The following is a 71,433-nucleotide window of genomic DNA, read 5'->3' as shown; positions in this document are numbered from 1 at the left end:
CGCTTCCAAGTTTTGGCAACTGTGAAAAAAGCTGCTATAAACATTTGCGTGCAGGTTTTTGCGTGGACACATTTTCTCCTCCTTTGGGTAAACATGAAGGAGTGCAGTTGCTGGGTCGTGAGGTAAGGGTATATTTAGTTTGGGGAAAAGCTGCCAGGAACACCTTCCCAGGTGGCTGCGCCATTTTGCATTCGCACCAGCAATGAATGAGAGTTCCTGTCCCTCTGCATGCTCCCAGTATTTGGCGTTCTTGGGGTTCCGGATCTTCCCCATTGTCACAAGTATGTGCAATCTGGACTTTCAACAAGCCCCCCGCCCCCCCCTCCCCCCCGCACACTGACACTCCCTAAGGCTGAGAGCCACGCCCCAGACGTGTGTTCACCGCCTAGGAAAGTGTGAGTGTCTCTGCTGCCGGAGCAAGTGGAAAAGCAGCCCCAGGATGTCTGGAACATCACCCGAGGCCCCAAGTACCCCCAAAGGACTCACAGGTCCGTCTGCATTCGGTGTTGCTGCACAGGATGAACCACCACTGAGCAATGCCTCAGCCTGGGAGTATAGAAGTTTCTAGAACCTACCAGCTACTTGGTGGACAATCCTCAGGGTGACAGCAGGGGTTTGCTTTATTTGGTCGGGTTTTGCTTTTGAAGGGGCCCAACTGAAGCCTCCAGCTGTGCGTTTCAACCAGCCCTGACCTTGGCTTTGGTCCCTGTTAGTTACTGCTGCACAGAGCAGCTCTCATGCGTGGCCACTGCGCTCTCGGCACTGGGAGCTTGCCGGGGCCAGGATCCCTGGCCTCCCGCCAAGGGCCGCGTGACGCACAGATCCGTATCAACAGTTTCCAGCACCGGAGCAGCATGGCCTGCAGCCAGCACAGGGCGCACCAGGGCCAGGCTGCCCCCAGCGCACACCCAGCCCCTCGGCCCCAGGGCCTCCCACTTACCCTCACCTCTTAGCTACCATCATGATGGGTTTTACTGAACTTGCCCAGCGTGGTGAGCACTTAGCTTCCTCCCTGAGGGCTGGGAAGAGGCTGGCACACTTCCGAGTTCAAGCAACCTTAAAGCAGCCGCCCCAGGATCTCTTAATACCCTCCACACCCACTGCTATCTGTGGCAAGGGCCCAGAGTGGGTGCAGGTGGGGGGAGGGGCCCTGCTGGGGGTGCAGAGCTGGTCTGTGGAGCTCAGTTTTTAGACGGGACCTGGTCTGCTCAGTGGATTTAGGAAACGAGGCCAATGCTCCTAGGGGCAGGCAGCTTCATTTCAAAGTGAAGGATTCCCGGAGCCTCAGCCTGCGTCCTCCCCCTGCTGGGGAGGCAGACTCCTCCACGCCACACTGGCCACTCTGGAGAGAAAGGCCTAACGATCCCTCTCCTTTGGGGTCGGTTTGCACATTGTGAGGGACTCAGCCCACCTCTCTGATTGGTAGAGTCACTTCTGCCACAGAGCGGGAGCAGCAGAGTGAATCCAAGGTACCAAAGCAGGCACCTCATTAGAGAAAACCTAAGACACTCTTGAATCTGGGGGAGCACTTTGAAGGAGAGGCGACTAAGGCGGGCCTGCAGCACAAGGAAGAGAGACGTCACTGCACGGGATTCGAGGACAGTCTGTGACCGTGGAATAGACACAAGCAGCGCACATGCCCTTGGGTGGCGAGCCGCACACCCGAAGCCCGGGCCTTGCTGAGGGTGAGGCGTGCGTTAGTGCCTCCGTGGTCTTGCAACAGTACTTCTCTCTTCTCCGGAGAACAGTCGGTGCAGCCACGATCTACCCCAGGTGCCACGAACTCCTCCATGAACGTGGGAAGGCCTCACAGGGTGATGCCGGTGGGACTGGCGCGGTCACGGGCGAGGCCAGCAGGATCCAAAAGAGAAGGGCCCTCAGGCTGCGATCCAGAGGTGCCTTCAGTGTCTGTCTTGACGCCTCCCACAAACCCATGGAGAACCGCGGTGGAGAAAGGCTGGCTGTTTTATTTCCCATGAATGGGGCCAACAGGAGAACAGGAAGCTAATGTTCAAGGGCCCGGACTCCCCGATGACAGAGTCCGTAGGGCAAAATCAGAAGACACGGTGGGTTAGAATTCCAGGTCGTGCTGGGAGCTGATTGGTCAGAGGGGAGGTCAGCTGATGAGTCATCCCTTCGGGTCTGGAGGACAGCTCTGAGGTCTGTTCCCATGTCTCTCTGTGCGGTCTCACGGGAAAGCAGCCAGGAGGTTGGTCTACCTTAGGGCTCAGGAGCTGAAAGTGAACTTCAGGCAAGATGTTACCTTTAGCCCACAGAGGTCCGACCCTGTGACTCGTAGTCAGGTCTGGGCTACTGTCTCCTGCTGACTCAGTGGCTGCTGATCATCCGGGGGGAAGGCTAGATCTCTGAGGACGAGAGAGACAGAGAGACAGAGACAGAGAGATGATTTCTAGGGCCAGGATTTAAAGCTAAATTTAATCAAAGTCATTAGGACCCTCAGTCTAACAGTCCCGTGTCCTAGCGTCTTCTTATATGGACATCAGTCACACTGGGGAGGGACCCACCCTTGTCACCTGATTTTAACTTTAATCACCTCTCTAAAGCCCCTCCCTCCCCATATTCTGAGGTATTGGGGGTAGGACTTCAGCACATGAATTTGGGGGGAGCACAATTCAACCGGCAATGCCTAGCAAGCCTCTTCTCTCTCTGCCAGCAGCCCCACCCCTCTCTCCCTAGCTGTGGCCCCTCCAGGACCAGAGCTGGGCGGGCAGAGCCATAGTGGGACGGCGGGATTCTGTCTGGCCGGCGTTGGGGCCTCCGGACTCAGCAGTTATAAACTATTTTTTCTCTTCAGAATGTCTTCCCCAGGTCCTGTGGGGGCCCCTTCGGCGATTCCGAGGGGCTGCTCTCCTTTAGTTCCCCCGATGAAAGAGGGGGACGCTGCACCGCCAGCCATAACACCCTCTCAGCCCCCGGTTTTCGGAGGTGGGGGCACTGTCTTTTGGGGTGTCAGGGGCAAAGATGTGCAAGGGGCCCTGGGTCTGCTTCTCTGGTGAGACCGCATCTCTTCTGGTTTGTCCTCTGCCAGGACCGGCTGACAACCCGCCCTGCAGCCCTGTGGCGCCTCCTCCAGCCAGCTCAGCCAGTATCCCGCCCCTCAGACCCTCAGGCCAGGGTCAGGCACACGTTTCTCAGTGGCATCCCAGTGTGTCTGCTTAAAGCCCCGCCCCCTCAGCTGAAGGTAAGGGGGCGTGTCCCCACATCTTGCCCTCTGCATAGCCACAATGAAAGAGTTCTCCCTCAAACTCCTCTCTTCTCCCATCCCCCTTTATAGGTGTCAGGACAGTGTCCAGAATCCTCCCCTGGAAGCTCCACTGGGTGGGCTGGCTCTCACCTTTGGAACATGGGGGTGCTGGACATTTACTGGCCGGTGCCTCAGGGGAAACTGAGACAGAGTCCTGCCTTCGCACCTCATTACAAAGTGTGATGTTAATTGGGGTGGAAGTTGGGTGGCTGTGGAGGGGAAGCTTGGAGCAACATTTACCACCAGCTAAAAGTGGGGTGCACAGCCCTGACCGGTGTGGCTCAGTTGGCTGGGCGTCATCCTGCAAAATGAAAAGTTGCCAGTTGGATTCCCAGCCAGGGCATATGCCTGAGTTGTGGGTTCGGTCCCTGGTTGGGGCACATATGGGAGGCAACCAATCAATGTTTCTCCCTCACATAGATGTTTCTCTCCCTCTCTCTCTCCCTTCCTCTCTCTCTAAAATAAATAAATAAAATATTTTTTAAAATAAAAATAAAAGTAGGGTGCACAGCTTTAGGCCAGAGGCGGCTTTTTCCTTCTAATTTCAGGTTTCTAGCTCCAGGCAAGCCAGAACTACCTGTTTAGGGCTCTGTGGTCTGAATAACTTACTTCTGACAGGCACAGCTAACTGAATTGTGTTTTTCTATGGAAAGTGCTCATCCTATTCAAACACAGACCTGTGAAGACAGCAAAACAGGGCCCTGGCTGGTGTGGCTCAGTGGATTGAGCACCGGCCTCGGAACCAAAGAGTCACTGGTTCGATTCCCAGTCAGGGCACATGCCTGGGTTGCGGGCCAGGTCCCCAGTAAGGGGAGCACAAGAGGCAACCACACATGGATGTTTCTCTCCCTCTCTTTCTCCCTCCCTTCCTCCCTCTAAAATAAATACAATCTTTAAATAAATAAATAAATAAATAAAATCTCTAAAAAAAAGAAAAGACAAAAAAACAAAACCATAACCTTAGCATAAAAGTTATTTTTTAAGATACAGTGCAGTTGACATAAAGTCCAAGGAAACACGAAAAGGCCTGGGAGTGAGAGAGCGCGGCGTGGAGGAGGTAGTGGGGAGAGCTGATGACTGGGTGCCTGTATCAGCAGCCTCTGAGGGTCGTGAATCGTTTTGACATTGCCTTAAAAGTACCCAATCTGTGCCTCACTTGCGAGGTCATGACGTTCAATGTGCCTCCGTTTGTGTAAACACGTCTGAGGTTTGGAGCTAAAGATCCCTTGCGGGCTTGTTTGTTCATCACGGGGACATGTCTGTATATCTTTTCTAATCCCAGAAAGAACTTCAGACTCTTTTTCCTGCCCCACTGCTCAGAGTGTCTTGTCTTCTTCTCTCTTCTCCCCCGTGGACGGAGGTGCCAAACAACAGTAGTCCCAGAGCGCGCATACCCACCCCTCACCTCCCCCGGGCACCTGACTGGGGGGTTTTCTCTCCTTCACCGTGACTCTGTGCTTTGCCCAGCGGAGAGCTGCCTCTACATATAACATACCTTGACTTGTGTGGTTTTCCTCTGGGGGCTGAACTTGAGCAGATTCCAGTTACTGTTTTCTCCATGGATGACACAACGCCACCATCTGCCCAGACGAGGTTGTCTGACACACACAGACATTCACGTCTTCTTTGTTCCTGGCCTCACTCCCCCATCACCACGGTCTTACATTGTCACTGCATCCTCTTGGCCCTCCCCTCACACTTGTGTGTGTGTGCACACCCACAAAATGTATAATATTGTTCTGTGTATCATATGGTTTATATAAATGATATATTGTATACTCGATTTTCTAACTTTATATCTTCATTCCACATTATGTCTTTGAGTTTGATTCATGTCGACAGAACTCTAGTTCTTTCTTTTACCACTCCCCGCCCTCCGACCTCCCCAGGGAGAGTTAGACCTGAGAACTCCTAGGATCACAGTATGTAGACAGAGCACAGTATGTAGACTGATGGGAAGGCTCACCAGGCAGAGAAGAATGGCATGAACCAGTGATTGGGTGGGTCGTGAGCAGGGCGCAGATAAGAAGAAAGGAGCTCAGACTGCAGCAGGAGGGATTGAGCTTACCTGTGAGAAAAAGCTTCCTCGCATCAAGGCTTGTTGAATTCTACACTGTGGCCAAAATGCCTTTAAACAAAGAGTGTTCTTTCCCAAAAGCGGGAGGCTAACTGCATGACTTGTCCTTGCATCCCGTGATTTTCTCTCTGACTGTCTACCCTGGACAGCAAGGGACAACTTCTGTGGGTGAAAGCACAGGACTGAGCCCCGCCCTCCCCCATCTGTCTCTGGGAGCTGAGCAAACACCGGCCATGGCACCCTTCTGCGCTCTGGTGAGAGACCCACCAAACCTTTGTCACGACAGTCACTCTCCACGCCCATCTCCGCCACGCCATCTGTGATGCCGGCCCCTGGCACAGAGCATGTCCTCAACGCATGTTTACTGCATGAACCTTGGATGAACTCTACCTCTCATCCCATTTTTAGAGCCTGGAAGCATTGGCCAACATCCATATTGTCCTTGGGGACATGTCATTCATTTATTCATTCATTCAACAAAGATCGAGTGACTCTACCCCAAGCCAGGAGACAGGGTCGGGTAAATAAGGGGACAGATGAAATGCATTGGTGTGTAGATCACTAATCTGATGGGACGTGAGGGGGGAAGCATCCCAGCTGGTCACACAAGAGGCAATTGCAGAGCAAGTATTCCAGGCAGAGGGGACTACAGGGGAAGGCTGGGGGAAGGATGTAAACAAGGGTGAGAAGGACTCCCAGGCACAGGGCAGCGGCGGGGAGTGCTGAGAGACAGCAGAGCCAGATCATCCGCCGGGCCCAGCGTTGGATTTTCTCTGAGGGCGATGAGAAGCGGTTGGAAACTTTCCAGCAGGGAAGTGACATCTTGGTTGGATCCGTGCATTTGCCGCAGCGGGGGGAAAGGGACTGAAGAACAGCAAAAGCAAGACACCCGTTAGGGAGCCGTTTCTGTAATCCATTCATTCTGCAAATGTTTATGGAGGGTCTAGTCTGGGCCAGGCTCTGAAGAGATACTGGACATAAAACAGGGAGCGAAAAGGGAAAGGGCCCTGCTTTCGTGGAGCTCATGATCCAAGGGGGCATCAGGAAATCAATGAACCACAAGAATGGTGGTGTAATTACAAAGAGAGGTAAGTTTCTCATGAAGAAGAGCAGGGCTCTTTGAAAACACCGCACAAAGGAACCTGCCCTCCAAATAAGAGCTAGGGTAGTCCGTGGCTGGCGTAGCTCAGTGGATTGAGTGCGGGCTGCGAACCAAAGTGTCGCAGGTTCGCTTCCTAGTCAGGGTGCATGCCTGGGTTGCAGGCCATGACCCCTAGCAACCGCACATTCATGTTTCTCTCTCTCTCTCTCTTTCTCCCTCCCTTCCCTCTCTAACAAATAAATAAATAAAATCTTGAAAAAAAAAAGAACTAGGGTAGTTATAGAAGGGGAAAGAGAAGAGAAAGGTGTACCAGACATGGGGGTGTAACTGGGGAAGGAGGGAGGAGTGAAGGGAGAGGCCATGTTACTGCTTAGCATCAAGGCGGACAGGGGACCACCTTCTCAGCCAGAGGGGATCCCAAATCTCAGGAGGAAGAACAGGCTGGCTGTAAGCACCTATGGACTTCCACTGGAGCTGCCCTATTGGCAGGTGGATATGGTTCCAACATCCAGGGGAAAGTGATCAGGCATTATCAGCTCACAGCATCTATTGTGCATACCCGAGCCTCCAAGTTCAAGGCTGCTGCGGACCGGGAACCAGGTAGGGGCTAGGAGAGGTGGGGTCCCAGAAGCTGACTCTTGGAGGAACTCGGCAGACACCCAGTGAAAAGCCCTCACCTACAACCCATGTGTGCATTTTTCCTTAAGTCTAAGCTGGGGGGATCTGGACTTTCTGGCCAGGGGAGGGCTTGCAGCACGGCCACGATTTTGTCCCGTGAGAGACACCTGCGTGTCTCAATGGCTGGAGAAGCCAAGACAGCATTAGACTCCAAGTCAAAATGAGGACAAACCAGACTGTGGCCATTTGAAAGCTGCCGCCTCTCAAAATTTTCCAAAGGAACCAGGGCTCCAGCTACACAGAGCCAAGGACTCCCACCGGTCTGTGCAGCCCCAGCTGCCCCAGGAGCCCAGTGCACATGCGCTGGCCTCCCAGGCCCACGGCGCCTGGCGCCAGGAACCAGGCGGGTCTAGAGACTCCATGTCTTTGGAGCTGGCTCTGAAGGAGACAAGGCGTATGCCGAATAAAAAGCCTTTATTTTTAGTTCGTTAGGAGGTATTATTAAAAGGGCCTTGAGCCCTATGGATACAAGGTTTTAGCAGCGAACACAGAAGCTAATCATGGGGGCCCCGTCTACGGACTGGTTTCCAACCAGCGGTGCAGAAGCTGGTCAATGATACTCCTCCTTGGTATTGCACGGTGAGGCGAGAGGTGCAGTTTCGGGGTCCCTGGAATCCATCTCAGTTTGTTGCTAATAAAACTGCACATTGATGCCCAGCGGCTGGTCCCGAGCCTGATTGGTGGAGCTCGTATTTGTTCTTCTAATATCCTCTGCGACACCCAGAAACCCGAACCTACTCCACCACCACCGAAAGGAAAGCTTCGTTCATTTGGGCCCCACCAACTCGAATGCCCAGAGGTTTGGTTGAGTGTGCTTTTGAACTATCTACAAAGGGAAAGTTTAGTTAAACAAACAAAACAATGTTATAGGGTGAAGGTTTGCTTAATGAAAAGACACGGGTTCTTTATAGGTTCTTTGGCTTTCTCGTGCGTGCAGTTAAAGGGTTTGTGGTCCAGTGGTTTGCACTGGAAGGTTCTTCTCCGATCAGGCAGGGCACAGAGAGAAAAAAACCTCCATGAACTGCTTATTTTCTCAAAATGAGTTACTGGGTTTTTTTATTATAGGGTCGTAATGGCCTCGTAGAACTAGTTAGGAAGGATTTCCTCTGCTTCCATGTTCTGTAAAAGATTGTAAACAGTTGGTATCATTTCTTCCTTTAATGTTTGGTAAAATCCACAGTGAACCCAACTGGGCCCGGTGCTTTCTGCTTTAGAAGATTATTACTCATTGATTCAATTCTTCGATAGATATGGACCTGTTTAGATTATGTATTTCTCCTTGTATTAGTTTTGTGTGTATGTTAGTAGGCTATGACTTTCAAAGAATTAGACCATTTCATTTAGGTTACTAAGTTTGTGGGCATAAACTTGTTCATAATATTCCTTTATTATCCTTTTAAAATGCCTGAGATTAGTAACGGCCCCTCTTTTATTTCTGGTTTTAGTAATTTGTGTCTCCGCCCTTTTTTCTCACCCAACCTGCTATAGGTTAATTTTACTGATCTTCTCTTTGGTTTCTTTGATTTTATTGATTGATCTCCTATTTTAAATTTCATTGATTTCTGCTCTGGGTTTTTTTCCCCCTGATTATTTTGGATTTAATTTGCTCTTTTTTCTCGTGTCCTAAGGTGGAACCTTAGATAATTTCGATCTTTTTTATTTTATAATATGTGCATTTAATTCTATAAGTTTCCTTCTAAGCACTGCTTTCATTGCATTTCGCAAATTTTGATAGGTTGTGTTTATATTTTCATTGAGTTCAAAATATCTTTAAATTTCTCCTGACTCCTGTGTTATTTAGGAGTATGCTGATTAATCTCCAACTACATGGGGGCTCCACCCTATAATTTTGTTATTAATTTCTAGTTTAATTCTATCACTACCTGAGAGCAAACTTCATATGATTTCTATTCTTTTAAATTTGCTAAGGTGTGTTTTATTATCTAGGAGGTCTTGGTAAATGCTCTGTGTGAGCTTGCAAAAAATGTATATTCTTCCATTGTTGGCTGAAGTATCCTCTACATGCCAATTAGATCAAGTTGATTTGGAGTTAAGGTCAATTGTATCCTACTGATTTTCTGCCTGCTGATAGACAGGTGTTGAAGTCTCCAACAGTCATTCCAAATTTGTCTATTTCTTCTTGCATTTCTATTAGTTTTTGTCTCGTGTATTTTGAAGTTCTGTTCAGTAGGCACATACCCATTAATGGTTGTTACGTCTTCTTGGAGGATCGACCCCTTCATCACTATCTGTCTGACCCCTCTCTTATCTCTGAAGTCTGCTTTGCCTAAAATTAATTGGCAAAAAGAATAATAGATAAATAAATAAAATTAATATAGCTCCTCCAGCTTTCTTTTAATTGCTGTTATCATAGGATATCTTTCTGCATCCATTTAGTTTCTATCTATCTGTGTCTTTATATTTAAAATGAGGTTCTTGTAGAGAACATATGATTGTTTTTTTAACATGCCCTGATAGTCTCTGCCTTCAAATTTGTATATTTAAATAATTGACATTTAAAGTGATTACTGATATAGTGGTATTAATATCTATGTTTGTTACTGTTTTGTAGTTATTGCATTTGTTCTTTATTTTTGGTTTTGGTTTTGGTTATTTTTTTTGTCTCCCACTCTTTCTCTGGCCTCTCTTCTTTTAATTGAGCATTTTATGATTCTATTTTTCTCATCTCCTAGGATACTAATTGTGCTGGTAAGTTTTATGTGTCCACTGGTCTGGCCACGGGGTGCCCAGGCATTTGGCTGCAGATTATTCTGAGTGCCTGTGCGGGTGTTTCTGGGTGAGGTCACCAGTGAAATCTGCAGATTAAGCGAAGCTGATCGCCCTCCAAGGCAGGCAGGCTTCAGCCCAACGGTCAATGGCCTGAATGCCACCAAAGACTGAGCGAAGGGAAGTCTGCCTCTCTACCCATCCAGGCCTTCAGCTGGCACGTGGGTCTTCTCCTGCCTCCACACCTGAACTTGAACTTAGAGCATTAGCTCCTCCCGAGTCTCCAGATTGTCGCTCTTGGGACTTCCTGGTCTGACATGAGCCAGTTCCTTGTTTACACACACACATCCTATTGGTCCTATCTCTCAGAGTATCCTCACTAATACGTAAGTTCTAATCCTTTCTAAAACTTGTTTTAGTGGCTGTCCTAGAGTTTGCTGTATACAGTTCCACTCATCCAAGTCCACTTTTGAGTAACGCTATACTGCTTCATGGGTAGTACAAGTACCCTGTAACAGAGTATTTACAATTTCTGTCTTCCATCCATTATGACATTGTTGCCATTCACTTCAATTATTTATAAAGTATAATCAGCAAATATGTTTTTACTATTATTGTTTTTCAAGCAAACTATTAGATTAAGAAAAAATTTTAAAGCTGTTTAACTTCCATGTATTCCTCTTTAACACTCTCTTTTCTTTATGTACATCCAAATTTCTGACCCATACCATTTTCCTTCTCTATGAAGACATTGTACTATTTCTTACAAGGCAAATCTGGCCGTGACAACCCCCCTCAATTTCTGTTTGTCTGAGAAAATCTCTATGTCTCCTTCACTCTTGAAGGATAATTGTACTGGACACAGAACTTTAGGATGGTGGTTTCCACATTTTCATTCATTCATTTAATTCATTTCAATACTCTAACTAATTCATTCTACTCTCTTCCTGTTTGCATGGTTTTTGAAGACAAGCACCTGTGACTCTCATTCCTGTTCCACAAGGAAGGGGTTTCGTTCCCTGTCTCCTTTCAAACTTTTTCTCTGTCTTTGATGTTCATGATGGCCAGGATGTGGAGGCCACCGAACTGTTCAGGGATGGATCCGTGGATGAACAACATGTGTTCCGTCCACACAGTGGAATATTATTCAGCCTTAGAAAGGAGGGGAAACTCTGACAGGTGCTACAACGTAGATGAGCCTCGTGGATATTATGCTAAGTGAAAGAAGCCAGTCGCAAAGAGACAAATTCTCTATGATTCCATTCCTATGAGGCATCCGAAGTAGTCAAGTTCGTAGACTATAGAACGGTGGTTGCCAAGGGGATAGGAGAGGGGAAGATAAGGAGTTACCGTTTGGTTCAGAGTTTCGGCCACGCAGACGAGGGGGTTCCGGGGACCTGTTAGAAAACTGTGTGTGCGGTTGACAATACTGTACTGTACACTTGGAAATTGTTGGTAGTGTGAATTTAAGTTGTGTTATTGGGTTGGTTTTTTTTTTTGCCACAACTTTCTTTTAAAAAGTTGCAATATAGCCCTGACTGGCATAGCTCAGTGGATTAAGCACGGGCTGTGAACCAAAGTGTCACAGGTTCGATTCCCAGCCAGGGTACATGCCTGGGTTACAGGCCATAACCCCAGCAACTGCACATTGATGTTTTTCTCTCTCTCTCTCTATCTCCGTCCCTTCCCTCTCTAAAATTAAATAATTAAAATCTTTTTTAAAAAGTTGCAATATAACATGTACGGTAAAAAAACGATTTAAAGAAAGTTTAAAAACACAAAAGAATATCACATAGAGTTGTTTTTACAGATGCCTACACAGATCAAAAAATATTAAAGCAAGCATGAGAAACACAAACATAAATTGGTGGTAGCAATACCCTCTAGGGAGAGAATTACAGAGTATGGTCAACTTTCTAGATTTGGTTTTTAAATTGCTTTTTGTATTTGTTTGAAAAGCTTGATAATCTTAAACGCAAATCTCGCCTGTTCCTGCTGTCCCTTCCTGCAGAACTCGAGCCTGGCGTCCCAACTTGCCTGCGGGCCCCTCCACCAACCCTTTCTGGGCAGTTTTCTGGTTCCCTCCTGCGTTTGTCAGCGAGCACTCGAGAGCTGGCATGCACTGTGATTATTGGAACTGGTTCTCGGATTTATTTATGCCACTGGCAAAAATAATTCTTCTTTCCTAAGAGACGTGTCATGGCTCTGGAATGTCCTGGGAAGAATGAGCCAGAGGGTGAGCCTTTTGGGAGCCAAGGCCCTGAAGAGAGGTCCCTGCTTCCTTTGGCAGGACCTGGGCACCCAGGCCCCTGCTCCGAGAACAGGAAGGAGCACCAAGGAATGCTCCATCCCGGAGGGTCGCTCTTCCTGATGGCCAGTAGGGTCACAAGGAAGGGGTTGACAAAGGACAGACAACACTGCTTTTCCCTGAGATCCAGGTCTGAGCTGGCATAAATCCTGTCAGGGTCCAAATAAATCCCAAATACACATCAACCCTATGCATCTGCTTCCCCACAAGGACCCCAGGTTAGCTGAGGTAACTCCAGGGCAAGCCCAGGATTTGGGATGTAACATCAGGGAGAGCAGCTCTGGGGCTCGGACCGGCCCCTGATGTTCCCTTTCTCCTCAGTGTCCCCACAGCAGAGCCTGACTTGGGGAACGTCCGGCCTGCGGAGCCACTGATGGAGTCACTCATGCCTACGTGATGAGGCTCATTAAAAGCCCACAGGGAGAGGGTTCGAGCGGGTTCCAGGTTGGTGAGCGCTGGGCTTCCGGGCGGAGAGGTGCACTCAGAAGCTCCAAGCCCTTTCCCCATACCTGGCCCCGTGCATCTCCTCCCTCTGACCGTTCTTGAGTCATATGCATTTATAATAAGCCAGTGACCCAATCAGTAGAATGTTCCTCTGAGTTCCGCGAGCTGCTCTAGAAGATGAATCAAACCCAAGGAGTGGATTGTGGGAATCTCCGATTTAAAGCCAGTTGGTCAGAAGCCCAGGGGACAACCTGGACTTGCTACTGCCATCTGAAGTGGGGGGCAGTCTTGTAGGACTGAGCCCTTACGCTGTGGGATCTGATGGCATCTCCGGGTACCCTGCATCAGAGCTGGGTTAAACTGTAGGGCAGCAGCTGGCGTCGGAGAATTGCCAGGTGGCGGGGTGGGAAAACCCCACACACCCACGCCAACATCAGATGAGGAAACTTACCCCTGTTTGTGCCAGCTTCCAAAGCAAACATGACCATGCATTGCTTGTAGATTGTAATCCTCAAATAATACATACAAATATTTTCAACCTGGGATAAAGCAACATACACCAAATTCAGGGCAGCGGCCGCCTTGTAGGAGAGGGTCAGAAGGAAGGAATAGAATTAAGTTGTGATTGGCAGGGGACTTGAACTTGATATGTCATGGTTTTATTCCGGAGAAATATGAAGCCAGTTGAACCAACATTAGCATTCGTTGTTCCAAGGGGGGAGCAGTGCAGTGTTTGTTATGATGTTCTTGCCACTCTCCTTTGTCTGTATTTTCCCAAGTGGAAGAGCGAGGAGAATGATGCCCCACCCTCACAGAGGTCTGGTTCCCCGAGCCCTGACGGGCGCTCCTCAAGTTCCTCCGAACGCCCTGCCGCCCTGCCGAGCAGCCGGACCCAGCAGGGCAGCCTCACACGTGAGACAAAGGGCTCCCCGACAGTGCCTGACTTTGGCCAAGTCCAAGGCCAGTAAACCTCGGCTGACAAGAACCGGCCTCCAAGTTCAGAGCCCTCTGCTCCGTGTCACTTTGTCTCTAAGGTCCGGGAGACACACTGACCTCCTGGAGGAGAATGCTGCTACTTACACCAGACTTCAGGGGAGGCGGGGAGGGGGGATACCCACATCCCCTGCGGGCTTGTCACGCCCAGCAGTGGGGAGTCTCAGCGAGCACCCGAAGTCAGTCCCTTGCTCAACAATTATCTAGCGACTTTCCTCTGCGATCCAGGCCCCCTTCTAGGCACTTGAGATACAGCCAGCAAACCAGCCAGAGTGCAAAATGCCCTTCCATTCTGGAGATAAGTGTGGGACATGCCCTTGTACCCCTTAGGAGCTGGGGAGGCAGAGACCCTGGCTTTACCCCCTACCCAAGAAGGGGAGGGGAGGGGAGGGGAGGGGAGGGGAGGGGGGTCCACAACCACCAGGCTGTCTGACCAGATCCTTCCACAAGCGGAGCCATCAAGGCCATCTCTGGGCAACTCGAGCCTGGGCCCCAGCCTGCGGGAAAGTGGGGGACACTCCGGAGGGTCCCACTATACCCGTACCTCCTGCCCTCACCACCCTTCTCTCCCCCTGGCATCCAGGCAGAGCGCCTTCCATCTCCCATCTCACTTTTGTCCTCTTTATTTACTCTCCTCCCCACATAATATTTTTTTTAAAGTCCTCATAAGTAACATCCAAAATCAACTATCTCACCCCCACCCCCATAGCCCTTGCCCTAGGTTACTGCCTTCCATCTCCCTCTCAGAAAAGACAGCTGGTCCGACCACCACGGTGCAGCCACCCTGGGCCCCCGCCTTCCCTCCCCGCCCACAGCAGTGCTTCCAGAGGGGCCACTGGCCTTCCCGTCCGTGGGCTCATCCCCACCACCCCTTAAAACCCCAGCCCCTCCCCACTCACACCAGATCCTCCTTATCCTGCCGATTTCCTCCAGACACACCGCCTTCTGACACAATATTTACCTACTGAGCGTGCTTACTGTTTGTCTGCCCTCCCCGCCCCCAAATGTAAGCTCCATAGAAGCAGCAGTTTTATCTGTCTTGTCCCCAGAACCTAGGGCCGTGCCCGCCACACAGCAGTTATTCAGTAACTGTATGTTCAGTGCCTGAAACAGACCTTTGAATAAACTCGTCGGAAACTACCAGAACCCGAGCATGTGGACACGGAGGCCTGGGCATCAGGGACGTGAGCACAGGTGTGCAAAGACGAACAAAGCCTCGAGTGCCCTTTATGTGAGTGGGACAAAGTTACAGAGCAGTCCCCTCACTTATGCGGACACTTTGAGGGGCAAGGAGTCCCTGCTGGGGGTAACAGCACCCAGGGGAGCCAGGGGAAGGGTGGACCACGCTTTTCAGCAGGTCAGCGCAGCTGAAACCGAGAGCAACCCGGACCCTGCCACACTCCTAAGTCTCAGGCTGGATTCAGGCCTGTGTAATTTAACGGGGGAGGGGGCCGGTGATAGAACCAAAGCTGATGGGGCTCAGGCTCTTGGGATGAGCCCTGCCTCCCTTAAAGCCTCACTCCACAGATGTCACAGAATTCAGCACATATAAGGAGACAGACATCTGAGCCCAGACTTTGGAGCCACCCAAGAAACCGTTTCTTAAATGCAATTCGGCACAAATATTATTGAGCGCCTAGGGTATGCAGGGCTGTCTCTGGGGCCACCGGCTCTGCCCCAGACGGAGTGAGGTGTGCGCAGGACACCCTCGGCTCTGACAGCCCTCCCTCGGGGCTGCCTGGGAGAGGCCTCCCGCTGCTTAACATGCAAATGGGAACCGTCTCCTTCTCCAGGCGAAGCTTCATTGCTCACGTTCTGCTATAGCGTCTTCTTTCTGGGGGGAATGGAGCCTCCCGAGAGAATTTCCACATTTCCAATCCGCGCTGCTGCTCAGTCGCGTCTCCCCTCCCCCGCCGTGACCCGTCTTCACTAGACGCCATAGTAACAGCCGGCAATTCCGCACCCCTGCACCGCCCCCCCCCCAACCCCGCGCACCCTCCCCCACCCCGCCCGCCATCCTCGGGATTTCCTATGGTTCACCTCCAAGGCTCATTGCGTTTTATGGTCGCTATTTTCTCCGTCTTCCCTACCGGCAGATGTGGCTGAGGCAGCGATTTCTCAGGCTGAGTGACCCAGGGAGGATCTCTGACACGGAGAGGGCTATTTATTCTTTTCAACCCGGCACATCCCGCGTTCACTCGGAGCCCTCGTCTTTCATCCACGGTCAGTCTTGTAAAAACCCTGGTGATGGCTCAGGCAGGGAGGTCGGAGAAGGGACGGCCCTCCCATTCCCAGCCCCGTTGGCAGGGGAGGGTCTGGGTCTTCTCTGGGAACCGCCTCTCCGCAGGCTGCACCCTGCGCATTTGGGGTCATGGGAAGTGGTGGTAGATGAGCACCCACAGGTGGTCCTTCTGGGGCAAGGCCTGCTCCGGCGTCCCGTCCCAAGTTGTGGACGAGACATCGTACTGTCCTGTGCTCAGTGGCACATGGGTCACGGTGGCTGAGTTGTGTCCTTGTCCCTGGCTGAGTGGTCCCAACTCCTTTATTTCTTCTGTCTGGGCAGCGTCTGCTCCCCCGCCTTCCGAGAGATTCTCCAATGTCTTAGGACAAGGCAAGGGCCCTTCCCAAGTGAAACTAGACCAACGGGACTGTTGGGACACAGGGGAAAACTATGCCTTCCGGTGAGTCTAATATAAATTGTCCCTCAAAGCAATGGCCAATATTTCCTTTAAAGAACCCTCGAAAAAAGGACAATACCTGTAGCCAGTTTGAGATTTCTTATTTTAGCTTGGATATTATTTGGAAAAAATTTACAGTTTTATCTAGAATGCCTATTTATTATATTTAGATTCTAAAACAACAAAAAAAAAACTTTGCATGGAAAACTTTTTTAAAAAGAATTCAAATAGTTTATTTTGGAATTGCTGAGTTGGGGCCCAGCATCCCCTGCCCCTGTTCACGGGATAGGGGGAGCCCCCTGCCCACTAGCCTTGAGGATCTGCACCTGGGAAGGTGTCTGGGGCGGGCCTGGGGCATGCGGAGCCCTCCGAGCTGGGATGCTGCCGGAGGAGACAGCCGTGGACACCTCTCGCCCTTCTAGCGGGCCCAGCTCACACCGACACCGCGACTTGGGCACAGAGAGCGTGGTGGCAGCGCGGGTGGGCCTGAAGACAGACAATTCTCTACTTCACAGACACGTCCCAGGGGGCTTCACAGGATCAGCGAACCTGACACATTTCCAGCATGCTTCAATTTATTAAAGCTTTGTTTCATTCATCACAGCTTTTCCAGAACACACCTGCTCATGTGAGGCAGCAATATATGGATACGTGGCTAATTCCTGAAGGAAAGCAGAGGATCAGCAGACTTGGGGGTCCTCACCAGGACTCTGTGGGCTTGATCTGATGCACAATCTGGGGATTTGGCAGCCAGAACGATGGGAAAAATGGGACTTTTAGGAAAACCCTGCTCGGTGGGGGAGCTGCAGGAAGCCCACCGTGTCCCCTGCTGCCGTACAGGTCAGGAGAATAGGCGTGTCTGAGTCCACAGTGCCCCTCCTTTAGTCCATTTTTAAAGAGTTGGTTACCAAAGTGATACACACTCACTGATAACTGCAAAGTGAAGGCAAACACGAGGAAGAAGACTAAGCAACTCCATTATCCAGAGTAACTACCAGAGAGACCCATAGGTAAACAGATACAGATATACAGTGGTTAGCATCCAAAACACAGAGTTTATTCCACAGAGTTTATTGTTGTATTATTATTTATTAATGTATTATTTTCCATATGAACAACTGTAAACCTACTTTCCCCACCCTGCATATATCTGTATATGAGTGCCTATATCTCCTGTATGTGTGTGTGTGTGTGTGTGTGTGTGTATCCTGTTTCTTCCCTTTGATAATATATGATAATTCCTTTAGGGTGTCTCTATTCTTTTCTATAATGACAGCTTTAACTTTTATACTACCTTTGCCATACAACTGTAGTGGTTTCCTAGCATTGCTGTAACAAACTGAGTGGCTTCGAACAACAGAAACTTATTCTCAGTTACAAGGAGCAAAAGCCCAAATCCAAGGTGTCGGCAGACCCACAGTCCCTTGGAGGGATTTAGACAGGCGCGTGTATTTGGGGGTCCACCATTCAACCCATTACAATGATTTGGGGCAAATAATTTTCCCTAACCCTCAGTGTCTCCATCTGTGAAAACAACCATGAGGATCTAATGGGTTACTCCGAGGGAAGGCCTTGGCCCATGCCTCGTGTACGCTAAGCGTCCAGGAACAGTGCACTACCTTAATGATTATTATTGTTCACAAATATCAACTTTCATTTATGACAGTGCCATGAGTAGGCAGAGCAGAGATCTTGAGAAAATAAAATTACTGGGCACCGGTCATTAATAGACATCCAGAGACGGGAGCTGGCCTGAACTCGGGTCTCCAGATGGCTGTCCCTGCCTGAAAACTGACAAAAAGCTGGAGATCTCTACAGGCTTTTCCATTCCAGCCTGCTCACCTAGCTTGGGGAGAGGGAGGGTAGAGGGGTGGGAGGGACCAGGCTGTTTCCTAGCTTAGCTGTCTGTTCTACTCCATTGTCTGCAAACTTTGCAAAATCCACCCTAGGAAGCAACAGCCAGGGCATTGCACAGCTCATGAGTTTTGATCCGGGAAAGTGTCGCCTCCAAGTGAGAAGAAGACCAACTTAGGACATGAGTCTCAGAGACAGAGAGCTGGGGGAGAGAATGCAAATTGTTCTTCAGGCTGGCTCTATGCAGAGGCCACCATGGCGACTGACCCTGGTTCTGGCCCACCAAGGACAGGCATCCGTGAGGGGCTCAGGGGTGGTTGGGGCCTCTGAGAGCCCCTCTGTGCCACACCGTCTTTGCTGAAAGTATGTCTTCTTGGAGAAGCCTAGGCTGCCGATCACATCAGCTGGCTCCAAATTCCACCCCCAACCCCCGTATATCTGAGAGGAAATTTAATCCATGTGTCTGGGACAGAGTCCTCCTGACTCATCACAATGTGGATGCGTCGCTCCGTGGTGGACTGAGCTGGCTGCTCTTCGCACTCACTCTGACTCGGGAAGTCCTGGACCACCAGCCCCAGGGCTCAACGGGGTTGGGGCAGCCTGTGAATCGTGGTCTTGCAGAAGCCCCAGCTCTGGGTCCACCCACTTCTTGGCTGCACTCTGAGTTTAACAGCCCTTCTGCCTCAGCCTCTCAGCCCTCAGCACTGAAGCACAAACACCTTCTCCACATTGTTCCTCTCCTTCAAAACCTTCGATGACTCCCTTGTGACCAGTGTTTTAAATCCTAAACACCCTTGCATACATGTCAAGACTCTCCCCCACCCATATGTTGCAGACTGACCAGGAAATACTAGTATCAGCTTTCCTCCTTCCGAACTTCGAATGTCACAATGCACGCGACACTCAGATGAGATCATTGTCAGCAGGGATCAAAACGGCTATGGCACCTGGTCCCGTAACCTTGGTGAGGCTCCACTGTCTGCCCTTCAGGCTCCCAAGAAGCACCTCGCACGCCCAGCCCACTCTGCAGCAGACGCTGTGGGAGTGGGAGCACCAAGCCTTCGGCTCCGGCAGGTGAGAGTCCTCCAGGACGGGTGGGGCGGGGTCACAGACCGAGCAGAGCTCCCCACGGAAAGCTCTGGCGGAGGGGGGCAGGGGAGGGGGGACTGAGCACATTGCATCCTTACACCCCTATGTGCTGGTGCAGTATACAACCTTTCTAGCTAACCACATGTCCTGAATACAACCTCCTTGACCAAGGAAAAACTATTTCTACTCCCTCATATGCTAAATAACCAGCTCTCTGTGCGGATTTGTACAATGACATTTGAAGTACTCCTAAAGCGACCTGTCAAGTGTACAATCTTGACTGCTTACTAACCACTCCTGCAGGTAAAGTTAACGTCACACTTTTGAAAACACATTACAGGGCTCACACCAAAGTCCTTCGAAATATACAGCAAAAAGGCCCTGGCTGGCATAGCTCAGTGGATTGAGCGCAAGCTGTGAACCAAAGTGTCCCAGGTTCGATTCCCAGCCAGGGTACATTCCTGGGTTGCAGGCCATAACCCCCAGCAACCGCACATTGATGTTTCTCTCTCTCTCTCTCTCTCCCCCCTTTCCCTGAAATAAATAAATAAAATCTTTAAAAGAAAAAAAGAAATATACAGCAAATGATATTATACAATGATCCGGCCCGAATCTCACCAACTTCTCTCCTGTCAGTCCTTGAGACACACCTCCAGACTCTAGTTAGACAGTCCACTGCACCCCTCAGAGAATCGGAATCTACTGGACAGAAGGCGGTAACACATGCAGGAATTTTAATGGTAATAAATATACAAGTAAAGGCCAGACAATAGTAGGTGTCACTGGCCCCATGCAGATAACCGGGATGTACAGTGCAACCCACATCTCCCTCGGGACTAGGGGGTGCTCAGTGCCCTCCCGGGGCTTCCCGGTACTGCTGGGGGGCCACCCCCACCCTCACTCAGAACTCCTGCTCTTCCCTGAACTCTCGACCACCCCCTCCCACACCTCCTTTGATCCTCTCTGCTCCTCCCTCCAGCGGAGAGGCAGCCTCTTCCCTTCATTCTCCAAGGATGACAAACTTGGGTCCAAGTCAGTCCCTAATGGTCTGGGTTAAGAAGAGCTGAGACTGAAGGGTGGCTTTACTATTCCTGGGGTTCATGGGTCTTTCCCTCCCCCAGGCCCCTGAAGCCCCGCCTCCTCCCCTGGGTGCCAGCCTGCCGACGTGTTGCCGGGACTCACCCTTCTCTGTCCACAGGCCCCTGGGCCACAGGCCCCTCTGTCTCTCCAGCTGCCACAAAGAAAACGGGATGTAGACGAAGAAATGTCTGCCGTAACCTCTCCTGCTCATACGAGACCCAGGTAAACCTTTGTGTAACTAAAAGCCATTAAGGGGGGTCGCAGGCTGAAGAGACATTTCCACCCTTAGAGCAATTTCGCTGTCATCCTAAACCGGAATTTCTCCATGTCCCCACGTGTGCCTGGGGCTCTGTGTGCGTATTATCACGGGTATCCTGGGTAAAGGTAATTTCTTAATCATTTTGTTCTCATGACAATAATCTAACACTTCAGAATAAACTTATTCTGGGTCATCTGTGTGATCATTATTTATTTATGACTATTTCATTATTTATATTTATTTATGATCGGGTTGGCACAGTGATTGTATAAATCCCTTAGCTAATAATGCAGTGTTTCGTGCACTTGACCTGAAGACCACTGAAGGTTTGCAGGACTGGTCTCAGAATCTAAAAGAACTTTTCTTTTTTTTTTAAGATTTTATTTATTTATTTTTAGAGAGGGAGAAGGGATGGAGAAAGAGAGAGAGAGAAACATCAATGTGCGGTTGCTGGGGGCTGTGGCCTGCCACCCAGGCATGTGCTCTGACTGGGAATCGAACCTGCGACACTTTGGTTCACAGCTTGCGCTCAATCCACTGAGCTACGCCAGCCAGGGCTAAAAGAACTTTTCTTTAAAAGGGCTGTGCAATACTTAATGGAAGAGCATATATACTATAGTGAATATATACAGTGACTACCTATATGCTGTATATAATGACTACATATATATCCTATGTATACTACATATAGGCATATGTGTGTATACGCACACGTATACATAATGACTATATTTCCAGATCCTGAAGCTGGTCACTGGATATCCCTGTTCATTCATCTTGACTGGACTTGACTGACTTTGACCTTGTGTGGCTGGCAAACTTTCATGCTTGTTTCCGGCCCATCTCCCAAAAGAAAGCCAAGCCCCTTGAGGATGAGGCCAGCTCCTTACTTAGGCTTCTATGGTTCCCCCCACCCCATGTCCCACAGCTTTAATTCTTTTGTTTATTTTTTTTAATTACTTACAAGTCTGCTAAAAGGACCTTTGGCAAGGGCTTAGATGATTATCTTGGATGTCTCCCTCCCTCTGGGCATTTGCACCCAAACAGGACCACAGGTTATAACTTAAGTACTAGCTAAAACTTGTAACTCTGTAACTTTGCAGCGCTTCCCTAAAGGACGAGACGGTGCCTTAGCCTCCCTCCAGCGCTACTGCAGAACCGGATGGACAGAAATGCCAGTTCACACCACCCAGGGCTGGGAATGGCCGTGTTTCCCCTCCCGGGAGAGTCATGTTCTCACCCGCTGCTGCAGCCCCCAGGCCCCCGAGGCGGCCAGCCTTGCCCAGAGCAGCTGGCCTCTCCGCCGCCTCTCCAGGCCACCAGCTTTTTTTTTCTTTCTTTAATTTTTATGAGTTCATTTGAGCCAAACTGACGACCTATGCTGTGGAGTGAGATCTCAAATGCTCCCTCACCAGCCCTGGGACAGCCAGAGGTTGTCATTTGTCATGCAGGAATGCCGTCTGCTGTGTGCCCTAAGGCTCTTCTCCCTGCCTGCTTGTCCCTTTCCTCCAATCCCAGTTCCTTGGGCACAGCCCACCGGGGCTAGGCAGGCCTCCACTTCCTGCCACATGATGCATGCATGACGTCAGGTCTTGCTGGTTGACCAGCAATGTGGGTGGGTGGGGAGGGGGGTGCCCATCAGAGCTCCTCCCATCTGTGTGAAGAGCAGCAAGCTCACTGTGGGGACACAGCGGGAACCCCAAACCCCAAGGTCAGGCTCTGAGGAAGGTAGCATACCCTCTTCCTCGTCCAGCTGGGTGTCCACGTGGACCCAGGATTCCTATCTAATGCCCGTGACATCATGCTAACGTAAGAGGGGTACACTGGGTACTCCCACCACCCCCTCCCAGCACCCACACCCTCTGGCACCTCGCGCTGCTCCATAGATTTTTCTGAAACCTGTGACCATGGGCCTATCGTCAGGGTTGTTTTCTTCTTTCTTTCCTCTTAATGTTCAGTGTTGGGACCACCCCTTAGCTTGGCCTTGAAAGAGAACTAGCAATAAATAACGAATGTGCTGCATGTAAATGAAAGTGCCAAACGTGAGTTCTCCATTGAAAGATCTGGCTTTCTATAACCACCTGAGTGTTTATTAGCAATACAGGGTTCACTCAGGGAGCACCGGAGTAACGTTCAAATTGCTATTGCCCGAGAATGTCTCCACTCCTGTTGCTGCGCCCCCACGGTTAACCTCTGCACAGCCACTGAACAGCCACCTAAGCCCAGGCAAGTGTATGGTCTTAAGCTCCTAGGCAACGAGTTCTTCTCAACAGCCAACTCCTGTTCGGAAAACTAAGTGGACTGGAGAATGATCGTTTTGGCTCAGTTTGACCAGCAGAACTGTGTATTGGCTAACTAATTACTACTTAGAAAAATAATGCACACATATTTTAGTTATCTTGGCTCCTCACACACCCCAGAAAACTTACAGTAAGGCACGGAATTGTGTTTTTAAAAAGGGACAGGGAAATAAAAATATTTTAAAGTAGTTAATGGTCTAAGAATAGTTACTTCTAGAAATTAATCAGACAACAAATATCTATTAGCCCTAACCAGTGTGGCTCAGTTGGTTGGGCATCGTCCTGCAAACCAAAAGATTGCTGGTTCGATTCCTAGTCAAGGCACTTTCCTGGACTGTGGGTTTGGTCTCCAGTTGGGGTACATACAAGAGGCAACTGATTGATATTTCTCTCTCACATCAATGTTTCTCTCCCTCCCTTCCTCTTTCCCTTCCCCTCTCTCTAAAAATAATTTTAAAAAAAATAAAAGAATTTACAGAGAATACAAAAGAAGCCCCAGATAAGATCCCTGCCCTCAAATCTGCAGCTAACACAGAACAATGATATCCTTAGGGCATAAACCCAAGAATCAAAATCAGATCTTGTGATTCTCAGGCTCCAAACGTGAAAATACCCTCTTGCTTGATTCTGGTGGATCAGTCAGAGATCTAGTCAAGTAGATGGACAGGTGGCTACCAAAAGTGATCACGGGGACGGTAGTCAGTGATCATACTGTCTCACTCATGATAAACTCAGACGTGTTCTGTGCCGAGCTCCTGGGCAGAAGTCCAGGTGAGAGGAAACTGGTTTGCTGTGACTAAGCAGTTAGCGGTGATCACGTGTGTGTTGCACTTGCTTCTTCATATCTGTCTCAGAGCCCAGAAATGGCTGTTAAATAGGATGGCTTTAGCTGGGGTCGCCGGCCGTCCTGTGGAGCCAGGACATGTGCCGTGTTTAGTGATGCCGTCCCGCGTCCTCTGTTGCCTTCGCAGCGTGCCCTATGCAGCCTGCATTCTGCTTGCTCCAATAAATCACAAAAGTCAGCGGGTGGAGATAGTCTTCAAATTTACCTGGGCTTCTGTACTTTCATTTGCTAAACCTGGCAACCCTGCTCTGGTCTCTGTGACCATCACCATGAAAACAAGGAGAGAAATAAAATGTCTGATGAAGGCAGTGGGTAAAAATGGCCACAGATCCCCCCCCAAAAATGGATTTCCTGGCCCTCGGCCTCAGTTCTTCAATGGGCCCGCACTTGGGCAGAGTCCAAAGATAAAGGAATGAAGTTTTCTATCCCTGTCTTTCTTCAGCCCCTCACCTGAGGCAGGTGAACTGGGGAGAATGCTGATTTTATTTAGCTGTAGGGTGAAGGAAATGTGAAAATGTTGATTGTCGCCCACATGAACACTGCCCCATCGATGAATTATCCCACCTCCTTTCTCCTTGTTGTCGTTGACAATGAACCCCTTCTGCCTCATCTGCTGAGCAGGTGTTTTGCTATTGTTGCTTCCTGTCTTCGCCCCAAGCACAGCCTCTCGTCCCAGCACCTCATGGGCCTGGGAGTCCTCTCCAGTTTCTTCCCCAGATGCCCGGGCCTACCTACGTTTATTAATACAAGCAGAGATGTGGCTGTTAATGCTCAACCCAAACCCACAGAAACAGAAATGTTCAGCCAAACTGAACAATTGCTCAGCCAATCCTGAGCAATTAGCATGAAGGGAAAACACAGCTGACTGCTTCACTGGGCAAAAAAAAAGGCTGAGACTGGCAGGAGGGCCAAGTCAAACAGACGCAGCTGCAGCCTCCTCTGCTTCGCCTCCCCTCCCCCCAGTGTGCAATAAGATGTTGCCCAGGGAGCCTCCTGCCCAGTGATCCCCAAAGCTAAGCATAAATATGCCCAAGGACATGGTTTAAAATGTAGATTCCTGGGTTCTGCCCCAGAGGTTTCAACTGAGTAGGTCAAAGGAGGGGCCCAGCGATCTGAATTCTTAACCAATCTGGCCCTAGGAATTGCTGCTATAAGCCACCGGGAGCTTGGGAACTACTAATCTAGTTCAATGCTTCTCAACTAAGGGGACAGTCCAACCACCCATTCGGGGGTGTTGCTCAGTTTCCCTGGGTATCTCCCGTGTATACAGGAGGTCAACACGCGTGAGAGTTTCAATCTAAAATGAAACCAGAGGCTACGAAATAAGGAATCTCAGGCCGGTGTCCTCAGGAGAATGGGTGTTAAGAACTCAAAAACTGGTTAACAAAAGACCAATGAACATCCCCCAAGAATCTCTCCCCACCCTCAAGCTGATGCACTCCCTACGTGGACACTGGCTGGGCTCCCCCTCTCTGCACTCCTCACCCATAAATACGGCCCACCCCACACCCTCAGCAGCCTCCCCGTAGCCTGTTCTAGCACACACGCTCAGAATTGCAATTCTCCTACTATTTCCAAATAAATTCAATTTCCGGTCATTTGAGCTTGCCTTGGTTTACCTCTTTATTTAGGTTCACACGTGTTATTAAACTTCTATTTGTTTTTCCCCTATGGATCTGCCTGTTTACGGCAGGGGGGTCTCAGCCAAGAATCTCCGAGAGTAGAGGGAAAATTGTTTTTCCTCCCATACACCACAGATTAAGAGTGAGTTCACAGAGGCAGCCCTGAGGCCTAGGGAGGGAGGCAGCCCACTCACAGGCTCAGCTAGTCTGTGAGAGAGCCAGGCCAACCAGCCTTCTGAACTGGTCCAATGCACTCCCGCCCCCCACAGGCCAGGGACCCGCACTTAGAGCTTCCAGCACTGAAATTAGGGCTGAGCTCTGGGGTGTTCATGGTGTAGCATGCAGCCAGGGAGCTGGTGAGAGGCAGGCCCCGGGGCTGGGGGAGGCGAGGAGCAGGCCCAGGTCTGCCCACGGAGACCCGCAGGCAGGCTGCACCGTGGTTCTCCAGCCATCTTGGCAGGAGGCAGGGGAATGCACTCTAAGCCAGACACCCCAGTACACGGAGCACGCCTATGTCAGCCCAGAGACACTGGGCTCCCCTCAAAGTGCATTCGGGGCCCAGCTGGCCTAAGAAGCTGGGGTTTTGCAGAGTGACCCAGAGATCTCACAGAGGACTGATTCTGGGAGAGGCCAGAGGAGCAACGTCCCCCTCCCTGGAGCTTCAGAGGACCCTGGAAAGGTTAACAGCCGCTGGGCTCTGCAGAAGCCGATCCTCAGAGGGAGGGGAGACCCAAAGTGCCCCAAGCTCCCCAGGAAGGAGGGCCCTGGGCGGCTGAGCAGGCTCATTAACGTGGAAAGGGATTTCTCCCCCTTATCTCCCCACAGCACGTTTTCCTGCACAACGTGAAGAACAGGGCTCTGCTACAGAAGCTGCTGCCACTTCTCAGACTCAGGCACCGGAGAGGCAGAGCCAGCCCATGAGCCAGCAACCACGGGCCAGCTGACCTGCGGCACTTCCCGGCACCCAGTGGCCCCCATGCCTGAAAAAGGCAGTGCAGCTTCCGCAGGCACCAGGCCCACCCCTGGGAAAGACACTTAAGACCCTGAAATTCAAAGCTAAATCCATGTAAAGAAAAAACTCAATGGATCTAATTAAACCTGTTAGGTAAAAAGAATTGTAATGGAAAAGTCTAGAGAACTGACAAGCAACAGTCTCCCTGAAGCTCACCACAGAAAAGACGTCACCACCCTGCTTGAGGGTTGCAGAGTGTGGTCCCCCATTGGGCTCAACACCCAGGCCCTGGCCAGCCGGGCCCTGACCCCAGGCCTGTCTGCTCAGAGATCAGTCTCCGCTCGTGCCCATCTGGCTGCTGTGAGCTCAGCGGAGATTTGTTCCAGACCCTCTCGGGGCACAAACTATACACACGCAGGCAGATTACAGTTACTCGGATTTGCTCATTAGCCAGTTAGACCAGACTCGGTCTCATTATCAGGCTTTCCAGTTCTTCTGTGTTTCTCCGCTCGGCCGCCCTTTGGCCGCGGGGTGGGCAGAAACAACCCTGACATCCTGGAGCTCAGCCACTGAACCATGTGGCTTGAGCGCCTTGGTCTCTCTTCATCTGATGGCTGCCTTTCCACGGGGAGACTTGGCATCCCTTCCAACTCTCCCATTTGGCCACAGAATATGGAGGAAACCAACACTGAGAGTGCATGTGGGTGTTATGCAGAGACAAATTCTTCGCAGGCACAGAAAACGGTGCGGTGATGACCAGAGGGAAGTGGGGTAGGGAGACGCAGAAGGGGGTGAAGGGGGATAAATGGTGCCAGACGGAGACCTGACTTGGGGTGGTGAACACACAATACAATGTACAGCTGCTGTATTGCAGAATTACAGTTGCATGTAATTGTATTAATCAATGTCGCCCCAACAGATTCAATAAAAATTTAAAAATATGCAGCTGAGAACCAAAGTGTTGCAGGTTCAATTCCCAGTCAGGGCACATGCCTAGGTTGCAGGCCATGACCCCCAGCAACCGCACATTGATGTTTTTCTCTCTCTTTCTTTCTCCCTCCCTTCCCTCTCTAAAAATAAATAAATAAAATAAAATAAATCTTTTTAAAAATCTTGCCTTTAAAAAAATTTAAAAATAATGTTTAAAATAAATAATAAAATTTTCAGGGGGGAAAAAGAGCAGGGACCAGTTCTCTGCCTGGAAATCTGCTTCTAGCCTCTCAACCGCTTCCGAAGCTCCTTCTCTAAGCCTCCCAGTGAATTCTGTAAGACCAGACGTGCTAGTGCGTCGAAATGTTTGTAGCGTGCAAGGAAAAGTTTTGTGTTTGCCACCGTTCTGAGCAGCAGGCACCTAGAACCTATCCTAGTTAGTTCAGACGGAACGAGATCTAGAGAATTCGCAGAGCTATCAGGAGGGCCAAACACCAAGCAGGCCGTAGGCGGAGCTTCCAGAAGACGGACCCTCTCCCAGCACCAGCCAGCAAGCCACCACTTCCACGGCTCCACGCAGTGGGCGGGGCTTTGACAAAAAAGAGACACATTTCTTTGCCAAGCATCATCACTTAAGGTTTTATGTCACTCTCACACCTAAAAACATTTTGAACTAAATAAATGGTAAAATTTGACTTCATCAAGTACCCCAGACCTTCAAAACTTAATTCTTCTGTTTTCCCCAGGACTTCAGATTCACCATTTGGTTAACTCGTGTTGATGGAATGCCTCCTACGTGCTTTGCTCTATGCACCTGATCAGTGAGACTCTGCCAAGCGCTCACGCAGCTATTGGCGTAAGGACAGACCCGGTGCAGAATGGCAATCCTCTAAGATAAGTCTCCTCTTAGGGATCATCCCGATACCCATAGAAACGCACCAGCCAGAGCACCTCCCCCAGCCGAGTAAAGCCTGGGGGAGGCTTCCCACGGAAGTCCTCTCCAGACTGAGTCCTAAAGGGAAAGAAGGGGTTCGCTCCCTGCAGACAGGTAAGGAGACAGGGAAGATGAGCCACAGGAGTAAGACCTGCAAAAGCCACAGACTCCAAAGAGCAGGCATGCTGTCTTGGCAGGAGACATTGAGGGCTCAAGGAAGGCCTGATCGCAGGAGGCCTGGAAGCCACGTGAAGAAACTGGGTTTTATCCTGAGGATAACGAAGAACCATGGCATGGCTTGGAACAAATCGATCCGATGTGCTGCTTCGAAAGCAGCTTCTGGCTGCGGAGGCGTAGACAGAGGATTGACGAGGGGAAAGAACCTCGGCTGAGAGACCAGTATGTGGTTTAGGCAAGAAAGGAGAGGGTGTTAGGGGGTGCAGGCTGGCCCCAGTTTCCCGGAAAGGCTGAAGAGTGGACAGGAGGTGGGGGTCGGGGGCTGGAGGGTGGGGAGGCGGGGCTGGTGCGCCTCTGACGCAGGCCTGGGGGAGATGCCGCCTCGGTCAGAGCGGCCTTTGGGTGCAGAGTAAACACATCTGTGAGTGAGAGCGGGGGTCCCCTCTCAGTGGGATTCTCACTTCCCTGTCCAGGGTGACAACAGCTGCTCAGGCTCCCGGACGCCTTGCTCGTTGGTGTCTTGTGGGTCACAGGATCTGTGCCCTTCCGATAAGACGTGTGCCTCTGCATCATAGTTCCAGAGCTTGGAAAACACTTGGGCACTGCGTGTAAATGACCATTACCACGGGAAACAGGTCGGGACTGAAATCCTGGCCACGTGGAGTGAGACACCAGAGTTAGATGGCGCAGCCGTCCGGCTCTCCCCTCTGAGCACGGGCAGGGGCAGGGAGGACCACAGGGACAGGCCCGCAGCAGAGACAGGCCGGCTCCTGGTGCTGCCTGCTTCCTCTAACGCGTCCACAGGGACGGGCTTTCTCCTCCAGCAGAAGAAATCTCGCTCACAGTAAATCCATGCTATTCGAAGGAGGACTCCGCAGTGGACAGCAGCACGGTTTCAAAGGGCCCTCAAGTTCTCTGGCCAGGAGAGCAGAGCGAATGTTGGGCACTCCTCTTTCTAGAAGGCTCCCCTAGTTAGTCCTCCTCCTTTCCTCTCCCCCACTGCAACCGAGGCGAGGGGCCTCTCCTCTACCCTCCCAGAGCCTCCTTCGTGAGCCTCCCATCATGGCACCTACCGTACTACCCTGTAAGGAGCCGCTGTCCCATTGCATTTGACTGTTTTATTCAAATCACCTAGCGTGTGCCCAGCACACAACAGCTGTCAATTAAATGCTGTGGAATAAATGAATCGTAGAAGAGCCCGGTTTCCACGTGCGGTTGTCCGGGTTGTGCACGGAGCACCCTGGAAAAGACAGGACCTTGTTGGCTGGGCTCCAGGAAGAGCCCACGGAATCCATTAGGCCATCGCTCTCTCTGTTCCTGGCGAATCACGCACCCCAACTCACTGCATGCTCTCATGAGGTACCACGCATACAGCTCCTCCAACAAAGGTTACGTTATTTCAAGCGGCAACCCTTCCGTGCCTCCCGCCAATCCCTCCGCTTGGCCCAGGCCACCTCTCCCATCGCCGACCAGAGATATTTCGGTTCAGGGGATCTTATTTCCAGGATGGTGAGAGCGTCCATTAGGCAAGCAGGACCTGACAAGTTTCTGCTCCGACAGCATCAGAAATGCTGCCAGTTAAACCTGGGCCTGGCAAGAGCCCCAGATTTTAGCCTGTCACGGAATGCCAACAGTCAACCTCTGCCTCGTCTCTGAGTGACTGAGACCAGAAGAACCTCTGGTGTGGGCGCCTCCAGCGTGGGCACACCGAGACGGAAGGCGCGTGTTGAACTCCTCGTGAGCAACCCGGCCAGACAGAGTCTCTCGGAGAGCACGGGCTCTTTCCAGGGCACCTGGTTCCAATCATTATTGGGTCTGTGGGAGAATAGTCAAATGACAGAGCTGGTGCCAGCCGATGGGCCATCTAGCATCCCCCGGGTCGTAAGATGAGGACTCAGAAGTTTGGCAACCCAGCCAAATCTCAGGCCACTGTAGTGATGGCGGCAGGCAAGCAGAGAGATGAAAACTCATGACAGCCTGTCGCCACGGAACCTGCTAAGAGGACCCTAACTCGGATGTTAAGGCTTCCTGGTGGAGAAGGAACCCTAACCCTAACCCTAACCCTAACCCTAACCCTTTACTCACCGCTCCCGCGGCCTCTCCACACCGTGCAGACAGGCTGGGTGCTGTTGGAACACGATGTTCTCACGCATACCTCCCGGCCTTCGCACCTGCATGTTCTGCTGGCAGGAATGCCCCTTCTCTCGTCCCTGGCCACAACCTGCAAGCCAAATACTGGAAAAATGTGCCGGCGCAGGGCGAGTGCCATGTAAGTGTCACCTCTTTTCCCTCCAGAGGCAGAGGGAGCCCTGTCCCAGGGGTGTGATGTCGGAGACATGACAGAAGCCTTCTCCTGCTCCACTCTGCAGTGCGGCTCCCCTACCTGCCTCGGTGGCTTCAACAACTTGATCGTTCAAGTTGATCTCCCCCCCCCCCCGCCGGAGATCAAAGAAGAGAGGGCAGCAGATCCAATGCCCCCTCTCCTTGTCGTCTCCAACCGCCGTTGTCGTCAGTCCTTAGTGGGCACACCCCTTGTTGGGGGGTAGCAGCACCACAGCTATGTAAGTACGTGCCTGTCTCTCGGACCTGGCTCTTACCCCTGGGTGACCTGCACAGAGCCCAGTACCCGGCCAATACTTGGAACACGCTAGCAGTAAGAAGTGCATCTCTGTTCCAAGATCATCTGGGGCCCTAAGTTCCATATAAAATAGCGTGACTCTGTGTGAAAGTGTTAAAGGCGTGACTGTGGTGGGCGGGGCCAGCAGCCTCCACTCGGACCCTTGCATTGTCCCCATTTGTGTCTGCATGACCACCTCCCCCGCTGGGTACACCTGGCTTCATCTGAGGCAGTTCTGGGAGAGCCCCAGGCCTGACCAGTGACCAGGGTCTGCTTTAGGGGAGACACACAGCCCGGCTCTCCTCCGTGTGACAGCAGAGGTGGGGGTCTTTGGAGAGGAAGCCTCTTTGCTCTACAAGTTAAAAGAATGCACAGTAAAAAACATCACAACCTTCCCCCGCTGAGCATTCGTGTGAATCGAGGCTTCAGCATGCACGCAGAGGGCCAGGGACACAGGAGCAACGTGGACATGGGGCTCAGCTATGTCAAGGGGCCTTCAAACCAATCGGGCCACAGGCTGCCCTCTCTCGGCAGCATGTTACTGGGTATAGGCTCTGTGGGTGATTTGTTTTCTGTGGCTGGGCCAGGTAAGGTGCATTTGGCTGACAGTCATCCGAACCCCAACTAGGCGATGGTTTAAATGAGCAGCCTGCAAACCATTTTCTTCAAAGGGCCAGACAGTGCACACTTCTGGCTTGGCCAACACGCGCCTCTGTCACACACTCACGCCTGCCATTGGAGCCCCAGAGCACCAGCGACAATATGTGAGCAGAGGAGCCTGGCAGTGTGCCAGCGAAACTCGGTTTACACAACCCGGCAGCGGGCTGGCCGTGGCCATATGGCTTAGACCATAAATGCATTCGTTTGCTTAACGACAAAAGATTCTAGGGCTGGTTCAGTCGCTGTGACTGGGCATCGCCACAGCTCTCTGTCCCCCCCTCCCAACTGAGAGGGAGGACAGGGTGCGAGACAGCTGCCCCAGGCCTGAGCATCGCCTCTGTGCATGGTGCCACCCACAGTGGCCCCCGGCAGGAGTTTGAGAGGGACCCCACCATCTCCCGAGCAGCCAACCCACTTGCCCTACGTGCCACGTGCCGTGCTCAGCCACAGGCGAGTGGGAAGTGGGCGAGTGAGGAAAAGGTTGGCGATCGCTCCGGGGAGCTGGCCAAGAACGTCAGCCATGACTCGCCAACCAGCCAAACGGCAGAGTGAATCAGCTCGGGCCAGCCTCCCTGTGCGGGACAGCGGCTCCGGGGCACGTGGGGGAAGCATAAAGCTTCTTTTTGAATATCAAATACTAACATTACTGTTGAATTGAAATTAATGTTAAATTTAAATATTAGAAGCACGGAGACAAGAGGCACAGGAGGAAGTTATGGGAAGACGATGAGGAAAGGATCTCTCGGACCTGCTTTGCAGAGCGCCATGCAGAGCGCAATCACACGCGTTTTCTCTTCCTCCTCTGGACAAGCTGGCGAAGAGGTTTTGTCTGCAGTTCACAGGCTAACCTGGCAGCGCTGGGGTTCAGACTCCGGTCACTGGGCTTCAAGCCCAGATCATGCCTCTCTCTGCACCTCTGAGGTGGCTCCCAGGAAAGCTGCTCAGAGACCGAGGGCCACTCAGGGACCAAGGTGCCTGATTTGGGGGAGCCGGCATAGAAGGGGCCGAAGGGCCGACTCTGAGCAGGGCTGCACCTGCTCCGTTTGGCTCTGTGAGGACACAGGGCTCAGGTCTAGGTAGCCAACCCCTCCGAGAGGCGCAGCCACACAGGGCGTGATCGCCCGTCACCAGATGAGCTCAAAGCAAGAGGATAAGCCTTTGGCAGGAGCCTGTGGCCCAGAGCCCAACGACAGGCTGGACTCGACAACTCAAAGGCCCCAAGACTTGAGGAGTGCCGGACAAGCCTCGGGGAGGATGAAGGGGATCCACAGAGTGGCCCAAGTGGGCCGGCAGGGCCTGTGGGTCAGGACTGGGCTGGGGCTTGGAGACAGCCTCGGGGAGGGCCTCGGAGGAAAGTCCACACGGTCAGGGAAGCCATGGGCGCTGCTGTGTCACGTCTGGTGAGCTGGGACAGAAGGAGACACCACCCACGATTCTACCTTTTCCCTCCCTCCGTTCTGGGAGAAGGTCTCAGACGGGTCCGGACTCTGCCCTGCTGGTGTTTCAGAACTAAAGGAACCTCAGAAGTGATTGTCACTGCGCTCACCCACCCACCCTACACACACCCACCCCACACAGCCACCACACACCACACATACACCGCACATTCACACGTGCACACGTGCCATCCGTGTTGCGTATTTTACAGACCAGAAAACCGAGGCTGAGAGAGAGGAAGAGTTGTGCCCATGGCCACACAATCCCTACACAGATCTGGCCCTTCACCCCCATCCCTCTCCCTCCTCCCCTCAGCTCTCCTTGTCACCTGTCATTCTCCCTGGCCAGCAAGTGGAAGGGGGAGGACAAGAACCAAGAGGGACCCCATAATCCTGGGCCCCCGCTGCCAGCAGCCAGCTGCCCCAGGGCAGGGCGGGCCACATGCAAGCTTCGCTTTGCTCTTTGCCCCGTGCTGCGCCAGGCCGGCACAGCTGGAACTTCCTGAGGGGCCTGGATGTGGACAGAGACAGAAGGCAAGAGGGGTGGGGGGACAAGGGCGTCGGGCCACAGAACAAACTGCTCCTGCTGTTTCCACAGCAGCTGCACTGAGCTGGCCCATCGCCTGGGGAGCACGTTTCAGGAAGAAATAAGGAGCAGTGGTCCAGAGGGCTTCCCTGGGTGTGGGCGGAGACTCGGGCTGAGGCCCTGCTGCCGGTGGCCAGCACCTCTCAGTCAGGTGTGCCTGCTGCCACGCCTCCTAGAGAAAGAGGCTGCGTGGCGTTGGCTTCGACCAGGAGGGGGACTCCTGGCACCAGTGCCTCTGGGCCTGGAGATCGTTGTGTCAGCTGGGACTGTGTACGTCTGCCAGCTGTCACGGGGGTCCCCTGGGTGTATCTCCAGGCAGAGTGGCCTTTCTAGGGACGGAGCTGGGCCTGGCCTGCCTGTGGCTGCCAGGCTGCACTTCCATAAGGGAAACAGAGGCCTCTGGGCCTCCCGCAGCTTCCGTGCCTCCTCTTGGCCTGAAGGACCTGCCGGAGGGGGAAAAAGGGATCGCAGGCAGGAAGCCCTGCATCCCGATGAGAAAAGCGAAATCTCTTTGAAGTGAGGGCATAAACCCTAAGGGATCCTAAACAGAAATTTAAAAAAACACCTGTTTCCAGATCTGGAGAGAGACTCTATCTCTGTGTGGTAGGGTTTTCCACTTAGAAGGTGAGTGTTGGCTACTGTACGCTGGCCAGGTGGGCCCCCGGGCACAGGAGGTCTAGGTGTGGCCCAAACGTGTGGAGAGAGCAGGTTCAGTCCCTACAAACCCACTTCCATTCCCTCTGCAACTCAGCAAGGCAGCTGAGGAATGTGGAACCAATGCTTCCGAAGGTGGAGAAGTGGACTATTTTTAATTCCTCCTTATGCACACCAAGCTACACTTTGCAGAAGTATTTAGAGGAAGAATTTGTAAAGCTGAACCAAACCGGTAACAGGGCCTCCAGAGCATCCTGAGAACACCTTCCCATTTAATAGAAATCACATGCAATTTTTTCCCTTCTACCAGGCTGACGCCAGACTGCGCTGCAAAGCTGCAGACTCGAACTCTCTTGGGTGTGGCACCTCGCATGGCACCTGAGGGAGCATCCCAGGTGATCTGGAAACACGGAACACAGTTCCTTGGTAGCCCTGGCTGTCCCGCCACACGGATCCAATCCTAGACTGAGGCCTCCCGGACACTGGGACCCCCAGGCAGAGCCCCCGACTCCAAACCTGACCGCTTCACTCTCTTCGGCCCCCACCCCTCGGGGCCCTGCTCCGTGGGATCTGACCAAACAGCCCTGTAGGGTACTTTGCCTTACTTCTCCGCCTCCCTGAGAGAGCTCTTCCAGCGGAAGCTTCCCCAGGATTATCCCATTTCCACACACACGAACTGGGGTCTCCTCTCTGCCAGCGCCATGGGGTCACTGTGATGGGTACAATAAAGTTCTCTCCCGGAAGACTAGCTGGGGGGGTCGGCCTGGGTCTCACTGAGGAGGGCCTCGGGGTGGGGAGAGGGCTGACGCCCACTGAGCATGGACTGGGCACAGGCCCTGGGGAGCTGGAAGGGAGGCTGCAGCGTCTGGGCGGGAATGAGGGAATTCGGGCCTAAACAGTGGTGGAGACGTCGCCCTGGCCAGTGTGGCTCAGTGGGTTGGAGCATCATTCTGTAAACTGGAAAGTCGCCTGTTCAATTCCTGGTCGGGGCACATACCTAGGTTGAGGGTTCGGTCCCTAGCTAGAGCATGTACAAGAGGTCGCCTATCAGAGTTTCTCTTTCCCGTCGATGTTTCTCTTCCTCTCTTTCCCCATCCCTTCCCCTCTCTCTAAAATCAGTATGTCCTTGGGTGAGGACAAAAAAAAAATCACAGAGGCCTCACAGAGGAGAGGATGGAGCAAACCCTGTCACTAAAGTGGGTTTAAAGCTGGGAGACAGCGGACGGAAGGCAGGTGGGCCCTGAATGGTGCCCCTTCCTCTCCTCCCTACAGAGGCACCGCCCTCCTGCACGCACGTCCATGCCCCGGCGCCCAGGGACCCGTGGGCTCCCTGCCATTCATCTTCCCACCAGTGCACCTGGCGTCATTCCGGGCCTCAGTGCCTGTCTGGTGAGTAAAGGGCCTTTTGTCTAGAAGCCCGTCCACAGGGGGTGCCTTGGTTGGAGGGAAGTTCCAGGGACGTATCTCCAGCAGCAGGGAGGCTGCTGGGTGGGGGCAGGGGGTGGAAGGCAGGTGATGGAAGGGTGGGAATCTATGAAGACGTTGTCCCTGGGCCTGGCCCTGCCTCGGCTTCTCCAGCACCCGAGTGCTGCCACCCTCGGTCCTGCCAAGCATGGAGACCTGACCCCACACCCAGTCTCAGTGGCCCAGCTGTAGCACCCAAGGGTGCTGAGCTCCCGAGGCCAACCTGCCCCTTCCTCACTCTCCGGGCCAGTGCCTGGGTCTGCTGTCACCTCACTCCTTTCTCCGTGCATGTGACAAAGCACTGCCCTGTGCCAGGAACCTGTCATGCACCAATCCCCAAGAGGGCATTCCTGTTGTGCTTTTGTTGTCACTGCCAGTGACAGGGGTGACTGGTTACCTGTTGGCTGCTCTCCAGGAGAAGCTCCTAGGCTGGTTCACTCCCAGCAGAGTGGGGTTCACAGTAGAAGCGCCAGGTTCCCCTTAGACTGCAAACCTGTGCAGGTAAGGGACTGGGAGCCCTGGAAACACTCCTTACGCTCAGCTGTAGGGGCCACTTCCCTCTATCTTGGCAGCTCTTGGGCTGCAGAAATGCAAAGGAAAAGACCAATGGCCAGCCCCCCTAAGAAGCGCCCCTGGTCCTTATCAGGCCCACTCCTGGTGGGAGACAGAGGCCGCGGCCTCTCTTGCCATTGAGGAAGGTCAATACACCAGAAGCCGGACCGGCTCTTTCTGTTCCCAGCTTCCCCTTCCTGCGCTCAAGTAGGTAAACACTTGGTTCCGGGAGAGCAGCTGCGATAAAAACCAAGCTTCTCACGCACATTATCTCACTGCTGCTCCCGCCTCAGGTACCGCCCTGGTTTCTAAGGGCACGCAGGTGGACCAAGGGGGCCAGGCTGGGCTCCTGCCCCGTCCAGTGGGGCTGACTTCTGGGCCCTCACCTCCTCCTTGGAGTCCCCTCTGCTACTTGAGCCAGGCTTCTGGTCCAGACCAGAGGCAGCCTCCTCAGGGGCCCGGGGGGCAGTGGGGGGGAGTGGCGTGGGGCACAGGCCCTGTGATGCGGACCAGCAGGACTCAGCACTCCACGCTCCCCGATGGTTCACCTTCTCACGCCTCAGCCTCTCTTCCCTGTCGATTCTGGCCTTGCATCCTCGCCACCTTCCCCATGGCCCTTCCCCGGCACCCCTACGTTATTTCTGTCCCATTCCTTCCCTGTCGCCAATGCGCCAGGCCTCCTGGTGGTCCCCAAGTCCAGGGAGCTCCCCACACCTACACACGGGAGCTCCTCTTCGCTCATCTAAACCCACAGATGAGAGAAAAGCCACGTGCCAACCAAGAACACAGTGTGGTTTACAAGCTAAGGAAAAGGGGAGAGGGGTACACTCCGATATTAAAAACTCTGAACTTTAAAAGCCACTCCAGTTTAGAAACAAAAAGCAGGACCTATTGAAAGACCCTCGCTGCTTCCTGACGCATATTGTCGTCCCCCATCGTTTCGTGGAAAGAGCCGCCACGTCTGTAAAGGGCTGTCAGGCTGGAGCCTTACCGGGCACATGGCAGGAAGCGTGGGCTCGGCCGGGGAGTGCGCTGGGCCACGGGCAGGAAGCGCGGCAGGAAAGCCAGAGAAAGGGACGGCCTGTGGCCCCAGCGAGACACTCGTCACTAGAGCAGCGCTGCCCTCTGCCTTACTCCACTCGAGCTCCTATAACAAAATACCACAAACCAGGGGGTGCTCCAACAGGCAGAATTTGTGTCTCACAGTTCCAGAGGCTGGAAGTCCAAGGTCAAGGCACCAGCTGATTCTGGTCCTGGTGACGCCTGCTTTGGGCGTACAGCCAGCCCCCTCCTCACGGTGTCCTCACGGGGCAGAGAGAGAGCTCTCGTGTCCCTTCTTTTTCTCAGGAAGACACTAGTCCCATCATGGGGGCCCCACCCTCACAACCTCATCAAAATCGAATGACCTCCCACAGGCCGCATCTCCCAACGCCTTACTACCATTGGGGGTCAGGGCTTCAGCAAACGAATTTGAAGGGGACACAGTTCGGTCCATAGCGCACTCCCCACCTGGGAGCTCCCCCGAGCAGATGGGTACCCCAGGGCAGGGGGTGTGCACTCCCGATTACATTCCCCGTGAGGCAGAGCCGAAGGTCTGGAACTCAGAATCCCGCCACTCTGCTGGTTAGAAAGGCCGGGCAGCCCCGAGGGGGTGTCCCCAGAATAAAGCTGTCCTTCCGCCCATCACCCAGGACACAGAGGGCCTGGTGCTCTGTGCAGCTGAGCGGTGACTATTCTCCAGAAAGAAATGACAGCAAAGCACGTGTTTCCACCTAACAAGAGCCTGGACACGGGGGTGGGAGGTAAGCGCTGAATGTCGAATCGCTGAATCGTCTTCGCGCGAGAGCACGGAGTCACAAAGGCCGTTCGGCCGGCTGGCTAGTGTTGAATCTCTGTGCGGTTACAGGGCTGGCTCGTTAATAACTAATTACAGCCCTCCTTGCAATGCTGTTGCCCAGGATAACATGTTTGAGGCCAGCTTTCTTTCTATTTCCATTAAGAAATTATTCAGCCCTGGCTGGCGTAGCTCAGTGGATTGAGCGCGGGCTGGTAAGCAAAGTGTCCCAGGTTCGATTCCCAGCCAGGGTACATTCCTGGGTTGCAGGCCATAACCCCCAGCAACCGCACATTGATCTCTCTCTCTCTCTCTCTCTCTCTTTCTCTTTCTCTCTCTCCCCCTCCCTCCCTCCCTTCTCTTCCTAAAAATAAAAATAAAATAAAATAAAAGAAATTATTCATCATGGTGAGTGAGTGAGAAATTATTGCTAATTCTGTCATGAAAGTGTAAAAAAGCTGACCTAAAAAAAAAACTGTCGTCTTAAGCAATAGAATTTGTGAGGGGACTGGGATTATTTCTGTAAGCAGCTACAACTCATGTTTGAATTTTTAAGTAAACCACACAGCAGTGTGGAGTACAAGTGTGAACAATATGGTTCTGAACCACACAGACGGGCTTTTTTAAATGCTTCCTTGTTGCCTTCCGTAACTCAGCCTGCAGATTCGTGCTGGGAAAAGTGACCCTTCCTGTCTTGCTCCCTTGGGCTCCTAATGCAGATGTCACCGCTTTTCTGTCTCCAGAAGGATGTGATCTGACCCTTTTCCGAAACCCTGTGTCCCTCATGGCATCTCTGTCCTGGTGACTATAATCTTTTTGGAATATAATTTATGTGCGAGCTTGTCTCGGCCGCTCCCTAAACCATTCCTCCATGGGGCCACAAGGACGAGGGCACCTGTGCATTGTGTGTCATGGTCTGCTTCATCGAATGATACACACCTTATAAATGTGTGTGAAATGACTGTCAAACCTTCAACCAAAATGTGCTAGAAAGCTGGCCCTCGCAGAAGCCATACCGAGCATCCAAGACCTGGGTAGTGCATCTCCAAACTGGACTCTTAATGTGATGCCTTGTCCCAGCCATGAAGGTAGGAAGGGGCAGCTTCTTCCCTGAAGCAGCTAAGGCTCCCCTGCCCAGCGGTCTGCCCCTCGCTGGGAGAACCCCCGTTCTTTCTCCTGCACCCAATGTCTCAGGCCAGGAGCGGTGCTCCCTGCACCCAAGACGCTGCTGGACATCGGCCAGCCCATCCTCCCTCCACGGATGAACATCTAGAAAGCCCAACTTTTCGTGTTTCGGGGGGTTGTTTTCAGGAGAAACAGAACCGGGAGGTTTGGGGCAGGGCGGAGAACAGACAGGCTAGGCGGAGGATCAGCGTGACTATAAAAAAATCCAATAAGGGAAGAACCATTTGGTGTTTCTAAAGCTGAAGCAATGCATTCCATCTGCTATCTGGTCCCATGTGTTGCAACTAGAGACAAAAGAATTCTTCAAGGAGCATGAAGTTATTTTCAATTTTTTTTTTTTTTGAGATACGTTACTTCACTAGGTCGTGCTTCTGGAGAGCATGGAAGGACTGACAAGGGCAGCTTTGTTTGTAAACCAGATGCAGGACGAGAACACCAGCAACGTGGCGGGGACACAAGGGTCCCTGGGCTAAACAATGTCCAGCAGCAAGAAGGAGTGGGGTACACCTCAGGGAAGTTAGTGGAGTAGAGGGAAATGAAAGGGGAAAAATTTAACTGAAGAACATACGTAGGAAAGGAGTTTCCAGGTAAGCTATATTTGGACTAAACAGGTAACACAGATGACAAAGACAAGTCCCTTCAAAGCCACTTCCAATAAATGTCATTCTCCGTGGCAGACACCAGAGCTGAGGAGTTTTCAGAAGCGGCGCAGGGGTTGGGCGGAACAAGCTGTGATCGGACCTTTGCACTTTTAACCTGGGGACTGACCAGCCCAGGAACAGATCTGCCAGTACTAGCCTTCTGAGGGACGGTATGGTGGGAAAGGGGTCCCCGGGGAGGACGGGTAGGGGTGGGGGGAGATAGCCCCAGGGGGCCTGGAGCCCGCTCTCAAACCCAAACCCATAGCCAGGCACCCCGTGGAAGGAGACTGTCGCTGGGGTCTTCAAAGCCACATGGGAGAGATCTGATTCTAACGCCCACGCCCATCCACAACTGTTGATCTTCTTGGTGAACCCCAAAGTTCACTCGAGATGAGTAAAAAAGCCTTCAGTTAAGCTTTTTAAAAAGACTTCTCAACCCTGGCTGGCCTAGCTCAGTGGACTGAGTGCAGGCTGCAAACCAAAGTGTCGCAGGTTCAATTCCCAGTCAGGGTACATGCTTGGGTTGCAGTCCATGACCCCCAGCAACCGCACATTGATGTTTCCCTCTCTTTCTCCGTCGCTTCCCTTTCTGAAAATAAATAAATAAAATCTAAAAAAAATAAAAAGACTTCTCGAACCTCCCCTCTGCACACTGCTCATGCTGTAAGTTGAGTTGGAGATGGTAGACACAAGGATTCGACTTACTCCGATGAATTCCGAAATATCGCATCCTCGAGGCCAAATGTGGAGGCAGCGTGGGTCTCGAAGCAGCCGGGAGATGTTTACAGAAGAGACTCAGAGGGATGAGCATGGCGTCTCCCCTTCCTTCGTACCGCACCGGGATTTCGCTCTCAGTGGCCTGGCGCACAAAAGTGAGAAGGACCCCTCCCCCACCCCTGAGTATTTAGGGAGCTGCGTAATCCTCGGGCCAAGTGGGTTTTCCTTTCTTCTGGTGGACCAGGGAGCTCAGGCCCTACGGGACAGTTTATAGCCCGAGGATGAGTCCCCATGAATGATCCTGGATGTCTTCAGCCCAGGGAGGATTTCACGTGTAAATGTTTAACGGAAGTGAGACAGAGCCCGGCTGCAGGCCTGGCTGCCGAAGCCGGTGCACAGCGCGGGAGGGAATCCAGATTCGTCCATGTGCCACCGGGGAATGCGGCCCTTGAGGGGGCAGAGGCGGGACAAAGACCCAGGTCCATGTCCCCACAGCCCTTTACGTGAACCCAGTGCCAGCCTCCCCAGGCTGCTCCCAGAATCCATCCGCACCTCCCCCTCTTACCCTCAGCAGGCTGACGAGCCTGGGGACGAGGCCTGTCTGGGTTGACCTTAAATAAAATTCTTGGTCTAGGGCCAGTTTATGTTACTTAGTTTGTGGTGTTTTACTCTTTGTCCCTTTTAACAGAGGCCAGTTGCAATAAAAACTTTTTCAATAGCTCTTCATAAGTACCACGCACTATTCAAATGTTTACATGTATTCCCTTATTCAAATACGAGAATAACCCAGTGAGCTGGGTGGGTACTGCTGGTATTACCAATCTACAGATGAGAAACTGAAGGTCAGAGAGGTTACGTCACGTCTCCACAGCCACACAGCTAGCGTGTGGCGGCATCCAGATCCAAAGCCCACCTCTCTCACCTGCCTCCCCCACTTCCTAGCCCCTCCACCTGAACCGCTGGGGGAAATTCATTACCCAAAACTACAGTCTTTTTAACTCTCTTATGGAAAACAAAACCCAGAAATTTAGAGACACAAAGGCATCAGACCCACCCTTGGATTATTCTGGAAAATCAGTGTCAGAGAAAGCGTGAAGGCTTTCACGGAACAGCATGGCTAAAGCCAGAACAGCAGGCAGAGTGCAGGTCCGCAAGCCTGGGCAGGAGAGGGGCCGGGTGGCAGCCCCCGGAGAGACCCCACCCATGTGCAGCACCCGCGGCACTCGGCACACTGGCCTTCCCACCTCGAGGGCTGACCCCTGCCTTTCTCCAGGACGCTTGTCAGTGACCAGGTTCCGGAGCGGAAGCAGGAGAAGGCCAATGGCAAAAGGCCAAGGGGACAGCCAGCCAAGTCTGTCCCCTGTGACGCCAAGACCAGGATCGTGCCACTAGGCCACCCCTGGATCTGGGCGGGGCAGGCTTCTCCTGGCCGCCCACCGCTTAGGCGTCAGGCAGGGCTGCCCTGCAGAGGGCCCAAGGAGCCTGCTCACAGCAGAAAGGCGGGCATGGGCTGCAGGGAATCCAACAACTTGCGCAGTCTTTGGGAGCGCGAATGCAGGCTGGGTTGGGCCTTGGGTCGTCTCTCAAAGCCACACCGGAGGACCAGCCGCCTGCTGACCTGCCGTCATGCCAGGATAGGGACCTCCTGGCCATCACACCAGAAAGCCAGGGCCCCAGCTGCCATGCTCTCTCTAGGCACCCCACCAGCCCTGCCCATCTCCCCACTTAACTCCATTTCAGATGAGTCTCATCTCGTGCCTCTGGCCGGCAGAGCCTGCACCACACCCAGAACCCTCGTGCAAAGGGGCCGGGAAGAGCAGGCTCATGTCCCAGCTTCTGCACGGCCCAAGACAGCAGGAAGAAGTTGGACCAGATGCTGAGTCAGCCGATTGATGGGCCACGTCGTAGAAAAGAAAACCAAGTATTTTAGCTTCTGAGCTTTGGTTGGGGGGTGGGGACAGGTCAGGACATCTTATTCCCCAATGTAGAGGGCTTAGGGTGCAGAGAGCCCATCATCCGATAAGAAGCAGGGAACAGAAAGGTGGCAAGAAGCTTCCAAAGACACATGGCCACAGCGTCTCTGTCCTGGTCTGCAGAAGGGGTCACACCAGCTCTCCTCACACTCATTATTGCTCCCCAGACCTGAGTGAGTGCCCACTGTCATTCATGAAGTCTAAAGAGAGAGACTCAGAAGGGGTGGGCAGGGCCATTTTACAGATAGGTAAGCAGAGGCCCAGAAAACAGCCAGCCCTGCCCAGCGTCCTCTGGGATAAAGCTGGGACCACCAGGCACACACTCCCAGGCAGGGTATTATTTCCTGCCAGAAGCAAGCCCCCACAGTGACCCAGGCTACCGAGGAGCTCAGATCCTGGGGAGCCCCCAAACCCCACATGCCGATTCAGAGAAAGAGCCATTTGTTTGGCAATTTTAATTAAAATCAATTCAACTGCTATTTAGATTTTCAACAGCACAGCATAAGATGGGGTTTCACACAGAGCAAAACTTGTCTTAAATCCTCTTTCTCCATGTCTTTTATACGCCCTCCAAAACTTCTAACTCTCTGTTCCCACAAAGCCTGCCTCCTCGCAGCCCCACGTGGGTACCCCTTTATTTCCGCCCACTCTGGATGCTCCCCTGTAAGTAGATCTCTCGTTCTTATACTGCGTTTTCCAACCATCTCCCCACCACCTGTCTCCTTGACTCTCCCTCTCGTCCCCCCTTGCCCTGATGCTAAATCAGCAAAGCCCAGGAGTGGAGCTGGCCGAGAGGGAACCCACCTCGGTTGGGGAAGTACAGGGAAAGACAGGGAGAGGCCTCTGTGCAAAGAGGCCTGGTCCCTGTTCGTTCCCGCAGCGGACTAAGGAAAACGGAATCTCCCATTCTCTTTAATAGGCAACTCAGCACGTATCATTCCTGCAAGGAGCCCTCTGTACACTTCCACATCCCATTAGCTGACTCCCATCCCTGTCTCTGAACAGCAGATAAATCTCTGGAACGTGTCACGACTTGCCCAGGCCAATGCAAAAGCGGAAACACATTACAAGCACCTGGCTCCCAGCCTCCCCACCTCCACCCTGGCTTCTGGGCCGTCAAACGCCTTTGAGTTGCGTGAGTACACAACGGGAAGGTTTCCAGGGCTGAGCAGGCTGGGAAGCAGCAGGTGCCCACAGCTTAGCCCGCCACTGCCCACGATGACGGCTCAAATACTCGAAGTTAATTAAATCCGTTGACCAGGGACTCCGTGCCTTCGCTCAGCAACAGTTCGTGCCCCTGACAGAGATCAAACCCAGGAAACATTTAAACATGATCTCCTGCCCAGCAAGGCACACAAATCACTTCCATCATGGAAAAAACCAGGCAGGAAAACAATAGCGCATTGATCGCAGTTACGCAACCAACAGCGCCTGCGTGGCCAGAGTCCTGGCTTCCAGTTAACACGGGGCACCCAGGTTAAGAGGGCCGCCTGCGTATTGATGGGTTGATTGTTTGTGAGATGAGGAAACCTCATCTTTTCCCCATATTCCCCCACTGGCCGGAGGCCCAGGAAGTGAGATACCTCCAGCACCATCCTGCAAAAGCAGAGAAAATTCTATTGGCTCCTCCTGACCTCCAAGGTGCCAGTGCTCCCATGTTCCCCAAGCTATGCCCCTCGGGAACCTCTGGACCCCTCTTGGCCCTCGCCACCTCACATGGCTGTGTCCCACGGCCTCCGGCACCCCTGCCCCTCTTCGCTCCTGTCCCCGACCTGGCCCTCTCTCACCTGATCAATAATAACTCATCTGTCCAAATCTCACATCGGGTCACAGACATCCCTCAACAAAAGCCCGTCTTTGGCCAATGAAATGTGATGGAAGCGATGTGTCCCTGTGAGCAGAAGCCACAAGAGCCCATGCCTGCTCGGCCACACCCCGTCACAGTGGCTGGCCATGTGTGACAAGGGTGTCCTGTGAGCCTGGGTCCTAGTGCCAAGCTCCTAAGAGGCAGAGAAGCAGCAACCTGGGCCTGAGGAGCACAGGTGAACCACCGAGCTTTGTTCCAGCAAAGCCCCTGGGTCTGGGGGTGCTCCCTCCTGTAGTACAAGGTCACCTGCCCCGGGTTGGGTGACCAGAACAGGGCAGCCACTCTGGCTGCTTCCTTTCTTACTTCCTCAAGCTCATGGCTGATGCACAAGTTAGAATCTAGAAAATAAAACAAGAACACTAAGAGCCAGTATCAGATCATAAAGAATTTGACTGGCTTTTGTCCCTGGTTCCTGGAAGGAAGACTATGCATCCTTGGTATTTTCTGAGTAATAGGGGTGTGTTTGTTTTTCACGAGTCCCTGGATCACACCTGAGGTTACGCTAGCAAGGTGATTCAGGTGGTCCCCCAGACAGACTCAGGGTGGGCTGGCTGGTTGTGCTGGACAGACCAGCAGTGTGATCGTTTAGAGGGCTGGGACTTTGAGCCACTGATATCAGCCTGACCTCCCGACCTCCAGGGAGGGGTGGAGCCTAGTTATGGAGTTCAGTCGCACGGCCAATGATTGGATCCATCACGCCTTTGTAATGAAGCCCCTAGTACACACTCTGGACACGGGAGCTTGGAGGAGCTTGCTGCTTGCTGAGCACACGGACGTGCTGGGAAGGGGAGGTGCTCTGAGCCCCTGGGAAGGGAGCACAGAAGCCCTGCATTCGGGACCCGCCAGAACTCACCCGATGCACCTCTTCACTGGGCTGTTTCTGCTCTGTATCCTTCAGAGCAGAATTGTCATCACAAGTAGAGCACGTTTGTGAGTTCTGTGAATCACTCCAGTGAATTAAACCTGGGGGGGATCCTGGGCCCCTTCTAGATTTGTAGCTAATGAGTCAGAGATTAGAGCAGGCCTGTTTGCCCTGTGCCCTTTAACATATCGCTTCTGCTATAACCCCAGCTGCCTAGTGCCAGGATTGAAATGCAGAACGCCAGTGGGTGTCAGAATCCCTAGAAAAATAGGTCACGTGGTGGACCGAGGTGGGAGATCCAGGCAGGAGCGGAGCCTTAGAATGATGAGGTGGAGATGGACAGCGATGGACGGGCAGGAGTGTTTCTCATTAGAACTCAAGCCAAGCCCTGACCACCACGGCTCAGTTGGTTGGGCATCGTCCTGCCAGGCCAAGGGTCACCGGTTCGATTCCCAATTGGGGCACATGCCTAGGCAGCAGGTTCAGTCCCTGGTTGGGGTGCGTGTGAGAGGCAAACGATGGATATTTGCCTTTCGCATCCATTTTTCTCTCTTGCTCCCCCTCCCTTCCCCTCTCTTGGGGGGGGCGGGGGGGAAGCCAAGTCAAGATTCTTAACTTAACTCTCTCACACTCCTATACCTTGCAGCCAAATAAGACCGTGGGTTGCTTAGAGACCAGTTTCGGTTTGGCATCAATTGCCCTGATAGAAAAAGCTACCAAATGTCCCACTGCTCAGAGAGTGACGTGTCCCTGCAGGGATGGTGACAATAATCCTTTCCCTACAGTCCGCTCGGTTCTACCCACGTTCTTATCCTGCGCACGCGCGCCTCGAGGGTTAGGGCACAACTCACAGTTCCAGGGATGGCAGGCCCCTCCAGGCTCCTCCTAATTTGCCTTCGAGGAAATCCTCAAAGCTCGTCTGCACACCAGGACAGGAGGGAAGGAGACACGTGCCCCTTGGGACAGGCCAGTTCGCTTACAGAAGCTTCACACACTGTCATCCTGCAAGGTGGCTCAGACCGAAAATATATCACTTCAAAAAAAAGACTTAGGTGGAAAAACAGATGACATCGCAACCCCAGCCCAGTGTGGAGGGAGCCGTTAAACCGTGAGTCTGGCAAAGTCCCAGGCAAGGGGTGGCAGCATGGGGGGGCAGAGGGGGGGATAGAAAGAAACGTGACACAACCCTTGGCCCAAAGGCCTTGACCATGCATTTAAAGGAACAACATTCACGATGGAAAAAGTACTGCAGGGCAGGTCGTGATTACATTTCCAAGCGGCTCAGACAAAGCCGGAGCTGGGCTGGGGAAGAGTTTAAAGGAGGAGCTGAGCCTTAGGGAGACATCGAGAAGGATGTGGGCCTTGAATGGGTTCTCACCAAAGAAAAAGATTTGCTTTTTAACATTAGGTATTCTCGCCATATTCTCTTAACTTGCTGAAATTGCACTGAAACCCACATCCGTCGGTTGTCACAGTGTCCAGACGCCGTGGTCAGGATGCCTGGACCACTGCGAGCACCCAGCAGACCGGCTGGGTTCTTAGGGGCAGCCTTCCCAACAGGGCAGAAAACCAGGTGCTCTGCGGGCCCCCCACCCTCCATTCCTCGCTCCCCCCAAAAATCTGTCTCTTGCCTACTTTTTCTATTTTGTATACTTTGAAGTATATACATACAAGATACCTCAAAACCAGTCCATTGGGGGTCAAGAGCCAAACAATATCAACATGATGCCAGAGCACCAAACTGAGTAAGCCAAAAAAACAGTTAACATATGTTACCAAAATCAGCACAATGCAACCATGTAGAACTCTCTGGGCGTAGTGAGCATGGGGGTCAACGTGCCATCGGCAAAAGCTCCTGCCTTCATCTATGTGAGCTCACTCAGGGGCACAGCTGGGATCTCAGGCAGGCTACCAGGAGGGGACCCCCCAAAAAAACCCCATAGAACCTCACCACCCTCTGGGTCTAGTAACTTTGCATTTGATGACTAAGTGTGGGGGAACCTTGGCACGGTGGGGCGGTGGCCACAGCTGGGGTGGGGATGCTGTGGGCTGGCTCGGCACCGGGAATCCTCAGGAAGCGTGGTCCTGAAGGGCCGCAAGGGTGCGCCCCGAGTCTGGTGGACTGTGAGCCGGAACAGAGCCCAGGCATCTGCAGCAGGACCGGGGAACAGGCTGCGTCCTCCAGGAGAGATTTCAGATCAGGGCTTCGGCCCCGGGCATGGCGTGGGAGACTTCCGCTTCATCTGTGGGAAATCTCCCCCAGACAACTCCTGCCCCCCCAGGCTGGGTTAGGCGTCCCTGCTGAAGGCCCCTGCAGCGTTCTCTTCATCCCTCGTCCTTTACTTGCCCTGCGATGGAATCCTCCCTCTCCCCTCCTGCACCCAACTGGGATGGGGGCACCTTGGTGACAGTGCCCATCTGTGACTCATCTTAGAGCCAGCAAACAACGCCTGACACTTCACGAGTGCTCACGAAATGTTTGCTGCAGTTGTTGCTTGTGGATTACACGTCCGGGAATCAAGATAGAAATCCGAAAAGGACCACATAGGCAGATCTGCATTAGGGGGCTGGTGGTCCTGAGACCATGTGTGAGGCCGAGTCTCCCTAGCGTGTGAGACCTAGGACTGCTGCAGACACATCGTACAGAGCCCATCTGAATAACAGAGGGGCTGAGCGCATGGCTGGGTGGCTACTGTGGTCCCAGGGACCTCAGACCTGTGGCTGGGTGGTCACTGTGGTCCCAGGGACATCCAAACCTGTGGCTGGGTGGTCACTGTGGTCCCAGGGATATCAGAGCCTGTGGCTGGGTGGTCACTGTGGTCCCTGAGACAGCAGAGCCTGTGGCTGGGTGGTCACTGTGGTCCCTGAGACAGCAGCCTGTGGCTCGGTGGTCACTGTGGTCCCTGAGACAGCAGAGCCTGTGGCTGGGTGGTCACTGTGGCCCCAGGGACATCTGAACCTGTGGCAGGGGGGTCACTGTGGTCACTGGGCCCCAGATACATCAGAGCCTGTGGCTGGGTGGTCACTGTGGTCCCAGGGACATCAGAGCCTGTGGTTCGGTGGTCACTGTGGTCAAGGAGAATCAGACCCTGTGGCTGGTGGTCACTGTGGCCATAAAGGACATCACAGCCTGAGGCTGGGTGGTCACTGTGGTCCATGAGACAGCAGAGCCTGTGGTTGATGGTCACTGTGGCCCCCAGAGACATCAGAGACTGTGGTTGGGTGGTCACTGTGGTCCCAGGGACATCAGAGCCTGTGGCCTGAGTGGTCACTGTGGTCCCTGAGACAGCAGAGCCTGTGGTTGGTGGTCACTGTGGCCCTAGAGACATCACAGCCTGAGGCTGGGTGGTCACTGTGGTCACTGTGGCCCCAGAGACATCAGGGACTGTGGTTGGGTGGTCACTGTGGTCTCTGGGACATCAGAGCCTGTGATTGGTGGTCACTGTGGTCCCAGGGACATCAGAGCCTGTGGTAGGGTGATCACTATGGTCACTGTGGTCCCTGAGACATCAGAACCTGTGGCTGGGTGGTCACTGTGGTCCCAGGACATCACAGCATGAGGCTGGGTGGTCACTGTGGTCCAGAGACATCAGATCCCGTTGCTGGGTGTGGCTGGAAAATGTTGCAAGCTGAGAATTCATGAGAATCCTCATTGAGTTTTTTCTCTCTGTTGAGCACGAAGACCTGCTCTGAGTAATGAGCTTTACAATAGCCTTTCCCGACCGCAGGCAGTGGAAGGGCGAGCTATGCTCAAAGGGCAGCCCCAGCTCTCTGTCTTTTCACTCAGGATGTGTTTATTGCACACACTCCTTTTAGCCTCCACCTGTTGTCGCAGCTCCGCTCCCGTGCCGCATGACGAATGGCCGGGGCACTCACAGAAACAGCGACGATGACGTGTTTACTGTGTAAGGAGATGTGGAGGGAGGAAACACATTCCTGCCTAAAATCACTGCAGCTCGCCGGAAGCCAGATGAAACTAAAATTAGACAGGAAACCAGATGAGAAGGGCACCTGCCCTCAAGCAGGGCCAGAGAAATAGTGGGCCGTGGGGGTGGGGGTGCGGGTGGAAGCAGCGTCTCCGTGGCTCAGACCAGGCCTTCCCGGTCATTCCGGCTGGCAACGAGCACTGCCTGGACTGCACAGCCCAGGTCAGTGGGGGCCGCTGGGGGCCCTTCCTGGCAGCACTGGGCCAGGGGAGCCCAGGGGCAGAAGCTTGGGACAGGATGTAGTCACAGGACAGCCACCCTCCCCTCCCATCTCCCCTCGCACGTGCTCGGTCATTCATTGCTCCCTGTGTTGTAAACTGTGGGTGGCAGGTGTGCCCTCCTCATTTCAGCACTGGGGAGAGTAACAAGTCACCTCTTACTTAGTAGCAGTTCCCATCTTCCAGGTGACTTAGTGAGTGCACAGAACGACCCCGAGACGTGGGCTATTGTCCCCATTTCCCAGGTAACTGAAGGAACCATGTCTACTGGGAACCCCCTTCCCCGAGGTGAGGGGCTCAGGAGCAGGCAGGGTCTCAGATAAAGGCTCTGGGCACCCTGCTCACCTCACCTTCCCTGCCTCAGCGGCAGGCTGGTGGAGGGCACCGCCAGGCACTCGGCACCCCGGCAATCTCCCAAGGGATCCACAAACAGCTAGGAGCCCAACCGCTAGGGATGGTCGGGGTCCCTTCCTTCTCTAGCGAGGAAAGCCCGCTACTCTGTGGACTGGCTGTGTTTGCACGTCCTCTCTGCTCAGTTAAACCTGCTTTTCCACTTGAACCTCTTCTCTGGCTCCCTCCTTGAATTCTTTCCGGCCTGGAGCCAAGAACCCTCTCAGCATGAGGCTTTCCCCTCAAGCATCTCCGAGTCCCAAAGGGGCTAATGTAAAGAACTCAGCCCCGTAGCAGTGCTTCCTAGTCCCCTACAACCTCCTTGCTTCCAGCGGTGACTTCCAGGACTGCAGATGCCTGCTCACCACGTTGGTGATTCATACCCACAAATTTGTTAACCTGGGATTGTAACTTCCCGGGGGCAGAGCTCCGGTCTCTTTCAAGGTCATTGTATTCCCTTGAGGACAGGCCCACAGGCAGAAAGGCCCGACTCCTGGTGGCGGGCGTGCAGCCCTAGGTCTCTGCACTTCTGAACCCTTGTCACCAGGCATTATCTCAGCGGCCACAGACCCATCAGGGAAGTGCTCCCTTCACCCCCGTGCCAGGCCGTCCTGCCTCAGACTTTCAAATCAGGCTATTACTGGCCTAGAGGCTCCATTGTTATTCACTGGGCTTCAGCTTCTTAGCTCTTATCTAATCAACACACAAACCCAGTTATTCAGCCGGTATTTACATAACCCCTTCCCTCCTCCTCGGCCCTCCATCCCCCCCAGCTGCTCCCCTGGGCACAAAGCTCTGGTTTCACTTAATCAAGCGTCCCAGGTAACAATCCGTCTACGCATTTGTGTTGGCAGGATTTGAAGGTGAGGGACAGATAACCCGGAGCCCTCCCTGCTGGTGCTCAGGCCGGGGGAACAGGCTGTCCTGGACCTGTTTGGGCGACGTCACTCCCTTTGTGCCCAGGACGCACGTGATTAGATGTCTTGCAGCAGTTCATTCTCCAAGGAGGACAGAACGCCCAGCCATGAGATCCACCACCCAGGCTCCCCTTGGGCGGAAGGCAGATAACAGCCAGGGCTGGCGTTAACTCGGGACAAACGCCACGCTTTCACCTTGACCTCGGCCCTGAAGTGTGTTGTTATTCCCACTTTACAGATGGGGAAACTGAGGCTGGGGAACTGGTCCTAGGACAGACTGCTGGTAACTGGCCAATCCGCTCTGAGAACAAAACCGTGCTGGATGGCTCAGCTGGACCGGGGCCGCTCAGCCCAGCTCCGCACAGCCAGCCTCCGCCCCAGGGACGCTGCTTCCGCGGATCTGGGTGGGTCTCAGAAATCTGCCGTCCAAAGCTCTGGCTCTGAGAGATGTTAACAAGAAAGGAGGAGGTGGAAGCCACCCACCCTTCCCCTTCTTCTCCCCGTGAATGTCCCTGTGCACTGTCCTGTGCTCCACAGTGGGACCCCCTTCAAGTCAGGGCGCCTGGTTCACAGGAGGACAAGAGCACCCCTGGGTGAGAAAGCTCCAGACCTCTGGTGCCCGGCTTCGCCCTGACGGCCTGAGGTGTGGAGACCTCGGCTGTGGACCCCAAGAGACTGAGGGCTGAGGGGGGAGGGTTGGGTGCTGGAAGAACGGGAGTCGGAGTCAAGTCTCTGGAGCCCTGTCCCGGCTCATCTTACGACACCAGTGATATCCTCTTGGCCTGGACGCAGGGAGGGGCACTCCTGCTCAGGGTGGACAAGCCACCGGTCCTCACTCCAGCCAGCTGGGTTCATCTCTGACCCACGTCTAATGCGAGGCCCCAAGGTAATGATAGGAGCTTTGGGAGGTGCCCTTCAATGGAAGGTCCTGCCCAGCAGCACATCCTCACAGCAGGGTCTTCAGCACCTACCCTGTCCGGGAGGGCATGTGCAAGATCCAGAGGTGACACGTCCCTGCAGGCAGGCCCTGGGGCCTTGGCATTTGGAGAAGCTGTGACAGGAGCTGGTAGGACCTTGGAGCTCTCCACCCCACAGCCCCCTGTGGGCACAAGTAGGTGCAGGCACCCAACGGGCGGTAGCCCTGACCCGGGCCCATCTGCTGGGCCCAGGTGCTCCAGACAACTTCACTGGCTGAAGATGGGAACCCTCAGGAGTCCACTGGGCAGGCACTTCCCAGCCATAGCAGCACTTTGAAGAGGAACTCCTGGCGCTCCAGGTGGAGGACTGCCCTCAGGGAGGAAGAGCACTGCGGTGGGGAGCGTGGCTTCGAACCTGGGCCCTGCTGCACAGGGCACTGTGAGTAGCTGGAGTGTTGGCACTCCTAAGACGGTGGCCTTGGTGGACATCCTTCTCTCCACAAGGCATGGGCCGTAAGGGTGCTGAGATAGCACAGTGGTCTCACACTTGCTCACGGTCCCACAGGTGTGCACACACATCTGCACACACATACACACACAGACACACTACACACATCCCTCTCACACTCACTCACTTATTCTCCCATCCTCATGTGCTCACTCACTCCCACTTGCCCTTCCTCCCGTCTCTTCTCTGTTAACCAGGGAATCCCACCCAACCTGGCCTGTGCCCTCGGCCCTCTGCAGAAAGTCCAGCAGAAATATGAAAGTGACATGAGAAACGGAGGCTGGTTAGCCGGCCAGAGTCCACGGAGTGGTGGACTGCGCTCCTGCCCCAGCGATGCTGCAACATCCCGGAGAATGGTGCAGGGGCTGGAGCCAGAGCCTTGACTGTGACGGAGTGCTCTTTTGCCTGGAACTGTCCCCTGGGCTCCCCTCCCACAGGAAGGTCACGGAGTGGAGGCTGAAGATATGAATCGGGTTCCCGTGCTTCTGGCCTCGGCGGCTCTAATTTCTCAACACACATGGAGAAGCGCCTTTGAACTCATGACTTTGCAAAGCAACAACTAAAGAAGCTGAACAGAACGGAAGTCACACTACGGAACAAGTATCAGCGGGTTGTTAAACACATAGAGAGACGCAGGTGTGCGTCAGCGTCGAACCCTGCACACACGTCACTGCACTGTGAGCTCATTGCTAGCCTGCATGCCCCTGCTGCTCAGTCAGGGGCCCGGCCCCGGTTTGTCCAGGTGTTCCACTTTTGTCACCTGGCTCTGTCCTCCACCTTGTGTTCCCAGCTAGTCCACACGTGTCTCCTTCCTGGGTCGGGGGAACTGGCCGATGCCCGCCACTCAGCTCTCCATGGCCCTGGCTCCAAGGTCAGTCACACGAGCACAGAACCTTCCTGCATCGGCACACCGCCAGCCTGCTGTCTGGCCACGGGGGCCCTGCGTGCCCTGGGAGGACAAAAGTCCTAGAAGTTTTCTGCCCTCCCCTCGTGTGCATGTCCCATGAACGCCTTGACAGGTCCTGCTGGAGAAAGGCCAGTGACTAGCATAGGGTGGGGTGGAGAGATCCACACACCTTGTGGGTGCAGCGAGGGGGAAGGCGCCTCTTCCGCCAGGAGCCCCGGAGGACCCGTGTGTCTATCGGAATCCTTCCTCTTTGTGACCATTTCCTGTCTCTCCCTCAATATCAACCCCCCCACCACCTCTGGTATAAAAAAACAGCTAAAAACCAACCACTCATCAAGTGGTGGGTTATCATTTCATGCTGAGTGTCAAGTGGCTGAGACACAAGAAAGGATGCGGCTGGTAGTACGACTGTGGGAGGAAGAGTCCTGGAAAACCGTAAGCATAAAGCCCTGGATTGTATACATGACTTTACCCTCTTTATCAGCCACCTCAGGTTGATGGGCGCCCCCTAGCACACACCCCCGGGATTTCAGCGACTCACTCGTGTCAGAGCCAGAAGGGGTCGGCTCAGCCTCAACCTGTTCCGTGCTGTGCTGTCGGGGCTCCGGGGTCGAAGGGGAAGGAGCAGCTCTCCGGGGACACTCTGGTCTCACGGCAGAGGGCAAAAAGAGGGGGGGCGGCCATGCTCTGACTCCTCAGTCTCCTGCAAAGAAGTGCTGCCGTACTGACCCTCCACTCCTGACTCACTCCATGATGTGGTGGCTCACAGCAAAGGATGGAGTGGGGGTCAGTGGATGAGGACAGTTGCCTGGCCCTGATGACTCAGGTAGTGCAGGTAAGTCATCTGTCCCAAGTCGCCTCATTCAACCGTGTCCCTGAGGCCTGACTGGCTTCTGGGAAGCCAATCTGAGAGCAAACCAGTCCCGACAGCCCTTCGTGTTACCAAGAAGACACGTGCCTTTCTCGTAATAACTGAAACCCTTTGGCCCCAGGCCAGTGGCGGACGCCTTCTCCTTTCCAGGCTGCATTCTAGCCGCAGGGCAGGCTGGGATGTGTTCTGCTGTCTCCAGTCCCGCTCCCACTGGCGTTTACGGGAAGCCCCTTCCACGAAGGGGAGAGGGACAGTGGGCTCCAGTGACCTAGGCAGACTCCCTTCGAAGCACTTGATTGGAGCTTGCTTGTCTCCACGCCTCCGTCTTGTCTCCCTTCACTCAGGAAAAACATACGAAGCCGTGCCATGAGTCAATTCAGGGGAAAATGACCACACAGCATTCTAGAGAAACGTATCAGCAGATTTGCTGGAAGAGGTGGGAGGGCAGCCCTAATCGACTTGGGAAGACAGGTCTTTGACGAGACTCTGAAACTCCCTGATAAACACTTTGTTGAAGAGTTCAGTCTTTTTTACGCTCCCTGCCAAAATTAGAAACCACCTTTGTTTTCCCTGCGTCTTAACAACGCCGGTGCTTAATCAGCGATCGTGCAGGAAAAAGAGCCGTGTGCTGAAGTCGGGTTGTCTGTAACACGGAGGACAGCCTCCAGTTTCCAGAACCGCCCTGTCTAGGAACTATTTTCCTTTCACCTCTGACCAGATACCCAAGTGTAACATCTGCTGGCCAGCGCAGGAAGGAAATGACACAGGGAAAAAGCCTCCACAAATAAGTCAGGTTTTCCCAAGCGGTCACTTTAAGTGAGGTGCATGGAAGAGTCAAGCACTTGGCAGAGGGAGGGGAGGAGGAGGGGCCATGAACCCTGCCTGGCTCAGTTTCTCAGAGATGCTCCCAGGCCCTGTGGAGCCTGGGCTCACCCCCCACCTCCGCACACCCTCCGTGATGGCCGCATGCGCTGTCTCGGGGTTTCTTTCCCCCATTCTAGCCCTGGGCAACTGGAGATGCTGCACAGAGCGTGGGCCTGCCCCTGTTCACCATGCAAGGCAATGCATGGACCGGTGACTGCACACCGTTCTCTAGGAAAGAGCAGCAGGCGAGTGACTGAGCCCACCATATCGCAGGGGAATGCAGGGCAGCTGGTGTAGGAAAGGGGTGTTTGGGAGGTGCATGGAGTCATCCTTGCAATGTGAAGCGGGAAGAACACCATCTCGTGGACGATGGCACTGCCCGGGAAGCTTTGTCACTAGGAAGGCTGCACTTGTAACCTGAGAATCAATGCAGACAGAGGCAGGCCTGTGACAGAAGCAATGTTCCAACACAGAAGGCTGCAAACACCCAATCTAATTTGATACAAAAACTCAAGCTATTTTGGACTCTCTTTCCCACCTTAGATTGGTCTATTCTGGGACAGGCCAGGAAGGAGAACAACTCTCCCCAGAAAGCACACACGAAGCAATTGTGTTTATGAGTACAGCCTTCTGTACAGAGGGAGAACTGGTTTTTTTCTGTTGCTAATGACTCCAAATGCTGTTTTAAAAGCTCATCCTGGCCCTGGCTGGCGTAGCTCAGTGAATTGAGTGTGGGCTGTGAACCAAAGCGTCGCCAGTTCAATTCCCAGTCAGGGCAACATGCCTGGGCTGCAGACCAGGTCCCCAGTGGGGGCCACGTGAGAGGCAGCCACACATTGATGTTTCTCTCCCTCTCTTTCTCCCTCCCTTCCCCTCTCTAAAAATAAATAAATGAACTCTTTTTTTAAAGCTCATTCGATGCAGCCCTCATCAAAGCCAGGAGAGAGAGATGGGCTTTGGTGTGGAGGAGAAACAATGGATCCAGGTGGGGAGCGGGAGAAGGTGAGAAAGGTATGGAGACACAGAGAGAAGCTCTGAATCCAGGACCCAGTGACCTGGGGGCCGAGGTGTCCCACATGTGGTGCTAAGTCAGCTTGCTGCAGTGAGGGGATGTCCCCCTGGATGGGTGCAGTTTATGTACGTATTTTTCCTTTTAATTTTTTATTGATTTATTTAGAGAAAAAAAGGAGAGGAAAGAGAAATATTGATCTGTTGTTCCACTTATTTATGATCCCATTGGTTGATTTTGTGTGTGCCCTGACCAGGGATCGAACCTGCAACCTTGGTGTATCAGGACAAACCCTCTAACCAACTGAGCTACCCGGCCAGAGCTGGAGAGGTGCAGTTTAAATGCCCAGGAGCTTCTCAACTCAGCCCCCCTGCCCGAGGAGCTCCCGTCCTCCCCCTGGCCAGCACTGGGCACCCTGTCCATCCTTGTATCTGCCCGGGTTCCACACACCCAGCACACGGAGCACACACATACCCCACAATGCCAAGGGGTGCCCTGGCACCGTGCAGGGGTGGGCAAGCAGCGTCCTCTGTGCTAGGTAATGCAGGTTGAATTGAACAGCCTGAGCTAGAACAGTGGGTGCGAATGCACCCCAGGAATAAGCATTCCTTTCAAACCAAAGGGGTTGGGGATCCCCTGTGCTAAAGCAAGTTTGGGGAACACTGACTAACATGGCGTCTACCTAAGACCGTGTAACATCATGGGAGCCAACCTCCAGGTGGCCCCAAAGACCTTGGTGCCTGGCCTTTGTGTCACCAAAATCAAAACCCCGAGCCCCATTGCTCCTGGCTGTGGAGCGCCCCAGGACGCTGCATCCAGAGAACCCCATCTCCTCTCTTGAAGGGTAAGGGGGTTCGACCCTCAGAGTGGCTCCAAAGACAAGAAGTCAGGGTGGCCTGGACACCCAGCACCTGAGTCGCCTTCCCAGACTGGTCCTGGTGTCAACCCGAGCCTGCTGTCCCACCTCTGACACGAACTGAACCTCGTTCCAGCCTCACTTCCTCATCTGCTAAATGAGGGTGATAGCAACGCCTCACAGATCTCAGCAGATTAAGTGAGAGCAGGAAATGCCAGGTCCTGGCTCATGCCTGTCCCCCGTGCTCCCCCCTCCACCCTCCCCCCACCGGCTCTGCCAGGCCACCGCCCTCCGGTCACCCTGTCACAGTGCACTAATGCTAGAACTTGCATGATGTTCACACAGCAAGAATAACCGTTTCTTAGAGGGATCGACTGGGGGAATCTTCCTTCACTGAAATAGGATTTTGTGCTTCACGAAAGGATTCACTTAAATAGCTTTATTGCTTTCCACAGAAAGCCCCCTCCTTCCCACAGTCACAGACAATTAACTACTCAGGAAACTAAAGAGGAAGCATCTGAGGGTGTCTGATGATCAGTTCGAAATGAAACGTCAGCCAGAGGTAAAATATTTATAAAAAGCAATTGACAACGCAATTTCCCAGGAATATTCTTAATTCAAAACAAGCAGGCGTTCCAACACGGATCCCGCCCCCGTGTTTCCAGCGTGAAAAACGGCCTCGGTCCCTGAGAGACTAACCGAAATAGGGCCACTGCCTTGCTAACGGCCGTCATTTCATGGTGAAAAATGCCCCGTAATTACATTGTCAGGAAGCCAGCTCACATCCTCTCCCCAGTTTGTGTTTCCAATTCCCCTCACTAAACAGAACTCACACCTGTTTTCATGTAAAAAATCCCTCGTCCCATTCCAACGTGCTGCTGTGAAGACCCCGCAGGGTGTGCAAAGCGGGGGAATGGCTGGCCACCGGGGACCATGACTGTGGAGCCCCCTCTGTCACCCAGCAAGCTGACTGGGTGTGAGCCACCCACAGGGACTCAGCTGGGCACCCGGGCTGCGGTCCACCCCTCCACGGGCCACGAGCCTGCCCTGTGCAACCCAGCTCCGATGCCGGTCCAGGTCCCCAGCCCTAGATCATATGGGGCTGCAGGAACCACAGGAGCCTGGCTTCAGAGGACCTGACGTATACTGTGGATGGAGCCACCACCTCCCACACATGTTCCCCTCCACACCCTCAAGGGCGCTAGACGACGAGCAGGCAAAGGAGCCTCATGAGACGGCAGGTCCGGGATGAATCTTAAAGAATGGATGATAAACTAGTCGGGACCATGCCTGAGCCCCTCCCACTTTCCCGGTCCTGTGCAGAGTGCTTTTCATAGGACTCTCTGCCACGTTCACTCTTCTGTCAACACTTGGAAATTGCTATGGCTATTTTTCATTGGGCATGAGGTCACTCTGACTCCTGGGGTTAAATAAGGTCACACACCGCCAGCCAAGTGGTAATTACATAATTTGAAACACATGTCTCTTGACCGCAAAGCCCATGTTGTGTGCTAGAACCTACCCATTAAGATGAGTAGGAGGCAGGAAGGAGCTGTGGTTTTCAGGGAAACGAGAGGAGAGGTAGGTGTTTGAATGGACTCAGGACTGGGAGAGAAGGTGGACTGGGTCTTCCGCCTGCACTTTTCCCTGGGTCTTACAAATATTAGGGGAGAGAGGGCAGCATTAGATGCATTTGTACCTCTTGACAACCCACGAGGTTAGTACCATGATCTCATTCGGCAGATCAGCTGATGGAGAAGTCAAGGTCATGAGAGAGAACACAGCATTGGCCAGAGCAGGGGCTTTTCAAGAACAGGTGAATCTCTCTCTTGGATTTTGTGTCTAAATAACAGGGCAAAGTTCCCATGCCTGCAGGGACATCACAGCCACACCTGGCAGAAAGTCCCATGCACAGCCCATAAGGACACGGGAGCCTTGGGTCCTCCAGTCCTCCTCCGCCGTCTGTTCCGATACGCCCTGCTTCTTCCTTGAGACAGAATAGAATGACAAGGAGCCCCATCACAGGAATGTTCTGTGACAAGTGTCTCTCTGTATCAGATACAGCACAGCATCTGCGCCAGCAAGTTCAAGCGCGGCCATGTCTCATGAGACAGTAAATGGTTTACAGCTGCAGGGACAAATACTAGGCTGGCTCTCCGAGAATGACAAGGAGCCGTCCCTTGCCAGAGTCCCTGAGCCCTTATCACACAGAGAAGCCACTGCGATAGTCCCCAGCTCTGGAGCCACAGGGCTCGGCCTGAGCCACATATGCAAACGGGCCCAAACGCCACCTCCCTCCCCTCTTGACTCAGCTCGAATGCAGCAGTCCCTGCTCAGTCATCCAGTCCCATGGTTCTACATGATCTCCGGAAACTTCCTGCGAAGGAGTCTGGGAGATGTTTGGTCTTCATTCACGAAAACCCATCAGAACGGCTGCAGAGTGAGCTTCCTCTCCGTGTGCACCCCGCCCCCACCCCCACCAGCAGCTTTTCTCCACATTCCTCCTCACAGCATGGGGGCATCAGGTGGTCCGCCACAAGAAGGACAGGGGCCCTCAGCAAGGGCATCAAATGGCAGAAACTTCCAGCCCCTCACTTGGACACCAGGAGGCATCCACCAGGCCGGTGACCACAGGCTGCCTGCCACCTGTGGTTGCTGGCCGATGGTGCCGAGAGAGAGAATGGAAGGAGGCTGGTGGCAGGTGCCGGAGCCTTGAAGTCCTGTCCTCAAGGTCCCCTTTGCTTTGGAGGTGTTGGGAGGAGCAGAGTTCCAACAGAGTGAGTGAGACGGAGCCTGAGGGACACAGGGTCTAGTCCATCCTTGGGCCCATGTGGCCTGAGACCACCCTGTGGACCACCACCCTCTCTGAGGTCTTGGGGAGAGACGTTTTAGTCCGTTTGCTTCAGGGACTGAAATCTTGAGGCAACCACAGACGTGGACCTGGCCCCAGGCACCTCAGCAGAGCGGGGCTCCTCAACCGCAGCCACCCAAGGGCAGTTCTCCCTGCATCCTCTCAGGCCACCTCAGGGACAAAGCCACAATTAGTCAGCCCTTCCAGACAGAGTCCCACTGCTTGTATCCAACCAGTCTCGGATGCCAGCACAACCTAAGAGGATACATACAGGTCATGAGGTACAAAGAGGAATTCAAAACCTGAATCAAAATTCCAGGGACGACCAAGAAAGCATCCTTTCTCTAGAGGATCCGACATTCGGGAAATGCCGGGACTCCGATCGGACGTATGGTTCAGCATCTCAAAGGGCCCATTTCTCTGCACTGCACATGTGCTCGTGCTCAGAGACCACACCCACCCGCACTGTCACCTGGAGAGGCCCGTGCTCCAGAGCCCACAGCTCGGAGCTCAGGTGGAACCTCTGCAGGGCCCTGCCCCTGCTCACCCCACCCTCACGGGACCTCGAGAAGGTGCTATCGGGACATCAGCCCTCAGTGCTGACTCGGAAAAGTACATTCAGGAGACGGTCAGGGGAGTCCCGACAGATCTTTTACCGCCATGCAATTCATTAGATTTTCTGATGGCAAAGTTTTGGGTGGGAGAGGGAAGGGCCAGAGTCTTACAGAACACATTGCTCATGGTAGGCCATTGAAACATGGTCTGGGACAAAGTGATGTTTCAGTAATCTGTTTCACCTGGAATAAACAGGAACAGATGCAGATCAAGGCTGAGTTTTTTTGTCTTTCAGACATGGAGAAGAATATAGAGGTTCAGAAGGGTAAACATTATCCTAGGTCATACCAGGACAGGTGAGCGTCAGGTGGGCCCCCAAGCTCTGTGGTTTCAATCTACCCCCTGCAGGTGGGGACAGGTGTGCTGCATTGTTCCCTTGGTGACGAGAGCAGCAAACCCAGGCACTGATGTCAGGCTATCATGCATGGGCATGTGCCTGGCTTCTCAAGTCATTCTGTGGTTGGGTCTTTTTTTTTTCAGTTTAAAAGGGGTTTTTTTATTATTGATTTTAGAGAGTAAGGTGGGGAAAGAGAGAAATAGATTGTCTTGTCCCACTTATTTATGCAGTTTATTTGTTGATTATTTATTTTTTATTTATTTATTTTTAGAGCGAGGGGAAGGGAGGGAGAGAGGGAGAGATACATCAGGTGTGTGTTGCCTGTCATGCGCCCTCCTACTGAGGACCTGGCCTGCAACCCAGGCATGTGCCCTGACTAGGAATTGAACCGGCGACTTTTTAGTTTGCAGGCCAGAGCTCAATCCACTGAGCCACACCAGCCAGGGCTATTTCTTGATTCTTGCATGTGCCCTGTCCAGGAATCGAATCTGCAACCTTGGTCCATCTGGACAATGCTCCCACCAACTGAGCTACCCTGCCAGGGCCACTTGGTTGGGTCTTGACAGTTCAAAACCTGGGTCCCGGTCTCTACTCAGAAATCTAATTATTACTCACAAAGCAGAAACCGTGTTTCTCAAGGTTGATGGGAAGACGGTTGAGGAGTGAGAGGACCCCTTGTGAAGAGCAGAGCAGGGAGGGATGAAAGGACTTGTGGGGAGAGAACAGACCAGACCAGAGGGGAAAAAGGGCAGAAACCCACACCCCCAACCCACACATAAGGGCAGATCCATCAGACACAAATTATCAGAGAAAGTAGGTCACTTCAGAACACCAAGAACAGACTCTTTCTTCAAAGATGCCTTTAAGAATGAGCAAAGATTTGTCTGTGAGGAGACCACAGGGCCAACTTGAACTCTGCTGCACCTTAGGTTTGCACATGGCGGACAGAAGTTACTTAGATCATCCTGTCCAAGAGCTTCCCTTCCTAGGGGTGTATCAGCCGTGCAGGGGAAAGCACGTGTGTTCAGCAGGCTTGTGTGTTGGGAACAGGGTTGTACAACAACTTCTAACAATGTTCAATGACAGAGGAGATAATAGAGTCCTTAGGCTCTCAGATGACAAAATACTAGAAGGGAAGTGAAGGGTTAGGTTAAAACATCTTTAATACAATGGCAAGACAGAAACCATTTAAAAGGAATTTGGTAGAGATGATGGCAGAGCATTATGCTCAGAGAGAGAGAACAAACACAGTCAGAAAGAAGGGGATCTCAGCCATCACCCAGGCCCTGCAGGGCGCCCCTGCAGGTGCATCACAGAACACGCCTCTTGTCCACGTGGGGCAGTGGGAAAACCAGCATCTTTAGGGCAGTTTACAAGGCGTGTTTCCCACATCTGACTTCAGGCCCCATGCAGAGGATAAGTGGCCAGTTTGGACCACATGGCTGCCAGGACTCAAACCCAGGGCCTCGGGCAGGGTCCTCCCTCATAGAACTGCGAGGGGTGACAACATGGTAAGGTGTTTACCCTGTCCAGTCAGCTGACATCTGCAGAAGAGCACACCCAGAGCTCAAATGCAAAGAAGTTCTTAGTGACCTTGAAGGTAACTCTATCCTAAACTCAAAACAATATGACCTCCAAGCATTGCCAGCAGAAGCGGGGCTCTTTCACATGATCAAGAGAAACGCATTTCGCTGACCCACACACTAGAGATTGTGGTGTAGCAAGATTTAGTCGGGTGGAAATAGAAGGATGCGTCTGTGTCCCACTTCCCTCCCTCCTGACGTGGAAAAAGTCCAACTACGTCTTCAGCAAGGCCAAAACGAAGGTCAGTGTCCAGAGTTCCTGTGCCACATTAAAGCTCCATCCAGTCCAGCCTTTCTCACCATCTGGATAGCTTAGTTGGTGTTTCTGACTACAACCCATTGTTGTACCATGGTATCCAGGCTCCTGTCCTGAGCCTACATTTGGAGTGCATGTGGCCGGCCACGCAACTGCTAGGGCCATGTGGTTACAGGGAGAGAACACATGAGTGCACCCGGTGCAAGTGTGGGTCACCAGGAGAGCTCTTCTTTGTTCCTTGGGACTGTTATCTCGAGCTGGGGAAGGACCAGGAGCTTTTTCAAAATAAGCAAACAAATTCCCAAGCTTTTGCAGCTTCTTATGGATCCACCTCCTAGCCAATTGATTCCTTTCCCAGATTAGACTGACAGGCCTCTATGGTCAAGCACCTCCCCCTGCGCCATTCTGACTTCTATTGCATGAGTGCTTCTGTCCTCCTGCTCCCCCAACATTTGGTACCAGGGAGCAGACCGTGCTGCCGTGGAGACTTCCTGTCCACTCTGAGGATTAAGTCCCCTGAAGTGTGTGAGTAAGTCTGTAAATGCCAAAACGTCCTGGTAAAGCAAATAGCTTCATGCTCCCCAGTTGATTATGCTTCACAATGTCCAATTCCCCTTGCCTGCTTCCTTCCTTATTAATAATTAGCTAACTACCTACGCTAACAAAAATATATGAAGCAACAACTCCTCCTGTGAAAAGAAATCAGTGAGTCAACAGTGGTGGGTGGCGATTTAGCACGATTTTCTCAAATAGTCACAGCTCAGGCAGACCAGAGGCATGAGCAAAGCGATAGAGTACGTGGAACTACCAGCTACAGATAGAATTCAACTCTTACTAAGAGGAAAGACACGCTCTTTCCAAGCACGTGTGGCATGTGTATAAACACTGACCATGTGTACCTCACTGGGTTCTAAGGAATTAATATATACACACACATATTACTGTATCTTATATATGTATACATATTTATCTTACACATGTATTTATATCTTACACACACATATATATACTCTGACCAGGTAAATAAAATTAGAAATCTATCAAATAACTGTCTTTTAAAAATCTCATGTAGCTGGAAACCTACCAACATCATCTAGCTGACTCTAACAGTGTATTAAGAAAAACTGCAGTTCATTAGGATTCGCGTCAGGAAGGCAATAATGACTCCATGTCAGAAATAATCTGTCACAGTAGTAATTTAATATTATTGGTAAAGGAATAAGTCTACGATTGTCTTGATTTTATAAAAAACACATTTGATAAAATGTAATATCTATTTATAACTGGGGAGAGAAAGCTCTTCACCAATTGCAAATAAAAAGGAAATTCTTAACTTAGAAGAAGTTATACACCAGGAAGGAAACTTGGAGCAAGTGTGTGCGTGAGGGAGAAACTCTACCCTTATCGTCCCCTTGAGACTGAAGGTAAGACAATGATTCTTGCCCCTCATCACCCCCCTTTGGCATGCTCCTAGAAGTCTCTGCCAACAGCATAGGAAACTTTTTTAAAAAGCATCACACTTGGGCCCTGGCTGGCCTAGTTCAGTGGATGGAGCGCGGGCTGCAAACCAAAGCATCACAGGTTCGATTCCCAGCCAGGGCACATGCCTGGGTTGCAGGCCATGACCCCCAGCAACCACACATTGATGTTTCTCTCTCTCTCTTTCTCCCTCCCTTCCTTCTCTAAAATAAATAAATGAAATCTTTTTTAAAAAATAAAATAAAATAAAAAGCATCACACTTGGAAAAAATATGTATATGTATAATGACTTGCTGACCATGCAGTCATCTGCATTAGAAAACCAATGGAGTTCAAAAAATTGCCAGAGACAAGAAAAACGTGCAAAAATCATTGGAGACTTTCCCTTTAACACCAATAACCAACCGGAAAATAACAACGAAAAGGCGATTCACAGTACTGACAAAAATTATACGGTTTCTAGGAATGATTCCAAAGACTTCTATGGAGAACAAATGTTGACTCTTTTAGAGAATAATGTAAAAAATCTGAATAAATGGGATAACATTTCACACTCTCAGTTGTATTAATGTATTATTATAAAGATATCTATTCTCCCCCTAATTAATATGGAAACTAAGTGTATGCCAATACAAATGACAGCTGAACTTCTTGAGGAATTTTATAAACACAACGTAAAATATGTGTGGAAGAATGATGTCCACCATGGCTGGTGCGGTTCAGTGGATTGAGTGCTGGCCTGTGAACCAAAGGGTCGCTGGTTTGATTCCCAGTCAGGGCACATGCCTGGGTTGTGGGCCAGGTCCCCAGCAGGGGACACATGAGAGGCAACCACACAATGATGTTTCTCTCTCTCCTTCCATTCCCCTCTCTCGAAGAAAAAAAAACCTAAATAAATAAACTCTTAAAAAAAAGAATGATGTCCATATGTACCTAATCCATACTGAAAAAGAAAGGCAAAAGAAGAACTTGACCTTCTAGATACCAGTTTCTTCCCTAAAGCTCCGCTAAAAAACACAGTAATGGCTCCACAGTCAGAACCTGTGGCGAGCAAAACCGAGAGCTCAGACAGGCCCAGGCATGCTTGGGGCTGTGCTCAAGGTGAACCATGGTCACCGAGGCCAGGACGTTCTGGGGTGGGATTGGGAACCTGAGTCACTAAGTGGCAAAAAATGAAGCTGGATGCTTCCCTAAGAAGCTGGATGCTTCCTACATGAAATGGTAAGAGCTGAATGGTTGCACACTTCAATGTCAATGGCAAGACTGTACGTTTTAGAGAAGGTAAGGTAGGAGACAAACTTTGTGACCAAGGAGTGGAACAGAGTAACTAGGAATCCCGAAAGCACAAAAACATAAGTGAAAGTATTGATGATTGTAATTGCTTCAAATTAAGGGCTCTGTTCAGCCAAGAACTGCAGAGCAAGGTTAATATTTTGTACTTTTTTAGCAAATGCTCTTATAATACATACCATATGCCAGGCACTATTCTAGGATTTTAAAATACTGGCTGATTTACTATTCTTAGCCCTATGGAGTAGGTACTATTAGTACCCCCATTTCACAGATAAGGTACTGAGATGCATGACGGGAATTCATCCGGGGTCATGGAGGTGATGACCTAGACAGATAGCAAACCCAGGTCTGGATACAAACACCTAGAGCCATGTTCTCATCCGTTGTGCTGGGTGGCCACTCCACAGAGTGGTGACAGATGGGGACAAGATACCCGCTATGTCTAAAACAAAGGACTAATGCTTAGAATATATAAAGAGCCCCTGCAAATCAACAAGCGTAAAGCAAGGAAACCCAATTGGAAATCGTGCGCCCACAAAGTAAAAAGACCAGGCCGTTTACAGAAGAGAAGACCCAAAGGAACTGACAAGCCCATGGGTGAAATATTGAACTTATTATTATCAGAGAAATGAAAATTAAACAACAACACAATAGCACACTGTACCTATCAGATTGGCAACCATGGGGAAACTGGACAGGAGGCTAACTGCCCTGCTGGGGGAGGGGTGTGAACTGGGGCAGCCAGGGAGAACAACCTGGTAGTGGTCACTCCCTGTAGGTACGAGACTGCTCCATCATCCAGCGATCCAGGTCCCGGGTAGTTCTTGTCTCAGTCCCTTTGGGCTGCTGTAACAGGACCATAGACGGGGCAGCTCACAAATGACAGAAATTTATCCCACAGTTCTGGAGACCTGGAAGTCCAAGACCAAGTCGGCAGCAGGCTCAGCACTGCCTGGTTGATAGAGAGCTGTCCTCTCCCTGTGTCCTCACATGGCACCCGGAGCACGAGAGCTCCGGGGTCTCTGACACGGGTTCTGCCTCAGAAGCTGGTCCCCTCCCAGAGGCCCCGCTGTCATACCATCACATGGGATTCCAGCACAGGAATTGTGCAACACAAGCGTTCGATCTATAGCGAGTTCTCACGGATGCCCTAGAAGGGGTGCACACACGAAGGCTGGCCTCGGTTTGCTGTGGTGTCAGGGACCCAGGGACCATCTAGACATTCATTTCTAGATGCAGCAACGTGTACCATGAGGCAGATACTGGTGGTAGAACCCCACGCAGGTGTGAGAGACCACATACCAGATGTGCACGCAGCAGATGTGCACGCAGCAGGTGTGCATGCACCAGATGTGCATGCAGATGTGCACGCAGAAGCACAGACCTCTGAAACACCGTGTTGAGTGAAAAAAAGGAAACTGAATTAGATCTAGAGCACTTACCATTCATGAAAAATTTAAAAACCCATGCCCACAAAACCATTCCGTTTTATACATTAGGTTTGTACATAGTTTATGCATGGAGTGTGTATGTTATAAACTGTATGTCTGTTTACAAACAAAAAGCAGAGAGAGAGACGGATCCCTACAGAAATGGTGGTCCACGAAGGAAGGAAAATGAGAGTGGGAGATGCCTATGGAAATGAATAATTAAATAAACACTGGAAACCACAGTGAGTGAGATCTTGTGCCGGAGCCAGGACATGCAATTCACCCAGTCCTCCGTGTCTGGGGTTAAAACAATAAAGTCCAAAATTGTGAAACAGTTGGGGGCTGATCATTTGTTTTACACAATGGATCCATCTACCAGAGGGTCACATGCTTCCCTTATCTATTTAGACTTTTTTAAAGAGGTTTCCAATAAAACTATTTAAAAATGTGTCATGAATAGAGCTACACCCATGTGCCTTTGGGGACATCTGGTGTTTTTTGCTTGTTTGTTTGTTTGCTTTTAAAATACAAATACATATCTGACTTGTTGCTATCTCTTCTATAAAGTTACTTTGGTCTAATGTTTGGAGCAGCTGGTCTTTAAATTAGGGTCCATGTAGCTCAGGATTAGTAGTGACAGCCCCAAGGGCATAGAAAGAAATGCTAGAAGTGTAATTAATATTTATCTCACAGTGAAGAAGTTAAGCTTTGTGATATTCACTGTGGTTAATGAGGCTGCTGCTCCTTCTCCTCCACATCAGACTGCGCCAGGGCAGGTGATAACATGCAGGTGTCCGGAGAGAGCCCAGAAGAGGCGAAACGGGCTCTCATTCGCCCGTTGCTCCTGCAGCAGCTGCTGAGTGATGCAGTCAGACTGTCTGGTTCTAACTGTATTTATTCCCTCTTCCACGATGGCCTTACAAGACTCCTGCGAGAAAGCTGCAGCGTGAAGACAACGCTAACCACGCACACCCAGTGAAGGACCCAAAAATAGCAGACGTAACCCTCTTCCTATCCCTGATCCAGAGCCTCATTAACCATTAACAAATAAAAACAGTGACAATCTCATGGAAAATCAGCCACCAATACTGAAGGAATCAAGAGGGTGGCTCAGAGAATGACATAAAGCCACTCTTAACCTTCTTGCAGTGTCTGCGCTCAGAGTGGCTAGTGTTAGCATAAAACCATCATGAGAGCAAGACATTTAAACGCTAAGCAAGAATACAGATGCAAGGACAGACCTCTACCAGTGTAGCTCTGTTTCAAGCGAAAGCGGATTTAACTCGCCACCTCTGAAAAGCTCACCGAACCGAATGATAAATTTCAAATCTCTCGAGGCTTCCCAGCTCATAGCAGCAGGCTCATAAAATCACTGAACGTGTGGGAAACATTTTTTTTCCTCCTGGGGAAAGAATGAATGAAATAAAAGATGAAAAACAATATGGCAAAACAAACTGAAATGTAATCCTTTGTTAGCAGACATTATTGAAAGACATAAATCTAAATCTCGGGCAGCATCCGAGGAAGCAAACGTTAGAACAAAGTCATTAGTTGAGGTCTCTTATTAGATGAAAGTGTGGATGTCCCAATGTGTCTGAACTTACAGCAGTTGTTAGAGTCTGCATCAATAATAAAAAGTACTTAAAAAAATTTTTTTTTGCAAGCTGGTAAAAGATGCCCTAGAGAAGATGTATGTAACATTAAATGGTATCTTTAATAAAATCATATCTTCTGGGAAGAGCTTATAAAGTATAGCCATGGAGGGAGCTGATGGTTTTAACCAGAATTATCTTTTTGTTTCATATAAGAAATTCTGGGGTTAGGTTTACAGATGAAGCACCTCATCTGAAATTCACTTGCAGACCAGTTAGCGTGGCAAAGAAGTCGATGTCACCCATTGGTTAGTTCTATAAAAACAAGACCTTTAACCTTTCATTCAGAGTGATCCTAATTGTTGTGCTGCAATGGCTGCTTTATGGCGAGACACTTGAAGGACCTGTCAGACCAAGCGTGCTTCTTGGACAAGGTGTTCCAAGTTGGCTGCCACGGTCTCTGATGACAAGGGCATTCAACAGTATGCCTGTCAACACGTATTATTAAGATATATCAATAAACTGTGAAAATACTTTTAGTCTTAAAGGGAAAGGTAATGTCGTGACTAGAAGTGAGAAAATAACTCTTTTAAAAAGAAGGTTATGCACTGAAGAAATCATTTTTAAAACTGGTATTTGGAAATGTTTCCATATTAAAATCACTGATTTAGGGACTTCATTCCTAAAAAAAATATCTGCGTGTGATACTTACAGAAACCTTCATATCTACACTCTTTAAAAATTCAAAAATATCTAAAAGATGAAACTACAACCCAAAATATGAAAAAATATTTGCCAGTCATATATGGAATATCATATAACAGACAATTCAATAATAATGAGACAATCCAATTAAAAAATGAACAAACAACTTGAATAGACATTTCTCCAAAGAATGTATGCACATGTCCAGTAAGCACATGAAAACGTTCTCAACATCATTAGTCATTAGGGACATGCAAATCAAAACCACAATAGGTACCACCTAGGGTGGCTGGGGTAACCACTAGGGTGGCTATCATAGAAAGAGCAGATGATGACAAGTCTTGGCAAAAATGCGGATAAATTAGACACGTTGCTGCAATTGCCTCATGGGTGCTGGTGGAAATGTTCCGCTGCTTTGGGAAGCAGCTGGCCGTCCCTCAACAGGTTAAACCTAGAGTCACCGTTGACGTAGCAATTCCACTCCCAGCTGCATGCCCATGAGAAACGAAACCAGATTTCCACACAAAGCTTGTGCGTGAATGTCCATAGCAGCATAATTCACTACAGCCAAAAGTGGAAACAACCTGAATGTCCACTATCTGATCATGAATTTTTAAAAAGTGATATATTGATACAATAACATACTATCTGGCCATGTACAGGAATGAAGCAGTCACACAGGGCACAGCGTGGACGAGCTGTGAAAACATTACACTAAGTGAAGAAGACACCACATGTTGTGTGAGCCATGTATGTGGAATGTCCAGAATAGAAAGTACATTTGTGTTGCCTAGGGCTGGGGGGAAAGGGAGACACAAGGCATGATGGCCATGGGTACAGGGTATTTGAGGGGACAATGAAAACATTCTGAATGACTGTGGTGATGGGTGAGCAATTCCGTGAATACACTAACCACCATTAAATCGTGCGCTTTAAATGGGTGACCTGCATGGCATGTGAGCGCTATCTCCATAAAGCTCATATTAAAAAGCCTTGAAAGCAAACCTATCCAACTTGCATTTAAAATTTTCAAGCAGGCCCTGGCTGGTGTAGCTCAGTGGATTGAGCATGGGCCACGAATCAAAGCGTCGCCAGTATGATTCCCAGTCAGGGCACAAGCCTGGGTTGCAGGCCAGGTCCCCAGTGGGGGCCACATGAGAGGCAACCACACAATGATGTTCCTCTCCCACTTTTTCTCCCTTCCTCCTCCTCTCTCTAAAATAAATAAATAAAATGCTTTAAAATTTCCAAGCAGTACACACCGAAAGGCAACCCAGTTAGTCTTAAGAACTTGCTGATTAATACCAGAAAGGTAGAAATTTAGTTCCTGAATGTCAATACACATCCTTACACAATCAGCAGACATAACTGCGGAAAGGGTGAGGAGTCTGGTGGAGGCCCAGCATCCGTCATCCCCGAGTGGCTTCACTTCTCCAGGGGCGGCAGCCGTGAAACCCGAGGGCCCATAATCCACACTTAACCGTGGCCTTGGCTCAACACGTCACTCAGAGTGGAGCCAAGATGTCAAAAGAAAATAAAGGACGTTCACTGTTTTTTTCCCTGAGAGAAAACAATTTTTAGACTCTTTAATAACAATACATCAATGCTAGCTCAAAATATTATTTATTGCATCACTTGCTTCTTTATTTTGTGCATATTTTTAGTGTACAAAAAATACCAACATGCTTGTGTATGGATAAAATGCACACCTAACATCGGGGTACCTGCCCAGAACCTTTCTGTGATGTGAGCAGATAATGGGAGGACCCAGAGGAGGAGGAAGGTAAAGCTGGGAAGGTGGGACATCCCACAGGCCCCCACACCTGCTGCATGACTCCAGGCAACGGTGTGACCATGAGAGCTGAGCCGCTCGGGAGCCAGAGAACAGGCCTCCACCCTCTGCATCCTGCTTCCCGCCGTCTGGGGAGACCACCCCCGCCTGTCCTTCCAGGGGCCCCGAGGTCCCATGAATGGGAGTCAAAAGGCCTGGACATCCAGGCCAGCTCCTCTGCAGGAGCTCAGTCCCTGCACCTGCAGGTAGGGCAGGGCCTGAGATCAACGATTGGAGCTCTCAGCCCTTTCCCTCCCTCCGCCCTCCCTCCACACCCCTACCCACTACCCAGCCACCCTGCCAAACCTGTCCCAGCTCGTACAGCCCAGCAGAACAAACGAACCTACGCTCACAGAACTGAGATCTCAGAAACAGGAAACCTCCCCAGCTTTTTGCCCCGGGTGAAACAGGAGTGAGGTGCCAAGCGCAGCCCTGGCACAGTCCCCGTGCCCCCATCAGCTCTCTGGGGACTGGAAACAAAGATCACCACACCTCGGGGACTACAAACCATAAGGACGAAGTTGCCCCTGTCACAAGGGCATCAGAAGCTCATGTGAAGATTCTGAGAGAGTCTTTAACACATACAGTCAGCTGGCTGACTCGGAGGAACTGCGGTAACTTCCCAGAGCGACAAAATTAAAGTCACGCTCCGCGCTG

At 52.0% G+C, this 71,433-nt stretch overlaps 1 long non-coding RNA gene across 1 annotated transcript; it reads left to right on the top strand.

Moving 5' to 3' along the window:
* The first annotated feature begins 38,338 nt into the window (after positions 1 to 38,338).
* On the top strand, positions 38,339 to 63,228 carry LOC118498277. Its single transcript, XR_004900801.1, has 3 exons — positions 38,339 to 38,349; positions 45,835 to 45,841; positions 62,959 to 63,228. It is a non-coding gene; the product is annotated as an uncharacterized LOC118498277 (long non-coding RNA).
* Positions 63,229 to 71,433: the final 8,205 nt, after the last annotated feature.

The sequence above is a fragment of the Phyllostomus discolor genome, chromosome 15, assembly GCF_004126475.2.
Source record: "Phyllostomus discolor isolate MPI-MPIP mPhyDis1 chromosome 15, mPhyDis1.pri.v3, whole genome shotgun sequence".
NCBI lineage: Eukaryota > Metazoa > Chordata > Mammalia > Chiroptera > Phyllostomidae > Phyllostomus > Phyllostomus discolor.
The sequence above is the reverse complement of the archived record's forward strand: the minus strand, read 5'-3'. Positions and strand labels throughout refer to the sequence as shown.